The sequence below is a fragment of the Triplophysa dalaica genome, chromosome 3 (assembly GCF_015846415.1).
Source record: "Triplophysa dalaica isolate WHDGS20190420 chromosome 3, ASM1584641v1, whole genome shotgun sequence".
Taxonomy (NCBI): Eukaryota; Metazoa; Chordata; class Actinopteri; order Cypriniformes; family Nemacheilidae; genus Triplophysa; species Triplophysa dalaica.
This window is the reverse complement of record NC_079544.1, coordinates 25,298,590-25,370,678: the sequence shown is the minus strand read 5'-3', so window position 1 is coordinate 25,370,678 and position 72,089 is coordinate 25,298,590. Positions and strand designations below refer to the sequence as shown.

Here is a 72,089-nt window from a genome sequence, read left to right as displayed (position 1 = left end):
AATGAACTGGTGTGTCGTGATTTATTGACATTTCTGCATGATTTAAGTGTTCACACAGGTGTCTAGCACATTTAAACATTTGATGGAACACATAACAAAGCCATAATTACTCGCTTTGTGCCTTTATCTCGGGAAGTTTTATGCTAGGTTTGCGTGAAACTGCAGATTCCAAAAAAACATATATTCACAGTCTTATCCCTTGAAAAATATTCTACAAAATAAAAAAGGGTCACACAGATTTTTTTTTCTTTTCTAAATGCATGTAGAAATAGTAATGTTATATTGCTTAAAAGTGTTTGCTTTGCAGTATTTGAGTTCTGAAAAAAATACAGAGCATAATTTCTGTTATTTTTTTACCTGTTTCTCCAGTTTTATTTTCTTTATCTATATACATACATACATACATACATACATACATACATACATACATGCATACAAACACAGAATGCACTGTAAAAACACAGTTAGAAACCACACAAAGCTCCTCCAAAAAGTGAGTTTGAAGACATTTAAAAACAGAAAAAAGACAAATAACACCCAAAAACCATATAATTATATAGTCCAAACAAATGCTTTACAACAGTTCACTTATAATAAAACCACAATCTGACAGCATGAAAGCTTCTCTCTCTGTGGATGTGTTTGCATGGGTCATTGAGGTCAGATGTTATCTGGTCTTCTTAAAGCTACTGTAGTGTTTAAGTGTAATTATACGCTTGAATCAAACACACAGACTGAAATCCTCACACCTTTGAAGTGGATCACAGGATAACCTTTAACAGCCTTCAAGAGCTGATGCGCATCACGCAGTGACCACAGCCGTATGACCATCTCACCTTTTCATCTCGCATCAACGTGATCTCAAAGATAAGAAACAATCACATCTACTCTCATAAACAAAGACTTTTTAATTCTGTGCATCTGTGTTTTACATTCACTGTTTAGTTTGAAGTCAAAGGGTGGTTTATTATGTGAGGGTTAATTGGTGTATAAAAACTTTGTTTACTTTTTTATTTTTATTTTACAAGTGCATTAAAATCATCTCACAGGTGTCCTCAATAATATCTCAAAATGGTCCACGATACAATAAAACATAACGATCTCCACATATTCTCTGAAGCAAAATTGCCAAGCATTTCAAGCGATTATTCGCGCTCACATGCAAACAGAAAGCCAGTCACTGGAGTATGCAACACACGGGTAATAATCAGAAGAGTTTTGTCTCGACACGCACGGCCAGATGAAACCAAACGCTCTTATAGCAATTATGTGAATCTTCTCTAATTGCTCCGAGATCTTCTGTCGCGCTGTTTTAAATAAATACCCTCTCAAACATCTCCAGGGCTTCTCCAAACACTTTATTATAGACTACTGACGGCACTTAAACACTGCCTTTCAGTTCTATTCTCATTTTCATCCTTTAAACGAGATTGGCACGATCGGGCCTTCACCAAGACAAACGTATACATTTCACAATGTATTTATTCATTTAGCAGATCCTTTATTTAAAGCAATTTACAAGGAAATACAAGCGTCAATAATGTTAACACTGCCACAATACTACGTTTTAATCTCAAACCTTTATATTGATGAATATGTGTTGTGAAATGTAAACAAAAGCATAAATTTCAGTTGTTCATTTGTTATCCATGCGGTTGTTTAGTATACGTGCAAAGTGTTGTAAATGAAAGGAATAACATTATACTGTATGTGGATGAAGTGGTCACTGTCCTGATCTTCATGTGTGTGTGTGTGGAAATGAAACACCTGAGGAACTGACGTCAGATGATCTTTTGTGAGCGTTTAGATATGATTCCACAGGACGAACATTACCCGTTTTCTCAAATTGATCTTGGATACGTCCCTTGAGTTTAATGGAAAATGCATCTCTCTCTCTGTAAAAACACGGCGTTCCGTACAGGATCATTTTTCCTGCGGCCTCATTCCCATGTAACATAACGCCCAGTGTGAAATGTTGCACTTCTTCTGTTTTTCTATTCTCTACGATGATAATCCATGTGTTACGTGAGCAGATAGATCCAACCACACACAAACTCCATCAACTCACTCACATACACACTTGTTCGCTCACTCATATAAATGCTGCAGAAAGGACCATACACTAAAAGTATGTACTGTTTTTGTTATAGAAAAGTATACATTTTAGTGTGTAGCATAACTGTATGCATGCACCGGGACATACTTACTGGAAACGGAAATGGCTCTTTTTTCATAGACAACATTGTGGCCTTAACTGTCACACACATCAAAGAACAGCTCTTCTTTCCATTTAAAGGGGTCAAATGAAACGGCTAAAACAAATATTTTCGCTTGTTTTAGAAGTAATGCCTTGTGTACACGATTTATTTATTTTCCACATACCGTGCATGTTTGTATCTCCTCTTTGCCTCGCCACTCTGAAACGCACAGATTTTTAACAAAGCTCCTCGTTCTGAAAAGAGCGATTGGCCAGTTAACCAGTTTGTAGTGGTTGGTCGAATACTGCAAGCGTGTGACGGAAATGTAACGCCTCTTACCATATTTGGAACATCAGGTTCCAAAGCAATTGTACTGACAGGTACCCCCACCTTACTTGCAGAGTCGGCGGCAGACCACAACTAACAGAAGGGCAAGTGGCTCCCATTGGGAGGGCACACAATCACCATCATTAATACAAAAACAGTCAAAACTATCACATCTGTGCAAGGGGCAAGGGCACACTTATAACTCGTGCAAGATGCTATTTTTCGTACAAGTTAACAAGAATAACACAAATTAAACAATATTACAATTTAAACGCTGCTTAATGACGCATCATCACAACAACCGGACCAGATAAAAAAAAAATCACAAAGTAAACACAATGGATAGGCTACCATTTTCATTTACACTTTGTTTGAATACTTTAAACTTTAAAACTTTTTATTAATTATGTTCAGTAGGTATAACATGAATTTAAAACTGTGTCATGTGGGGATCGGCACTGCTTAATTGCATATACATTTGGGGGGTCTTAGTCAAATCATACACGAACTGACGTAGATTTGTGGGGGTGTGATTACACGAGATGTTTTAGGCAGGTCGGGGAGACATAGAATGCATGTTTGTTCTGACACTTAATTTTTTTGCAATTTTACGTGTCTTATACATTCATGGGCAACTTATAACACACCAACGACACAGAAAAACACATTTTCGCGCCATATGACCCCTTGAAGTATTTATTCATTCATTTTTATTCATTTAGTGACGCATCAGTAATTTAATTTTATTAATGCTGTGGAGTGTCACTTAACTCCGCCTACTCGCGGTGAGTTGTGGGTAATATTTTACCTATTGGAGTGTGCATCATTCTGCACTTCAAATTTCTACCAGAAGTTGTAGACCATTCAAGTAGTTCAAGAGCGGTTTGATTTGGATGTTTATATGGCATGCAGTTCCCTCATAAACAATATTTTCCTTCCTCTTACCCCTTTACTTCACAAACTTTACATATTGTTCCCCTTTATCTACAGATATGTAGTGTAGAGGTACATTATTGTTTACAATCAGCTATGCTGTAAATCCTCTTTGACTATGCGGTACATTGCGGGCCGTAATCTAAAGTGTTAACACTTTTATTTATATCACTGCATTTATCTTTATTTGTATTATATCCTTTACTAATTCATGATATAATTAGTTTTCCATTAGTATTTTTCCCGAATCCTAAAATCTATTTTCTCATGACTCTAATTCGTTGAGAGCGCTGTTTATACTCTTTATGGATCTTAAGCCTTTAATCCTGAGAAGTGCATTTGACTTAAGGTGAACAGACAGGCTTTAACCTGCTTCTAAAACCTCACAGCTGAACCCTCCCAAAATAATAACAATTTCAATACCAAAACACACAGCAACCTGACACAAGTGTGTGTGTAAGAAATCTTTGACTAAAAACCCCATCATACTAAACTAACTGCCTCGGAGTGCACGGTTTAAGTGTCTCTGCTTTCATGTAAATATTTTCTGGTCTGCCAGGTAAAAGATAAAAGTCGCTTCACCTCGGATGGGTATGGAGACCAGAGAAAGGGTTTGAGTGAGTGAGAGAGAGTGTATTGTGTTGTGATGTAGTTGTTGTTGTTGTGACACAATGTCTCAGTGGGGAAGAGTCATTACGTCTGTGTGTGTAAGTCTGACCCCATTCACATCCAGCAGCTATTGTCCTGTATAAGAGCCCAGCAGGGAAACCTGTGATGGGCTCCGAGTGGTCCGCGGCGGTCCGGGACAAATGTCTGGTTCTGGGGGGCATTACCTGAGGGCGCTGTGTAACCTGGTGAGAGGTAGAGAAAGAGAGAGAGAAGTTAGTGATATCGTAAAGGAATAATCTGAGAAAGTACAAAGAATCAAAGTGCTTTCTATTCAAACTAAATAAAACTAAATCAGCTCGAGACTCATCATTACAACAAAAGCATTTCTTAATTCAGGCTGAAATGACTCATGCCACGAATGCCGTCCATAAATGTTCAGAAGGTAAAAAAAATAATCTGTTATATTGTTTTAGGAATCGTCACTGCTCATTGGCAGACTCTCAAATCTCAAGTCTGGCGTCTTGACACCCGCCCACATTGGACATTGATCTGCTGTATACGTGAGCAAAATCACCTTCACCATGATTCAGTATTATCAGACCGCTCACCTGTTAGAGCGAGAATACCTTTGAGCGGATCTTAGTGCAGAACATCTGACTCAACAGCCACAGAAAAACCCAGAGGAACATCCGGTTGCTTCGATGTTGATTTGATGGAGATCTCCATTTCCGTTTTTTGTGTCAGATGTTTCTCCTAAAATAAATAAAAAGAGAAACAAACGGAGTGTGATTGTTGAAACACATGAGGTGTAAATGATTGTAGATCTGGGTAAATTTGTTGAGAAATCTTTGAGTTAATATTGAGTTTTTCAAAAATATTGAACTTTGATTGGATAATCTTCAATCGCATAAAATCTCTCAAGAAAGAGTCTCTCAAGCTTTAACTTTGAAACTTTAAGCTTAAAGGTTGTGGGTTTGATTATCAGAGAAAACACATTCTGATAAAATGTGTAGGTCTACCTAGAATCCTGTGCACAAATATGAACAATGCCGGATTAACCATATGGGCAACTGGGCAATTGCCCAGGGGCCCACGACCTCTAAAGGATCCAGTGTGGTGACCCCAATCAACGGGCACTGAGCCTGTCGGGTGACGGCAAGCGCCGCTACAAAACACAACTCAAAAAATGCAAAAATAGAGAAGCTATGTGGGAGCGAGTTAAGGATCAGATGATACTGCATTTTATTCATTTTTTCCTTGTGGTGGATCCATGAAAATGCTGTAAATTGTTTATTTTTGTTGAGAGAGAACAGCAGATTTCAAAATGTTTATATTGTACTATAACTTACTTGTCCTGTTGAATTCTGAGGTGACAGGGTGATTTCTGTTAAAAAAGAGCTGAGGACCAAAATGCTACTTGAGATTATGGATTTTTGTTTGTGTCTTGTCTGTGGACATTTGTGCTGGGAGTAGGGTTGTTAAATAAATACTGGATTATTTGAAAGTGGTTTCTTATTTATTTATTAGTAAAAATGGAGGATACTCCCTTCACTCTCTATGTAGTGGGATAATTTTGCCAAATTATACTGATGGCGATGCATTTTGTTTTCATAACATCATAAATGAGTGGCCTTGACAAGAGAACATAGTGGTGCATTTGTAGTTCTATGAGCATTTGCACATCTGTACATCAAAATGCACTTGATGACAGTTAGTTTTTGTAATATTGAGTAAATTTACTGTATTACTGTTATATATTCTGTATTTTGTCAGATTATGGTGATCCTGGTGTTGTGATGATGGGGTACTTGAATATTGTTGCCCAGGGTCCAGCGAAGTGCTAGTCTGGCCCTGAATATAAATTATGTCAAAAATATGCAAAAAATAATAATTTCAGTACTGACAGGAGATTCTCATGAACCCGTTTTCCCTCGTAAGACCTTTAGAATGACAGCTATTTTAACTATACACAACTGCAGTCACTCAAATCTTATCATCTCTTCTTTAAATTGCAACGGTAAATAATAGCACAGAGAAGGTATTTAAAGAGTAAAGGTGACATGCTTGTCATTTCGTCCCGATATGACTTGAAAATCAGCAAGCAGAGATGAAGATTTGATGTCTATTTAAATCAGATGTCATGTGAAAACCTTTAAATAACCGGGTCACCTCTCGAGTTCTGAAAGCAATCTTTTTATAATATTTTCTTATGTTAACGCTCGACAAGCTCGGTGTGAAAGGTTCTGAATGGCAGAGGATAAATTTCTTGAATTAACAAGATCATGAGAGGTGAATAAAAGCAGGTTACCGGATTAAAATGACAGCGGTTGTGAAAATTCACTTGAAAACTGCATACGCATGTGTGAGTAAAGATGTTCCATGAAATCTCACTTGTCCTGAAGTCAAGCATAGGAAAACATAGAAGTTGTTTTGACAGGTTCAGTTGTGTGACAAAAAAAAAGAATTTTGCAATGTTGTTCAGATCTGCAAAGACAACACTCACACCCCTATTTGTAAGTAGATGTATGTGTGTAAATGCACAAGTGAAAGCTTTGGAAAAAACCTACATGAAAAACGCATTCCTCATAAGGATCTCCTCAATCCTTATGATATATTTAAATCTAAATGATATATTTAATCAAAGTTACCGAGTGCAGCTTTAACACGTCAGAGGAGACCTGGTCCTCCCGGATGAGTTTGGTTTCACCGTGGGATTTTCCCCATTTATTCATCATTGGAGATTTGGTTCCTCGCCACTGGGCCATGTTGGTTTGCTCAGACTGCTGATATTAGATTTGCTCAGGGTTCTGTAAATTCTGTTAACATTGCTTAGAATTCCATTAACATTGATTCCTTACTGGTGGAACATTCTTCCTAACTCAGACTAGTCAACCACATCTCTCCAACATTAAAAAAAGCTTCTTAAAACCCATCTCTTCTTTGAATACTTCACAGCCAAATGAGAAAAAAAAAACTTCTCTCTTTCTCTCAACAGGTATTGTTCTGGCTTTTGTTGAATCTAGTAACCTTGTATTAGCACATATTGTTTTATTGCTCCGGTATGACATATCGCTTTATTGCTCCCTGTAAGTCGCTTTGGATAAAAGCATCCGCTAAATGTAAATGAAGAATGGTCTTACTCTTTCTATATCATGTAATACTGCATTCTACCTTTTTCTGAGTTTTAAGATTTGCTTTGTTTTCTTCCTATAAAGCTGCTTTGAAAGATATCAAAGCATTTCTTCTTCAAACAAATGACGCGTACACACGCATTTCTAAAATATATTGAGAGCATTTCAGTCATTTTTGAGATCTCTTCTCAAACTCTAATAACAGAGACATTTGTCAGATTTCTTAAAAATATCCGATGAAACTGAAGCCAAAGTTTGCATTTGTTCTCTATCGAATATCACTGATGTCCTTGAGAAATAATTGAGATTTTAAAGTGTTTTTTCTTGCGATTGTGATCAGATTGCTGGTGAAGTGCATTACAGATGTGAAATCAGCCCTGCTGACTCAATGTTCTGTCAATCCTCTCCGCACTTATTTTAATGTGTACAGCTATTTAAGTTGTCAGATACAGTAATCTTTAAAGCCTTTAATTTGATATCTGTTTTTCTCTGTTTGGATCATGTTATCTGTGTAATGCTCAATCATTCAGTTCAGACAGCACACGGCCAAAACGAGCCACATAATCTCTGGTGTGGGTGTTTGTAAATAGATTTCACTTTATCTTATCAGACACTGTTTAATGGCACATTAATTACGGTACTGAAAAAATTCAGAGGACTGGTAATAGATTGACTGTGTCGTGACTCACCTGTGAACAGGTACCATAGGTGGATTGACTCCGAGACTCTTGGTCTAGAGCCTTCTGATAAGTTTTTCTTCTTTTTCATTTACTTTTATGCATGGAAACATGTTTGACCTGAAACATCAGCGTTAAAAGAAAAAGAACATGCATTATACAGCAGATCAAGACACATTGGGATTTACAAAACGCATTTGTGATTTAACTTAAATCCAATACGATCAACAGTAGGAATGAAGTCAACTTTATTTATAAAGTGCTTTTTACAATTTCACTTCTATTATAGCACCTGTACAAATAAACACACACACACATGCACGCACGCACGCACACATTCACACACACACACACACGCACACACACGCACACACATGTAAACTGCAGAGGTGGACTATACAAAAGTATTTTATTTCTCAAGTACGTTTTTAAATATGTTGTAACTTTATGAGAGTAATGGAGTAAAAGTGTGACACATGCTGTACAATGTATTGAAGTCCTTTTTTCCAAAGTAAAAAACACATGAAGTACTGATACTTGGAAAATGCACTTGAGTTCAAGTAAAAACACTTAAGTACTGCCCGCATCTGGAAAAAGAAAAACACACCTTAGATATACGAAGAGGAGTCCTTTCCTTAGAAAATATAAATATGAGATCTCCTCACCGCCAGTTTGGCATTGCCGGTAATGAGATGAATCTGAGATGAACGACTTGCATGTTTTTTCTCTATAAAATTAATGCTTAATGTTATTTGTTTTTGGAACAATTTGATGATCTTCGACCTTGGTTGTGGACATCCGGAACAAACCTGAAAACATTCTGAGACATTATTGATTTATTTTCTCAAACACTATAGGAAACAAGTGTTAGATTCCTGGAGTTATACTCCAACAAGAAAATGCTTGGTTGTGTCAACCCATGGTTGTTTAAATATGGACTTACTCGATTGTTTAATGGTTTAAATTAAACCGTTGAACCGTATGACAATGTCCAGCATTTTTTTAGCATTACCCCAGCAATCTAATATGAGTCACCTCCACCTCCAGAGTTAAAAAAGAGATCTCAAAAATATCTTAGTTATTCCAGAACAGAAAAATCTACGATCAACGCTGTCAAATATTTCTCATCAAACTGATTAAAAAACAAACAATGTTGATCGAACATTAATTTTATAGCATCAATCAAACTAATTTGTGCATCACACATGATAATCAGTCACAGCAGAGCGACTGCATCCACGTCAGACTGTGTAACTGTGTAACACACATGCACGCACACACACATGCACACACACAATGGGTCAGCCGAGGACAACCACACCTACAGTACATAATTTCAAACACACACAATGCACACAACATCATTCTCAACTCAATGAACTTCGATGATATATTAGAACCTTTTGGTTCCATAAAGAAGATTATAAAAAGATAAGAAAGAGATGGTCCTTTAAAGAACCTTTGACTGAATGGTTCTTTGTGGAACCAAAAATGGTTCTTCTATGGCAATGCTTTGAAGAACCTTTTAAGCAGTTTGTTTTTAAACTATAGATACACAACTCTAAGTATAGAGTATATACAGTAGTTTTGGATAAAGAATTATGCATGCACTTTCCATCAATGCACAAGCCAGTACCAAATATCCTAAAAAATAACTTGTTGTGATTTTCATGTGATGAAGCTGTAAACTTTATTCGAGCCGGTATGCAAACACACTCATTCTCATACACACACCTTACACGTTACTCAGAGATTGTACAGTATGTCCCATGGCCCTAGCGTAAGGTGATTCATACTAAAGATACAACACAAAGGAAAGCGTTCATCTCTTTCTCTGGCTGTTCCCATCCCAAACAGTCATGACTCATGTATTCACAATACAGAGGCCAGGCATTGAAATCTCCGTTCCTCACCTTTGTTCAGGAGGGTTCCTCGTGCTCTCGGCACGAAAGTGGATTGTGGAGAGTAAGCCGGGCCTGCTGGACTTGTGTTACCACTCGAGCAGAGATCCCTTAGGGTAATGACAGCACAATAGACACATTTAACCGCTGCTATCTGATGTTGTTTACATTTACATTAACATTTCTTAGAAGGAACGTTCACACAAAATTGACTTTATTAGAAGATTTCCGCATGCAAACAATTTAGGCCTTCAGATGTTCCTGAAGATAGTCATGACGTGATAAAATATTTTTGAGGAAATATTGTGTCAGTGTTGCAATACAGAGCAAATAAAGCAATAAAACAGAAGAAAACAAAGAATTGTGCTTCATTGTTACTTGTTATGTGTTGTGCTTCTACATAGTCGCATGCGACAGCTACATGGCCGCCCTTTTCAACTGTTACTTTACAATAAAGCAAAAAATACAAAACAGCTTTGAAACACTTAACTTAATATGCAACATCTGCCACATTAATGGCTCGCAAGTAAACAAGATTTGTGTTATTTTTGTAGTTGCATATTGTAATGATCATTTTGAGAAGCTGCTTATTTGAATAGATCAAAAGTGAATAAAAGTAAAAAACTACTTCACAGTCATTTGATTTGGTAAATCTCACAAAACCTTTAGGAACTTCCAACCTGATCTCGCAGGAAAAGGTCAATATTTTATGGAGTGGCAATTTCCTATATATTTTCAAATTCAGTTTAATTTGTTTAAAATTTACAGTAACACTGAAAAGGGCATAATGCGAAACCTTGCCCACACCAGATGGGGTTACAATGTTATCGATGTTAAAACGTTTTTAGAAAAGTATAAATCGATTGTTCTTTGCCATCTATCGCCATCACGGCTGGTGTGGACAAAACTCAAAATAACATGAAAAGATTTTTTATAATGTGAAAAGATTTTTAAAATAAATAGAAAAAAAAAACTTTCAATGCTAGGCCTTTAACAAACAATTAAGAGCGACACATAAGTTTGTTTAAATTATTGTTATCAAGGGAACATTTGTGGTGCAACCCATTTTTTTTCACTCTGCTTTACATGTCAATTAATCATTGCTGTGACAGTGATGTTTTTCCACAAAAACATCTCTGACCGAGTCTTTTACCGCATTACTGTGACCTTCTGAACTCAGTCTATCTCACACACAGTAATTCCTTCCATTCAACCACAAACTCTTTCATCACCTCAGCTACAGTGTGACAAGTACATTTCTTTTTTTAAACTTTCATCAGTAAGTTAATCGTCATAATTCATCACAACATGCTAAAAAAACACATCCTGATTGTAAGTCATTGTGTTTTAATGATGTAAGATGGGTTTAGTGTGTTATATCAAAGTCCGTTGACGGAAGTCGTACTACTCGGCGGCCATGTTTCCAACGCCTCTGGGCAGCAATTTACATCATAGCAAGTCCACAGTCCTATTTACTTGAATGGGGGAAGGCAGATATTTATAAATACACTGTCAAAAATCACAATCAAACAGAATATTTCCCATCAAATATTTAACATGACATGAACGGTCTCATACAATTTAAATGGACTTAATTTGCTAGATCGGCCATATTGAGCGTTGTATTCCTCACCATTCCTTGTAACGGCAGTGGCGCATATTCTTAATATTAATATCTTTGGTTATATGTTGTTAAACATTTTAATAGAACATCTATAAAAATACATTTCAAATTCAAGTGTACGCTCTCTGACCGACACCTGCAGCTTTTCAGAACACAACATCATTCATTTTTTAATGAACTGGAAAAACTTTCACAGGTCTATAAAAACAAATTTAGAGATGAGACGTAACATGCAGCTGTGACACATATGGACGTTATTGGCAGTATATTCTGTGTTTATGGTAATTACAGGGACGTCAGAGTATGAGAAAAGTTTAGTGAATGACACCATGTGTTCCATTCACTGAGTATGCACAACAGAAGTCCAGATTAACATTCATCCCAAAAATTGAGATTGCTTAACTTGTTTTGATGAGTTGAAGTAATACAAAAACATAAACACTTAAAATAGTACATTGAAATGACTTGTAAAGCTAATTTCATTGTAATAAAAACATTAACACTTTATCGTGTTCTCTAATTTTGCTTCTCCATCAACGTATGTGCTTGAAACAATAAGCTTCCACTGTAGAAAAATATAAGTTACTTAAATTGATTTTTTGGTCAGCTAGAGCAACAAAAATATACCGTAAAATAACGGTTTTCCTGTAAAAATTATAGTATATTTATAGTAAAGTATATTCACGGTCTGTTTCTGTCATTTTTTACCGTATTTTACGTGGAAAATCTGTAAAAATTAATGTAATTTTCCTTGTGTGTATTGATAAACAGTTAACATTTACGTACATGAAAGCTCAAATTTTAAATCACTGTAAGCTTACCATTGTAAATTGAGTTATAAGACGCTTTATTCATTATCCAAAATAAATATTTTTTTTAAGTAACAAAGAACCACTGAGGAATCTGTACGATTCAAATCATATCTGGAAATCTAATCCGACAAGTTTTCCAGAATGCCGGTAGGAGTGTCTTTTGTCCTTTCTGGTATTCTAGTTTAGGGGTTCCTGATGGTTAGAGGGAATCTGGGGCCCTCAGCTCCCTCAAGCCCTGCGTAAACAACATCCACAAGGCCTGACCCAGATCAAAAGACTTCATTTCCAAACCCACCACCGGCACAAACTTCTCTGACCAAAACTCTATATTTGGAACAAGGACATACTTTCTTTTTCCTAGAATGAGGTGTCTTAGGCAATGGCTGTTGAGAAAGAACTGCTTTTCTTCCACACGTCCCACTCATGGCTCCACAGAGAGCACACTGTTTGACCTACTAACTATTTCCTCTCAAACACTTCCAAACGTAGCGTGCTTTCTTGTTCTCAGAAGAATGTGTGAAGATTGTAGAGATGACGCTATGGTGTGGCTTCTACAGAGGTTTATAAAAAAAACTTTTGTCACGTTTAACTATATTTTACTTATTGCAGTAAGCATAATATCAATGTGGTGGTATACATGCAAGTGTTGTGTTTCAGTGCTACTTATGAATTAAAAAATGAACAAGTAGACTTTTTACATTCCATTCCATTTGAACTGCAATAACACTACACTTTTAAAATGATGTAGTCATGGCAACATTTCATTTATATTTACATTGACTTATCAAATAACTGCATTTTATAAGTTACATCAATTTAAAACTTTTAAATTGAATTTAAAGCAACTACATTTTATTTCAATTATTCCCATAGTCAAAAACTATTTTCCTACACAACACGTATACTGATAGTTTACTAACTCAAAATTTGTAGCACTTGTTGTATTGTGAAGTTTATTAAAGTACACTTTCAGGTATACTCTCAATCTAAACAACTAGTGTTTACTGCAGGTAAACTTGAGTTTTTTTTATTTCCCCCTCTCTCTCTCTCGTTCTCTCTCTCTCTCTTTCTCTTTCTTTTATTATTTTTATAAATTAGCTTATTATTGTGTAAACGTCCATTAAAAATATGTGGGGAAATTATTGAATAGGCTAGCTAGTCATTTAAAAGCTTAAACACAACTACAAGCCAAGTACATTCAAAGACAAATAAAGCAACAAATTTAAACATGAGCTAAAGTAGTTTGGTAAATCTGACCTCGCTGATATCACCACACATAAATGATATGCAGTTTACCTCATTTTACCTACATTACATCATCATTATTACTGTAAAAACTGTTATAGGTCACATTATGAACTGTGAAGGGTGTTTCTGTTAATGATCCTTCCCTCCAATTATTTTTTGTTTGTTTGAGATATGAAGCACTGGAAAGATCTCATGTGATTAAATTCCCAATTTCACATATTTCTTGCATCATATAGTATGCAGTAATGCCAAAATACAATCCAGAGATAAAAATCAAATCAAAACATGACAAATTCAGTCACACACATTTGAAAAATAAAACCGCAGGATTACAGCAAAATGTATGGACACAAAATATGGAAAGAGAATTAGCTGTCACTTTTAAATAAATCATCTGCCAAATAAATGTATGTGTACGGTTTACTGCATGCAATTTCTATGTTGTGGATTAACTAACAAACACGCTCTGTAAAACGTTGTGTTCATCCCATGGTTCGGTCAAATAAGAACATTTTCTTGGTTTATTTTACCCGGCGATTTGGTTCTTTCCTTTTTGACCCAACCATGGGTTGAAAATAACCCGGCATTTTTTTCAGGTACAACTGTTAACCAAATGATGCCTTTGATTGTCCAAAGAGACAAAAGTAAAGCACAGTTCAAAACTCGGAAAACTTTTACAGAAATAAAAGTCCTAGAAAAGATTCTTTACGCAATATCATAAACTCTTAAAGATTCTTCATAATGCCATTGAAGAATCATTTGAGGCTTTACGGTTCCATAAAGAACCTTTAACATTTAAAGAACATTCCTGTTTCAGGTTCTTTGTAGAGGAAAATAATGAAATGGTTCTTATTAGAACCGTTGACTCAATGGATAACACTGCTCTGAAGAAACTTTTCTGAATAACTATTTTTTTTAAAGAAAGATTGGTTTTTAATCCTTCTCTAGTCTTTATTAGCACAAACACTCCTAAAGAAATGGTGCTTCAAAATGTACTCCACATCAATTTCTGGTTCCGAGAAGAACCAAGTTCTCATAAGAACCATTTCTTTCTGTTCTATATTCTTACAATATCTTTTTTTTTGATCAAAAAATAACCTTTTGCTAAAAGAAATGCTTAATGTTCTTAATGGACCCATTCAGTAAAAGTAGTTCTGGCATTATTTATAATGTATAAATGTATAATTTAATATAATTTATATTCATCAAACATGTTCTGCAAGTTTTGTACAAACAGAGGAAACATCTGTGTGATGTGTCATTTTTCTCTGTTTCCCTACATGCATGTCAAGCACAAATATGCTACCGTTTAAACACACAAAATTTGTGTGTGTGCGTATGCATAATTTCCGGTGCTGCTAACCAGTATAACAATCTTCTTTGTGTATTTAGATTTACTTTGGTTTACCTTTAAAGTTGAAATAATTCTCATTTATCCATGGCTGAAATTGATAACCTTTTTAATATAAAATATTTTCTATCCTATATACATTCATAAAATTTTACACAATAAACCCAATTCACAGTAAAAAGTATTAATAAACTGATCTCGGGTCAGTGTCAGTGGAATATCTATAGTCTGATGCCCAGGGTTCAAAGAGCTGTGTCAATGTTTGTGTAACGACAGAGAGGTCCAGGAAAACAGCAGGAGATTGTCTCCCTCCCTCCCTCTCCCTCTCTCTCTCTCTCTCTCTCTCACTCACTCTCCCACCTTCTATCAACAGGAAACATATTTTCACAGTGCAGGAAGTGTCGCTTTCTAATTGGCTCGGTGTGATTCAACAAGAGGGTTTTTCTCAGCCAATAGGACGGCGGTTATTTTGAGAGGCAGTATAAAAGGCGAGAGATTTGCAGATTTCATGGCACATGGTGGCTATGAGGTCAGATGAACGCCGGGTCTCTGCTCAGTTACCCTGAATCACTTCATAAGCATTCGCAGTAAATGCAGAAAAACTGACTCACAGAAAATCGGCCGATGTCATCATTCTATAGTGCCATCAGCTCAACTTTCTCAGAAACACAGCAGCTCGGGCCTTACTTCCTGGTAAATGTGAGTTTACTGGGATAGAACGCTGTGAAAATGACTTCTTAAAATCAACACAAGTGCACAACATTGTTCTTACTTTAGAAAAATGTATATTTTGTCATATTTATTCACAATAACTGCCTGTTCATAGCGAAGACTATATACAAAACTTTAACCACAACTATATCAGTCTCTACACTAAAGGATGACCAACATTTTATTTTAAGCTCATGCACCGCAGATTTACTTTTTAAATGTACTTTATGAAAGCACTTTAAATACAAATGGATTTTGATTGTCTATCAGTGTTTTTTCATTCAGCTCTGATGGTCATCACATCCCATTCGTTTCTCTATATCATTATTATTATTATTAACTGTACAGGAATATTGTCTTCACTTGAGTGGACGGACCATTATTCTGAAATCTCGAGACATCGGTTTGACAGCTTTTCAACCTCAAAATAATTAAACACATCATATTACAATCTCGAAATGTTTACGAAAATTTATTATAAAAAAATATGATCTATAGAAGTCAGGCACTATTTTTCACAATGTGTATCGGATTTGAATCTTCTATTGTGATATAGCAACAATTAATTAAAGTTCACCGTTTTCCTCAAGTGATTGCATGACTTTATCGGATAGTTCAAGTCTGTCATCATTTATTCCCCCTCATGTGGTTGTGACTCTTTCTTCAGTGGGAATCAAAAGACAATATTTTGAAAAAAAATCAATGGAGTTCAGTGTTGTTTGGTTATCAAAGTTCTTCAAATATCTTCTTTTGTGTTCTGCAGAAGACAGAAACTCATGCAGGTTTAAAAAGATGGAAGGGTAAAAACTGATGAAAGAATTGTCACTTTTGGGTGAACTTTCCCTTTAAGAAAAAAGCAATCATTAAGTCATTATTTCAAAAGTGTGTTTGACATCTTAACAGCTGTGTGAATCTTAATTTGTTCATCTCCTGTTGACTCACATGAGGATGAGAGATGACGACATTTTAAGAAAAATCACTCCTTGATGGTTTTCAGAAGAAAACATGCAATCGATAAAAAAATTGCTCATGTTGAGGTTAATACTTCACCTCCAGCTCAATGATATCATGTGTTCTTCAAATGTGGTGAATGAAAAGGCTATTGACTTATTTACTAATAGTCAACTCATCTTTGGAAATAGGTCGTCCGAACGGTACAATTACATGTCGCGCGTCTTCCTGCCATTTTAAACCAACACAACAAAAATATCCCGTGCCTGTTACTTTATGGGTGCTTAACGGCCTCGGCACTCTGGCGGACTTCTGAAATTAGCACACATCGCTCCTTGACAAAAGACGTGCCGAGGGCACATTCCAAGAAAAGCCCGTTGTGTAGGACTCGCGACTCCCTCATATCAGACTGCCACACCGTGAGTCACCTCGGCTAAAAGAGGACCATGACATAAACCTCGTGTTTGGAAAGTGCACGGTCACGCCAAGAGCACGTTCACATCAAACCTGGAGTGCTCATCTAAAATACCCGTCAATATTTACCAGTATACTTTCTGTCAAGATAAGAAAATTCTGCTCATTTGTTGCTCTTTTGTATTTAAGGAGATTCGGGGAAGTTCTCCGTTGTTTCATTTACATATCAGCTTAGTCTCAGATGTTTGCATCTATGAGATTCATGAGAGTAAAGAGACACAGATGAGACTTCAGCAAAAGACTCTGTTTGCTCTTCTCACTTAACCTCATTGATGTCTAGGAGAAATAACTGAGATGTTAAAGAGATCTCATCTGTGGTTTTACTTTCTTACAGTCATGAAAATGTTCCCTGAAAAGCACACTAACATAAAAAAACCTAGTACATTTTTATTTCTGCGTCCGCCGACATGAATAAATCCCTTCGAGAATTCTGAGGTGCTTCCCATCAAATTATTATTACATATAAAGCAAACACAAGAGCCATGCAGAAAGAGATCGTCCTTGAATATACACAGTCAGGATGTTATTCTGTTAGTCTTTGAGTGGGTGGTCTGATATTTAAAGGACCGAACGCTCGTTTTACATCCATTGCTCTCCTGGTGGTCGCACCGTCAGAACGTATTTGTGCTTGGGAATCGCTTCTTCTGGTCTTTTCCATTTTAAAGTCAAAAGTAAAACTTCCTAAAACGTTGGGTTCTCCAGATTAGAACAATCCCCCACCAACCCATCATTAGTGGGATTGAAGCAACGCGCCACACCCAAACGAGATGTTTCCGGCGGGCTCTAAAAATGGCCGCCTGATGATGGGGTCGGCGTGGAATAAGCGAGGGGTACCTTGTGTTCTGCTGTTCAGATGTTTATTAAGCCGCACGCTCGCAGGAAAGTGAATCACACGCTCGTGTTTGTGGTGACATCAGTGGATTCGTTCAACTCCAACATTTCTGCAATGCGCTGTAAAAAAACGTCCCGGGCCACACTCGACGCCCACGGAGAGCCACAGAGCGCCCGCATTACAGATGGGAAATATGTGCATCCGCAAGCGAGGCCTAAAGAGAGAAGAGAAATTAGAACATCTCTTAAATGCCTCTGTTGTTTCTCTTAGCAATGAGACGAATTGAAAACAAATGGAGAAGTCATACTTTTTCTGCTGCTTTTAGAACCATTTTAGTTGTATTTGCTAAGCTTTACATTGACTGTTATTCATACTTAAAAGAAAAGTTCTGCCAAAAATTAAAAACCTATGTTGTTCTTTCTGCAGCGAACATGAAAGAAGATATTTTGAGAAATGTCTCAGTGGTTTTGTGTTCATACAATGGAGGTCAACGGGGTTCAGTGTTGTTTGTTTATCAACGTTCTTCTAAATATCTTCTTTTGTGTTCTGAAGGAGAAAGAAACTCAAAGAGGTTTAAAATGACATGATGAATAAACGATGACAGAATTTTCATGTGTTTCTGAGTGTTTCTGACTCCTCTCACCACACAACCCATCACTAAACCTCAACAACAACCCATCTTCCTGCTTCTTATAAATACTACCAACCATGGACAAAAACAACAAACCGACCAAACCAAAACTTATTCTTTACATTAGAATGCATTATAATGGTTACTTCTCTTTTCACTCTAAAAAAAATGCTGGGTAATTTCAACCTAACATTAGGTAAAAAATGGTCAAACCCAGCCGTTGGTTTATAAATTAACCCATACTTGGTTGTTTCAAACGAAAATTTTTAGTTGTTTGAATCCGTTGTTGGGTCATATTTAAACATGTTCTGTGTTCTATTAACCCAACCGTTGGGTTTGTCCTTATTTGACTCAACGATGGGTTGAAATAACCCAGCATTTTTTGTTGTTGTGGACTAAGACCATGGAAAATAAATACAAGCCTAAATGCAAAAGATGCACCTGCTATTATACAGTTGAAAGAAAAAGTATGTGAACCCTTTGGGCTTACTTGGATTTCTTCATAAATTGGTCATAAAATGTGTTTTGATCTTCATCTAAGTCACAACAATAGAAAAACACAGTCTGCTTAAACTAATAACGCACAAACATTATACATGTTCATGTTTTTATTGAACACAATATGTAAACATTCATAGTGCAGGGTGGAAAACTAGTACCCTAGTGATCTTTACTATTAGCTTGAACAACTTCTTGCATTATTACTAAGTCAAAATAAATGAGTTTTATAAAAATCGATACTGCATACAGGAATTTATAGTCCTTTTAATATTTTACCTGTGTTTCTCTCTCCTATATCTTAAATGTGTCCTTTCACTGTGCGTGCGTGTTTTAAAATTTTTAAAAAGCGCTATATAAATAAAGTTAAGTTGAGTTGACTGACTTGAACTGCTGTTTATGTCTCCGTGCATCTCAAAAAGCGTTGCTCCTCTCGAGAAGAATGTGAGACATTTGACTCGCTCACACTGAATTCCAAGAGAATCCAAATCATGACCTCCATGACCCCTCAGGTGGAACACAGATACACGGGGGTTTGTTCTGAAATGAAAGGTGACAGAGGCGAGTGGTTGTTAAGCTGTCACCATACATCACCTCAGATGGTTGGTCATGTGATATTTCAACATAACATTAAACTATAAGAGCAGAACAAGAGTGCAGTTAAAAAGTTAATATTAAAGTTGATTCTTAAGGGACACATAATTGAAAATTTTAAAGGTTTGAAAACAACAATAAGTCTAATAATTTTGGGGCATATCATCACTTTTACAAATTTTTGTACAAAGATCCTCATTCAATTTTAGTATAAAACTCAATGGTGTCTATTGTAGTGAAATATTCAATTCCTTTTGTAACAAAATATAAAAAAAAAGATATTTAACTGCCTTGATTTTTTTACAACTTTTACGATTTCACAACAAAAATTTATTTTACAAAATTTTATGTTGGTAAAGAGCATTACTAGTAATCAGTTGATCTTGAAGAAATTTGTCAGGAAATAATCTCTGTCTTTCAAGGTTTGGTTGTCCCGAAGGTTTGAATCCCGAAGAAACACCTGAGACGTAAGAAATTCTTTCTAACGCTTTATTTACGGTGGAGTTGTTCTGTTGTGTTCGGGGTCTCAGACAGCTGCTGTCCCTTGTAACTGGAGGATATACGCAGTTCACTTTAAGAGCGGCGGGATCAGACGCTCTTATCCTATGATTGCACAAAATCGTGGCCTAAGCCGAAAAGAGTTGTTTAGACCTGCACCGTCACTCCACTTAAACAACAGAAAAGAAATGCTCAATAATGACGAGTGGCTGCTGCTTGAGACACACTCTCGCCCGAGGCCGAGGTCAAAGCTCCACAGCTCCACTGATAAGTAGATAACCTGGGAGGTGATGAGAGGTCACGCTGGAGAGAGAGGTGGACTGTCAAGGTTATGGAGCACAGAGATTTTACAGCGAGCACCCCAAGGCCTTGCGTTCATCTCAGACTTACCAAAAGCCTGCTTGACCTTTCTTTCAGAGTTCACACTGTTTTGGAGGCTCTTTCAGCACTAAATCACTCCATCACAATGATGAGATACGACCACATTCTGAAGTGGATTGGGTTCTTTTCTCAAGGTGTGATGTTGCTAAGCAACAAACACAGACTCAACGCACAATGCTAGATTACTAGTGACCAATCACTGAACAGTAGACATTATGTCAGACACCCCCCCTGACAGACGGAAAGACAGAGAGACAAAAAAACTGAAAGAAAGAAAGAAAGACAGACACAGACAGACAGACAGACAGGCAGAAAGACAGACAGAAAGACATAAAGAAACACAGATAGAAAATAATACAGACAGAAGTATCTACTGTACAATAGAATTCACGGTATACAATTGTTCAGCTAAAGCTCATAAACTTTCATAACAGAAGATTGATCTGTGCTGAGGATATTCAAACTCACTTCATCATTTCATTACATCAGTTGTGAACAAACCCTAAAGCAGCGCAGGACATACATGCATCTCGACAACACCTGAAACTTCTCAGATGTGCTTGAAATGCAGTCTTCGTCATCTGTCCTTTGAAACGCTGTCATGTCTTGCTCTTTTTAGTTCAGATTTTTGTGAGAAGAGACGGTACTGAAAATACCACCAGGCAATTATAGTATTAACCAAACACTCAGAAAAGATGTGACATATGTATGTTAGACAGGCTTTGAAGTCTTTTCTTTTCTTCTGCTTTAAAATAGTTGTCTGGGCCCAGATCAATCTATTCCCAAAAAATCTATTTCCTGAGAGTCTTTCAAAAATAAAAAAACCTCCCACTCGACTACGGCTGTTTTGGTTGCCAGTCTTTTTCTGACATAGTAACCACCCCGACAGACCTTTTAAGATGCATTTTCATTCGCTTACTATCCAAAGAAACAAAAGCCATGTAACGCAAACCTTATTTTACAATCATGTCAGTGTCTTGGTCGCAGGTTTGCATTCAGTAACACCCTGCAGACAGCAAGCTTCAAAAGCATTCTCAAGGCTGAAGCAACACTTTCTGCATTATAAAGTGTTGGTGAACCAAGAAGAAAATGCATTTCGTTTGATGTGAGCCCATTCACATCAACTGTAGGAAAATAAAAAACAAAGATCATATTAATCAATATATAGTATAGTTTAAAATACAGTAGTATAAATGCACAAGCAAAGAATGAAAAGGTAGTGACCACATTCTGAAAATTTTTCACATTTATATGATTTGTAACTGACAGACCGGCCATGTAGACTGTGATTTAGTGGAAAAACTAGTAACTTATAACTAGTTCGACAGTTTTCGAGGTGTTTGTGTTAGATCTCAGGGCGTGTGTACTGAAAGCAATCGCACCACAGCCGGCAGCCGCTTCCTGCCACTGTCAAACCTAAAGCATCACTCTCCATCCTTAACTGCACTAATTGTGAAAGTGAGAAACTACATCAAAAGCGGTGATCAAACCGCACCACCACAGCAACACGAGGGCAGACAAAAAAAATAACATAGATTGGGTAGATGCGGTGCTGTTGCTGCGGATCAAGAACCAGTTCACACCTACACACCTCCTCCAGATCTCTGTTGCATTAAGCGACTTGTCAACTGTCCTGTGGCCATCATGAGGGCCAAGCCCAAAGTTTCTATTAGTCAGTGGGGGTACCACCCTAAAACAGGTTCACTAATTTACTCATGACTGTTAAACAGTTTAACAGCTACCTTAACAAACGACTCAAGGTCTGGTCTGGAGTTATGGAAGACACGAGTCGAGACACGTTAAGATTCATACAATCATAAGTGCATCAAATATTACATCTCTTTAATATCTCAATTATTTCTCAGTGACATTAATGAGGTTAAATGGATGCCTAATGGAAACTTTTACTTAAGTCTCAAGTCTCAAGAGACTGTCATTAGAGTTTGAGAAGAGATGTCAACAATGTGTCAAACTGAGCTCAGATTTGTCGAGTCTGCAATCAAAACTTAATATTATTGAAGATGATCCGGTTATTTTACTTATAAATGTTTCTTTGAAATCAAATCAAATATTGATATGAAAATGATTGGAAAAACTAACTGAAAAATGTAAATGTTGCCTCAAAAACTGACAAAGGTACTAAAAAGCACTAAAATTATAACAATAAACAAAATACTAAAATAAACACAAATAAAACGAATTAATCTTATATTGCAACATAAAAAAAATAAACAAATAAATTATAAAATGACAAAACATTTCTCATCAAATTCATCCAAATCCAGTGGATTTTACATTTACATATTAATAGATTCATCTGTGACAGAGTTGATACCTAAACGAAACAAAACTGAGAACTCCATCAAATCTTCTCCTGAGCTGTGAAAGAGCAACATTTAAGCAAACAGTGAGTTAAGTTCATATACTGTATTTATATGATATACACAGCAATATATAATTGCTCAAAAGTTGCTCTTTTATAGCTCATATGTCTTCATGAAGGCATCAGTTACAGTTCATTTACGTTTTGAGTCATTTTGTCCGTGATGTTTTTCCATAAAACTCATGTCAAATAAAAATAAACACACAAATAATTATACTGTAAGATTCTAGAGATCATTCAATCTTAAAAGAACCGGTTACAAACATTTCATATTGAGATTGCAGACTTGTTTTAGACATGAATGAGATTTATCTAAAACTTCAGAGGAGTGACCATGATTCCTTTAGTTCTAACCAACGTAAACCTCTGTGGAAATGCGCAGCGTTTTTCACAACCGTACCTCCCCAACGCAAACTTAAACATCCTCTGCATGACAAATATTAATGTTCTGGAAGAGACACGTGTTGCGCTTCACCTGAATCATCACTTTTAACTCTCTGGTCCAGTCGGGAGCTCTCGACCTGCGTGACCCCAATGACGAAATTCACCGCGTGCTCAGGAAACGCTTCTGCTGTGTTTCCTCTGTTCACAGGAAAATCTGCAGAGAGAAATCACGCCCGACAGGTGTTAAACCTTCAGCTTATCCAGCACCTCAAGCAAAACCACTTGAGGTGAGATCAAAAACCTGCGTGTCTTCAGGTGAGACGGTTATGAAGGCATAATAAGGTCAAACTTTGAAGAATCTTAAGTGTTTGTTTGTACCCAAGGCCAGAAAACATTCAGAGAGAGAGTTGTGTGCTTGATTCATAAGAACGAATGATTATGTGTCTTTACCATAAGAAACAGAAGAGGACTCAAGGCAGATTTCTTCAAAGAATAACAGAGGCAATGCAGTGAAGACAGTTCATACAGAGGTCATAATTTTGTGAACTTAACAAAGATGAACATAATTAAAGCACAACTACAAACATGATATTCAAAAAATATAACTTTTCCATGTATTATCGCCTACAAAAGCTAGGGTCATCACTAGGTAGATCCTGCTCATTATCCCAAATGAGTCCAGAAAAGTGATATTCTGGTCTGTACTATATTAAGCACATTAGCTTAGGTCTAAGGGTTTTTTATTACGTTTTTATTGTTTGACTGGCAGAAAATTGTTTGATCGCTTAGAAAAACAAAGGCAAAATCGTTGTCAAGCTCCATTATTTGAGGATACTTCACACTTAAATGATTCAACTAGGTTTAATACTAAAAGTTAGGGGTTTGTTTAAAGCTATGAGCAACAGTATCAGTGATGCTTTCCTTGTGAATATTAAACACGATTTAGCTACCAAAAAACATGGTTACTGTAGTTAAACCGAGCCACTGTAAAAAAAGTTGTTTTATTGTCTTAAACTTTTGAGTTAATTCAACTAAAAAATATTAGTCAAATCAACGAGAAATTCATTAAGTTAACTAACATCTTTATTTTGAGATTTACTTATAATTTTTTACATTGAGCATAGTTTAACTATGATAATACAAATGTGACCCTGAACTACAAAGCCAGTCCTATTAAGCTTGGAAATATTTGTGGCAAAAGCCAACAATACATTATATGGGGCAAATTATAGATATATAATAATAAAAATTATCAGGCTATTAAGTAAAGAAGTAATGTTCCATTAAGATATTTTGCACATTCCCTACTGTAAATATATCAATTTATCATGTTACTTTATTTTGTGAGTGGGTGCAGCAAAATCTCCAACAAAAATGGTCAGAAACCCGCTTACAAAAATCGATCCCTCTTTGAGAATTACTCTCTCAAGTTTGGTATCTATGTAACGCTTAGAATTTCAGTTATCGGGTTCATCTGCTCACAATGTCATTACAGCAGTAAGCCTTAAGCATTAACTTAAGCATTAAAACAAACCTGTTTCTTCCTAGTAATGGCCTGCTACAGCGTCTCTCATTAACAACTTCAAAGGCCCTTTTCTCAATATTTTGATTTTTTTGCACCCTCAGATTCTAGATTTTCAAATAGCTGTATCTCGGCCAAATATTGTCCAAACCTACCAAACCATACATCTACGGAAAGCATATTTATTAATTTCTGTATAAATTCAAAATCTCTTTTGTGGTCCAGGAACGGTCACACATGGCCATCATTCTATCAAATAAACATGGCTTTTTACTATAATAAAATCTCTGTTAATTCTCTATTTTAGCAATCTTTACTATAATAAAAACGCAAAAACAAGTGGTCTAGATTTAAGAACTGTACATGTGTGTTTGGCCAGTAATACAGGCAGATACTGATGGTGTGTTAAACTGCTATGAGATGCAGTGCGGGTGTTTCATGAAGAGACTGTACAGGATTGTTCTGTGGATGTGTACCGTGTTTATTCAGCTGCTGGAGTTTGCGTTCGGAATGTTCAAATGCTCTTGCGTCTGCGCTGGAACTGACAAAACACAGAGAGATGTATTTACAGCCTACACAGGCTAATATGTCAAAATCCCATTCATATGTATTGAATGTATTCAAACAATACAAGAGTATTAAAATCTGAAAATATTTCAATGTATTAAGGGGCATTAAAACTACCCTTAAAATGTTAAGACTGATCTCATAAGATTTTGTAACTATTTAACAGCGGATTTTTTGTATGTATGAAGTGAATTGTACAAAAACATGCCATTATTAGACAAACCCCTAAAAACCTAGTAAAATTTGGTGAATATAGCTCAATAGAACTGAAGGTGTTGACAAATGAACCTAAACATTTTGAAAACACACAAGAAGCCGAGGAACATTTTCCTGAAACTTTTGGAAACCTGAGAAGTCTGCTAATCTTTCTCGACAGCTGAGAAATAAACACATTTTATTAAATAAAGAAAAAATGACATTCAAATTTCACTTTTGTTGCAACTTAACTCTGATTTATTATCGCTGCCGAAATACATCAGTGAAAACTAAAGCAACACAAAACAGTTTGTAGGAAAGAAAGCGATAGCAGAGCACTGTCTCTCTCTTTAACTGTTGACACAACCCATGGTCAGAGCGCTAATGTCATACTAAAACATCCCTCGGCTTCCATGAATCAAACAGAAAGCACCTTTCAAAATTCATTTTTGACAATGCAAACATTTTGAGAGGTCATGGCTGCGGGCCGAGCGCAGGCGGGATTAGGTGTTAACAGCTAATAAACGAGAACCACGCTCCCAATTAAACCCTTATGGGCTCCAAATGACAAACTGAGGCAGCGAGAGAAAACCAGAACCTCACGGCCATCATAGAGAGGTGTTGCTGGAATGTGAGGTTCTTAACACGATGGCCTGTTTCAAACAAATACCCTTTAGTTCTGTTCTGCATTTCTTTGTCGTTTAATAGAGAACAGAAACTAGTCAATGTTTTGATATGATGGAGCTGTCACAATATCAGATTTTAACGAAATAAATGATGTTAAACAACTAAAGTCTATAACTAAAGTCATTATAAAACGTTAAAGCTGCAATCTGTAAATTTTGTCTCTCTATCGCCGTTTCTGTTAAAACATAAAATTGCAGGCTACTTCATGTACTTTTCTTTACACATCTAACTGACATTTACTGTTAAGTACCTGACCGCTCAGTTTAAAAACCTTTATTAATATCTTCATTTTTCAACCTGATGGTAATCAATCTGCAAAAAAACATGGTTAATACGATTTTATCTTTTGCTATACTAAAACCAAGTAGCGATTTTAAGTTGATGACAAACTCTTATGTAACACTGATCAAACCCAACAATCCAGTTTCATAATATCATGTGCAGTGCAGTCCAGTTGGTTACGTTTGGTCTTCTCAGGTGCACAGAGTGGAAAAAATGAGCTATTGTCCAAGAATTTGAAGTGTACCCAAATGAGAGCTGGACTTTGTCCAGGCCTTTGAATTCCAAACAGCTGCTCGCACGTGCCAGACAATCTCTGGTTTTCATTTTTCACCCTGGAATCTACGTCGTCTCGTGTTTTCCTTATGGAGGCCATGCCGCTCAATGCCAGCATTCTTCGATTCCTCACAAACTGCGCGCGTGTGCTCAGGAAACGGGGCCTAAGCGGCTTCCTGAGCGACTCTGAGAGGAAACGGGGAAATAAGAAGGGGGTGTGGGTTTAAAAATAACTCCGATATATAAGGTCCAGGCAGAATCCTGCTCAATTTCAGAGTCGCTTGCACGCTGGCCCTCGCTGAAGTCACGCTACCGCTGGAATACTACAGTGAAATAGAAACAATCAGCACGCCTCCATCGAAACGGATACAATGGTACATTTTCAAAATGTTTATTTACACAAATAAAACTGTTTAAACAACACTCTTCCAAAATAAAGGTTCTAAAAAGATTGACAGTGATGCCATATATACGGACCATTTTCGGTTCTCTCAAGGTTCTGAAAATAATCATATCTTTCTTCCCTTGTTTTCAGTTTTTGTGCAATAAAATGATTCTGCTGATGTTAAAGGTTCTTTAAAGAATCATCTACAGCGTCGTTTCGATTTTTAAGAGAGTATAACAAGACATTCAGTGCCATAAAATGATATTCTTTCTGCATTTACAGAACATTAAAGAATGATATTGGTAATAACATCGAACAACACTCTTAAAAAATAAAAAAGTTTTTACCATCGTACATGAAATCATTGTGAATTTTCATGCCAAACAAAATATGTTAAGAGGGGGAACATTCTTAAAGCAAAACTGTATTACCAAAGTACATTGTGCGTATTATTGTTTGAATTACGTTTCCATGCAAAACAACTTTCTAAATGTCTTGCTTGACTTGAAAAAGGGCCAAAAATGAGAATCATATATCGAAAAATGTGCCTGATTAAATCCACGTGTTTGCATTCATAGTACGAGTCTGAACAGTTTCGGACACGAGACATACATCATCCTTACAAAAACCAGAATGTGAAGAGGGCGTAACATGAATTTCAAAAACAAATTATGTGAGCGAGACTGACGTGAGATTGACATGAGAATGGTCTTTACAGGAGCTGTTAGTTAAACGCCATGGTGCAAAAAAAGCAAATTTTTATGTGATGAATAAGTCTTACATGACAGGAAATCGCTCTTCACTCAAATACCGACAAACGACAGTCATTTTCAACCGTACATTTGACTAAAAACATGTATGCGTTTTGCAACTTTCATGCGTTACCTAATCAACAATATTGTGCAAACAATGATTTTGAAAGCTTCTGAGAAAGTGGTTCATTCTGAAGAATGTCATATTTAAAACCACAAAAAATGATCATTCTTATAATAACCTCATCACGTATGAATGATTCAGAGAGAATTCAATCGTACTGTAAAAATGATGCATAGTGTTTAATCAATTGTTACACAAGAAATGGACAAGAGGACCACACACAAACATTTTTATCCGCTAATTGTTTTAAAGCAGCTATATAAACACTTTTCACCACAGACACTAAATATACATGCGGGTACATGCACACATTATATATGACACGCAATGACACATCGTTCAGAAATGATGCTTGTAATGCGTGCTGGAAAAATGCCATGACAGCAAGAACAAGTGTTCAACACACGCAGAGATCATGACGTCTGTAATGGAAAATATTACCTTTACGAATATCTCATTCAATCTGCCTACAGACAGCGACTGTTACCAAAAACATGCACTGTTATGTATCGTTTACATTCAAGAGATGACATAAGATTTTTAAGTAGGAAGCATAAAGTCGACTTGTATTTGCTTCTTTGTGACTGTTGAGATGTTGTAAAGTTAACTGTAAACTGAGATGTCATTTACTCTATCGCAACTATAAGCTCTACTAGCCTGATCTTATGGGAATTTTTTATTTTACAAGGTGGCTAATTCGTACAAAGTGAACTGTACGAGATCCAAACAAACACAAATGAGATCCTGGGCCAAAAAACTGTCCTAAGGTAAAAAAAATCTAAAATTTAGATTTTGACATCATCTGAAATCTTTCCGTCTATGTGTGGTTTGTTAGGATTGGACAATATTTGGCCAAGGTAAAACTATTTCAAACAAAAAAAATCTAAATATTAGGAAAATCGTCTTTAAAGTTGTCCATCGGAGGCGCTTTAGCAGCCTGAAAGAAGAAACAGGTTTGTTTTGACGCTTTCTATTGCCCTACAGCTGTAATGATGTTGTCGAGATATGAACACAAAAGGTGAAATTCTAAGCATTACATAGATACCAAACTTGAATGGTTATTTCTCAAAGAGCAGGCAGCAGCAGACAATGTTTGTATGCGTGTTTCTTGCCATTTCTGTTGTGGATTTCATTGCATAGCCTAACAAAAACAAAGTTTTCATATATTTACGGTAGAGAATGTACAAAACATCTTAATGGAGCATGATCTTTACTCAATCTCCTAATGATTTTGGGCATTAAAGAAAAATTTATAATTTTGACCCATATTACTGGCTATTACTGCAAATATCCGTTCAAGGTCACCAATTCAGCCACCAATGGTGTGACAGTAGATCGTACAAAAAGTATGAATGAGTTAACATAGATTTGTGTGAATTAGGCACCTCTTAAACTAGTTACGAACTTCCGTTACATTGTGTTGTTAATCTGATGGGCCGTTCACAAACGGTGATTACGGTCATAGTGTTTAACCTCTACAATACGACTGGAGGTCATTTATTTTGTAAGGATTGGGACAACCTGATGTATTCATATAAGAATCAAGCAATGAATTCCATATTAATGAAGCACTTACGTAAATAACGATGGGTTCACACGTAGCCTACTCACAGTGAACATCTGCTGTTCAGTGATTCACACCTTGAAGTGATGGAGGAGAAGAGGAGAGACACCATCAGACCATTTGAACAATCACAGGACATACACTTCCATCACAGCACTTAAAAAAAGAAAAATCACAGTTATTTCTCCTAGACATCCATGAGAAGAAATGGAGAGCAAATTAAAACTATTGCTTAAGTCTCAAGGGGCAGTCGTTCTGAGTATGGAACACCATTCTTGGCTTCACATCACATCAGATATTTCTCTTGAGAAAAAGAGTCTTTGAGAAGAGATGTCAAGAATGTGTCAAGCTCAGATTTGTCAAGTCTGCACTCAAAAGTCAGTATTTTTGAAGATCTCAATATGAACTCAAACACTTTTCAAATTTACTCAAATCCAGATTATTTCAACAATCTACATTCATTTACACCTCCATGTGTTTCAACAATTATTTGGTTTCTATTTTTATTTCTCATAAGCAACAGAAGAAACAAATGAGCCTAAGTTGATTCAATCTATTAAATTTATCAATATTTTTTCTTGCGGAAAATTATCAAATATTTTCTCAAGTAAATGCCCACAGCCTCAGTTGTATCTGTTCTAGAGTTTCATGGGAGCTGACAATGTCTCAAGGTTTGCCAGCATGCTAAAGTGTGAAGTCAGATATCTCAAATTGAACTCAAGAAAATACCAAATCATCTGAGATATGTTATCCATATATATTTAGAATTTGTCTCATTTGATTCTTTGAACACCTGAAACATATAAATGAAAGATAACTGAGAAAATATCTCAAGACATTCCATGTGGTAACAGAAATGACCTGATGGTCTGCATGAGGCATCCCTCAGCTATGATGGCATCATTATTAGAGTACTGAAAGGTTTTATACGTATTCTTTATAGAAACTGGAAACACAAGAAACTCTGGTTTGAGAAGACAATCCCCTAAGAACACGTGGATATAATGAACCAGTACAGATGACAAAGAGAACATCTCAAATTCTTAGAAACATATACACGTCCTATCATAATCATTGCATTTTTTACATGTCCTTAGTTCTGTCGTATGTGCACATGGTATCATGTTTTTTTGTGCTGTGACATGGAAATACCATATTACACAAATTTTAGGATCATACATCAGAATTTCCTTTTTTCGCAGTATTACAGGGCTATGAAGTACCAAACATTTAAAAGACAGTATTGGTTTTAGATGGTACTAGATTGTAAATCAATATGGTAATCATTCAGTGCAATGCTTCTAATATTGTGGTATTCACGTATAGATTTTTTTAACTGCAAATTGGTTGCAATTAAGTGTTAAAGTAAAATAAAACTGCGAAATGATAAGGTACATTAAAAGAACCGACGAGTTATACATATTATATACATTGGGATTCTCGTTTGGGGGCTCCTGTAAGAGTTCAATGTTGTAAAACAAAGTCACCCATCCAGTTTTTCCTCTCCCATCAGTAGCTGCACGATGGAGCTCATGTGTCTCTGTGTGTAATGTCTCGACATCATTAGCCAAACTAATGGTCGGCAAAGCAAAGCCAATAATTCCCGCTCCACCATCAGCATTCCAGGCTACTAATCCCCCTCCATTTACACCTGAATAAGGCGAAAACTAACGCTCACATCTGAGAGCGGCCAGTGGAGATCAGGTGAGACTGGCGCCTGCTGTCCGCGTTTTGACAAACCCGCTGCGCGCACACAATCATCATGATAATGCGTCTTTGGAGTCTTCACGCTTTCACATGCATCGCGCTTTCAATAGGGACCGCGTCTAATAGGTCTCGCTGAAACCAGTGACTGCAGTAAAAACTGCTAATAAAAGCACACTTAACACTTACTTAACGACTACCCTTAGATAAGTATGACAGCATACTGTCAAAGACGCGCATTATAAGACAAACCAAAGTGACTCGACCATTTTTGTAATACGCTTTTTCGCATCCAATGGGATTTTTAGTGGATGCATGAAACCAGGTCCCCTCAAGTTCACACAGCTGTTTTAGGAAAGTAACCACAGGTGGAATTCAGCACGTGTTGTGGAAACCATAACACTTGTCTACGCATTGAACATATTAGTATATATACTTTTCAAAAGTAAAATGTTTCCAAACAAACTGCTTTTGTGTCAAATTTTCTTTCACATAAACGGCACTCCGTTTGCATAGCCTATATTTCTCTTTTTGCTCTCATTGATGCACAGATGACTTTTGGATCACCTGCCAATCTATTGTCCAGAAAAATAACATATCACCATAAAACAAGTTATTTTTACTCAATGTTTAAATGTGTCCGTATTGTGCAGTTACTAGCTTCTATTGGAAAGCGATTATATTTAGACATTAAAATTACGCATGGCAAATGTAGGCTTACACTTGGATTGTTTCGAGCCTTTGTTGTAACGCCTTGGTGTTTGCATGTCACGATCACAGATGATGATAGTGGCTGTAAAGTGACCTGCCTCTCGGGCGCACCTCCGCAGGGGCGTGACACCCGCGTCACCAGCATGTTTATATGCTGGCCAAAGCGCATACTCGGCACTGAGAGGACTCTTAGCTGTAGACTGAGCACTGTGCTTTATATACCGACTATATTTGGGAACCCTGAGCGCTGTTTCCTCTGCTCGCACAATTGGTTCAGGGACAATATTTATAAGGTAGGAGGTGCTCCTTCCCTACAGACTTTGTTCATGACTCTGGACGTTCATTCTACCGAACTCGCAGAGACTTTTGAGCCATCCAGCAGCAAGTGAGCATTCGAACAAAATCCACACTTTGACACTTAGAAATGGCCTTATCCGGGACCATTTTACCATCGATTTCAACATTCGCAAACCAGAAGGAAAAACTTTGGGAGGATGTAAGTATTTGTTATTTATGCTTTTTGCAATAAAGTTGAAAAAACACATTAAAACAAAGTTAAACAAACAATCACCGATGCACGTTTAAATGTTTTTTTTTCTGAAATATTATTTAATACAACGCAGTAGACTTTAGTATAAATGTTTAATGAATGAATTCTAAATACCTCCTAAATCTTTTTTCTAGCGGTGGAAACGTGATGCAGATAAACCACTGAGCGTCAGCTGCGCAACCCTCAACCTGACGCAAAACATGGACACATATCGTGCCCGCAAGGACGACGAGGATCTGAGTAACTTTTTGGATCTGGAATTTATCCTGGCCAACACGACAGGACCTCTCGAGGCAGGTGCAGAGTACATCGCGTCTGCGGAACCGTGCGCCATGTACACCGCCAGCAACGGCGCGTACCACTCTCCGGAGCAGTGCGCACCACCTCCACCTTACACCAACAGCCTGATGGCCGAGCTTTTGAGATCCGAGGTGGACAGCTCTTATGACATGAGTAACAGCAACTCGATTCAGGGAAGATTTATCATAAACTCGGCGGGTTTTCCCAGACAGGACTTTGTTGATATTAAAGTCGAGCCCCCAATGGACGGTTATGGGCCGGTTATGGGCATGGTGCCCCAAAGCTGCCAAAAAATCAAACAAGAGGGCAACATCTCGTGCATGATGTCTTTCGAGCAGCCCAGACTCGCCGTGTCCCCGCAGGCGACGGGGAATATGACTCCTCCGTTGAGTCCGGACGACCAGGGCAGCTCAGGGGGTTCAACTCAGATGCGCCACACCGCATTCCCGCAGGGCTACCATCACTCATCGCCCGCTTACGCTCAGATGCAGCTCCCTTACACGGCGCCGCACCAGTACGGCGTGTTCGACAACGGCATGGGGATGCAACCGAGCATGCAAAGGGCTCTTCTAACACCCCCGTCCTCCCCGTTGGACCCAATGGAGTCTAAACCCAAGCGTGGAAGACGCACCTGGCCGAGGAAGCGCACGGCGACTCACACTTGCACTTACGTTGGATGCGGCAAGACTTACACCAAGAGCTCTCACCTGAAAGCGCACCACAGAACCCACACCGGTAAGATATTTAACCATACTAGAAACATGTTTTTTCATGTTAATTTCTGTGTTAAACGTGCACAACTATTATGCGCGCACGGGCCAAAGCGTCCCTTGCGCGCGCATATCCAAACAAGTGACTAAAACGTATTTTTTCCGCTTTGAATCATCAGGGGAGAAGCCTTACCATTGCAACTGGGAAGGCTGCGGATGGAAATTCGCTCGCTCGGACGAGCTGACACGTCACTTCCGCAAGCACACCGGCCACCGACCTTTCCAGTGCCATATGTGCGAACGCGCCTTCTCCAGGTCCGACCACCTGGCGCTGCACATGAAGAGACACCTGTGAGGACTTTGAATCAAAATACACATATCTGCCTTATTTAATGACCAGAAGACAATCGTCCTTTGTCGATAAAGAAATCTATATTATTCTTTTGTAACAAAGTAGCTGGTACTACACAGAGCTCTTTTTAAGAAGCCAATCAAGAGTGTGTTTTTTGGGGGGAAGGGCTTATGGGCTGGTCCTAAATATTGTGTCCGATTTGAAATCAGTGTGCCTTTAAAAATCCACATACTGCCTAAAGACTAGCAAACCTCTTGATGTGGAGGAACGCATGATGACAATGTTTTGCTCTTGAAACTGCCTTCCTGTCACCCCAACACAACTGTGTATTTGTTATTCGTTTTGATACGCTCTTGTTGGAATTTGTATTGAAAGCAGCATTTCCTTTCAAACTTATTGTAATGCGGACACATGGTCAGTGCCCATTGTACATTAGCACAGTTTACTCGGGCTAGAGGTCCTGGGTTTTTATAAGATGATGTACATACATTTTATATTGTAAGTACTGTATTTATTGTAAATATTAAACTAAATTTGAATATAATCTTGCTGTTGTCTGTGTCCTACATTTACTGTAAATGCCTGTCAATGCTAAAGCTCAAGTCTCTGATTGTAGGCGTCCTTGAAGTTACTGGAAAATAAAGTCCCCAGAAACTCGAGACGTTTATGGCGACCGTGGGCCATTACATGCGGCGTTTAGTTAAGACGAGGGTGCACTTGTGCTCCCCCCGCCCCAGACTCCAGCTTATACAGTCAAGTTTATTATAGTTTAGGCCGAGATGCTTTCCAGCTGTGTCAGGTTGAGTCCAGCGGCCTGTGGCTTCTGTCTATAAATACAAACACCACATCTACATAATTACAGAGAAGGAATTTAGATCCGTCTGGACGGAGGGGCGCTCGACTGTGCTGAAGATCGCAGACTCCAGGGACAAAACGCAGAAACGGACATCAAAGAGACCGTGACACTTCAGCAAGGCTTACATGTCATATCTGACTCAAGACAAGAAAATAAAATCTGGATATAAGATCCAAAAGATTTAAAAACTTTGATTTTAAAAGTGACCATTCTGTCATCATTTACACACCCTCAGATTGCTCCAACCCTGTATAGATTTCTTTGTTCTGCTAAACACAAAGAAAGATATTTGACAGAATGTCAGTAAACAAACAGATCTCGTCACCCATTGACTCCCATAGTATTTATTTTCCCTACTATGATGGTAAATGGGGAATGAGATCTGTTAGGTTACTGACATTCTTCCAAATATCTTTTTTTTGTTTAGCAAAACAAAGAAATTGATACAGGTGTAGAACAAAAAGGACTTTTCATGAGTTTCTCTCTTCTGCAGAACACAAAAGAAGATATTCTGAAGGTTAATAACCAAACAATATTGATCCCCATTGACTTCCATTGTATGAACACAAAACCACTGAGATATTTCTCAAAGTATCTTCTTTCGAGTTCACACATACACGTTTTAAAAACATGAGGGTGAATAAATGATGATATTTTTATTTATGGAGGAAACTGTTCCTCTAAATAACACAACTACCTTTCAAGATATTGGTTGTCCTATACTTGTTCTGCTTTCGTGAATAACATGTGAAACAAGCGTCCCACGTACACAAATTCTCCTCAGCGAAAAGAAGAAATGTGATTGTTGCTATTATTAGTCAAATCAGTGAGACGAAAAACTCATTTCACTTTTGTGCGCTGATGATAGTAACTTTTACTATCTGACACCAACAGAAATACATGCTTCTCCTTTTTGACCTCAATGCAAAATAAAAAGAAAGAGCTTCTGTGTTTGGTGTACTTACAGCCATGTTGAAGATCTCAAAGTATCTGCTCCTCATCTGTAAACAAACTAGTGATAAGATTTCGAACAGAAGTCAATAATACATCATTCGGACATTCTATGAAACAGTATAATTCTATACAATGCTCACTATTGCTGTCGTATGAACGCACGGGATACCCAGATGACCTCAGCACACTACATCCCACAATGCAATGCTGTGCATTCTGTGAATACTAAGACGATATTATGTTTTTCCAAACGCAGTCACAATGTTTGTTAGGGATCAGAATTTAAAGGGACAGTTAACCCAAATAAGAAAATTCTCATCGTTAACTCTCCCTCACGGCATCTCAGATTACATTTTTGGTTGAAGACAAAGAAATCTTTTTTAATAATATTAAAACATGCCGGCACATTTATAACATCAAATCTCATCAGTTCAAGACAACCTCAACTATCAACAAAACGGCATGTTTGAATATACATCGCTGGATCTGCATGTTGTAAGCTTTAAAAAATATACAAATTTACATTGGACTGGGATTACTTTATTCCTTACAATTAAATACAATAATTCATTTGTATTCCTTACAATTAAATACAATAATTCATTTGTGTTCCAGTGAACTAAGGAAGTCACTGTCACGTACATGTGGGACGGCACAAGGTTGAGTCAATTCTATATGAAAATGTTCATATTTGGGTAAAAAAGAAAACGAAATTACATCCCAAATCTAGACAAGAATGTCTGGCAAACATTCTCTAAATGACCAGCACGTGTGGACAGTTAAAAGTAGGTGAGTGATCGGATGAAGATAAACACAAACGAGCTTTACGTTTCAGTCACCCGATCTGTTCTCATTGGTCTGTCTTAAAACCAGCTCTTTCACCCGCCGTCGCTACACGAAAACTCACCGAGGAATTTCCTGTTATTCCAATTGGGGCTAATTAACATACCCAAAAGTTAAATTCATGCGGCTGTTAAATTATTTTCACACTGTGATGGCAATCTTTCCAAAGACTCCGTTTCACCTTCAACACAAACAGATCCAGCACAAACAGTAATTTCTGAAAGACAGATCATGAAACCCCCCAAAAAAGCTCACGCAGCACTTTACTTTTATCCAAAGTGTCTTACAGTGCATTTCAAGAAAAAAAAATGTTCCTTGGAATCAGACCCTTGACCTTTGTGTTGCTAGCACAATGCTCCACCAATTGGGAAAATGGTTCTTGGGCAAGAAAAACGGAACATCTCCTAAAACTGAACGTCCTACAAAAAGCAAATTTTCCTTCAAAATCGATACGTTGAAGATTAATACAAAGGTGTTAAGAATGAGCACTGGATATGAGATGTTTAAAGTTCCACAGTGATGCGAAACAGGTGCAAAAAACATCCTGTCCATATGGGTCTACAAACCGTCAAACTGTTTTGACATATAGTGACGCTGGGGGCAAACGAACAGAAACTTACTGCGATTTCAAAACGTATGTGATCTCTCAAATGTCTCAATACGACTGATGTTAAACTCTGGCTGCTTCCAGATCATGTTGGCGGAAAACAATGTTTAGGTCTAGAAAGTTAATATTCTGAATCAAGCATGAAGAAAATGATGATGCATATTGCATTGAGACATTATGACAAAGCACGTAGTCCCCTTCAAAATATTTATTTCTTGAATGTCATTTAGTATGAGTAATACGTCAGTCCAGACAGAACATAAAATAAGCGTAAAAACACTATTATGAGAACTTTGCAATAAGAACACAGGAATGTGAAAAAAAAGAAGGAATGTGCTTAAGTGTCTTCATTTTCTTTATGCAAACCCCATTACTGTTTTTCTTTCAATATAACTTAATATTTCACCTCAAATAGAAAAGAAAAAACATCTACTGAATTCAGATAAATATGTGTGACATTTAATAAAACTTTTAAAATTATGACCTTTCCAACGGGGAAGTAAACGAACACATAAATCATTAAAGTTCAATACAATCTTTACACGGTAAAAGGAAAATCAAAACGAACACCCAAATTTATCACATAAACAATCCATATCCTACAAATCAGTATTGTTCGCAAAAGCAATAAATATTTGAATATATAACAAAACAATACATAGTTTAAGGTTTTGTTTCTTGATAAAATATGCTTTCCAAACTATTTAAAATCAGAAACAAAGATACATTTGGTTGAAGAGTTAAACTGTGAAGCAGAGTCAGTACAGAGACCTTTCGACAGTGGTTTGTGTGGTTAAGTGTCATCGGTTTAGTGTCATCTACCTGAAACTGCAGAAGAAAAAAAAACTGCAGCTTCATGAACTGATTCAGGAGATTATAGCAAACTAAATCATAATCCAGAAACTAGAGATATGAAAACAGAAAGCAGGAAAATGTGAATTCATTTCATCTTCTGGTGAAGAGTTTTGTTCTGGGGAATTCATGTAATTAGACGTCACGTCCAGGTTCAGTGTACTTTTGAGTCTATTGTGCCGATTGTTGTTTGCTTGAATGACATCATGATGAGTGAGGCAAACCTGAGGGACGTGAAGACTTGAGGTATATCGAATCTGCTTTGATACGTCGTCTCACTAAAGGTCCTTCATGTTCAGGGCATATCAGCTCGACTCAGGGCCAGAGCCAACTCCAGGTCCTGCTGTTCCTGTAGGCGGAGCATCCGGATACGCTCCGCCTCTTCTTTCTGACTCTCTCGCTTGGCCCACTCGAGCTGCTGCGGTTCACTTCCGAACTGAACCACAAATAAAACAACGTAAAACATCACACATGCAATTACACTGTATAAGATTACACACAGGCCTGGGTGATAGAGCTAGGACTACAAAATGTCATTTTTTCCTTCTATCTATAAATTCTTTATTTAATTCATTAATAATTATTTTGTATTTATATGGTAATAAACAGAATTAATCTGTTTTTGGATTAAAACATCAGTTTTAACCAATTCATAGAAAAACATACAAAAGGTTTGCAGTTTGAAAATGATCATTATGATGTTGTTCATCATTTATTGATTTATAATTTTATCTATCATATCCATCAATGTTTTATGTCACACTGACCCTAATCGTTGGGTACATATAAAATCCCAAATAACATAAAAAGCAATTAAACATTAACACATGCACAAGTAATATGGAGAAAAAGTGCACTTCATCTAATGTGATATCTGACAAAAAAAACTCATATGACGAGATCATATTTACTGCTGCAGAACAAGGGATTGAAAGCAAAGAAGTTGTTAAGCTCCAGACAAATGTAATACAAACCAGTGACCCAAAACAAAGTGTAATGATTGAAGCATTACTGAGAATCTCCTTTATGAGATCTTAAAGAAACTTTCTGATTCATATAAAAAAGGAATCATATATTACAGCATACAGTTGAGCCGTATTATATTATTGGTATTGCATTAATTAACCAAATATTCAAGTGTATTATAATGATTGCAGGGTTTGAAATGCTGTGTTAAAATTGTTAAAAAAAAGTGTTAAAATTAAGTCATCATTTATTCCCCCTCATGGGTTTGTAAATCTGTATTTGACTCTTTCTTCAGTGGAACACAAAAGAAGATATTTTGAGATATGTCTTGCTGGTTTTGTGCTCATACAATGGAAGGCAATGGGGTCCAATGTTGTTTGTTTATTGAAGTTCTTCAAAATATCTTCTTTTCTGTTCGGATGAAGGAATTATGACAGATTTGACATTTTTCGTTAAACGATTCCTTTGAGTGTCCAAAAACTTATTTTCTCTGTGTTGATTACTATGTCTATTGTTATATCATTTCAACCCACCGCAATAAATCTATTTTCTTTAAAACTGTGCATGCGCTTGTTTCTTTAAAATGAATTAAACTTGCTTAGATATTTGTCATCTCTAGGGCAATAACACCCACATGTTTTACATTTTATTTAAACATACACAAACATATTGGTCTTAATCTTAAAAATAGATCTCAACACAATGAGCCAAACAATATTTAAGCTTTCCTCTTTCACACTGCGGTTGAAGCACTGGGGTTTACATTTGCCGAGGATGTTTTGAAGCGTGTCAATATTTTGTTTGATTTCTCATAGTGATTTGTGAAAGGGATCGGTGAGCACGCCGGGAGGGTGGAGCAGGTGTGATACGGTTTAACACAAACAGATGCAGAGTGCTCAGATGTGGTCTTCAGACCTTTGTTTTACCTTACCGTTACATGTTCTGACCCTGAGAGAAACAAAAATTACAGCACAAGACTCAAGACACAAGACAGCATCTGATACAAAGCACAAAGTTGATGCAAAACTGCAGCTAGACCACACGGCACACTCATGCAAATGCTGACAAATAACAAGCTCAAACCATGTTTATATAAATATAAGTATTTAATTTTATATCTTATAAGGTACCACGATGAATATGTGCAAAACCCGAATGTCATACTGATTGCGACCGAGTACTAGAAAATACCATGAAATCGATGTATTATATGAATTTAAAAAGTATTTATTTATGTCATGTAACCGTGGCACTGTGGTGAAGCAGTTACTTTCCACTCCATGTCAAAAAACAGGAAGAGCTTTGGTAAATGCTTCTCACTTTTCTAGACCGAAGTGTCATTCTGAGGTCATATTTGCAGGCTGTTCAAGTCACTTCAGCAACTTAAATCCAAGAGCTCATATAATTGTGTTGGATATTTTTAATGAACATAGAATTCTGAATAAAAATATCACTAATTGAAATAAAACGAGTCGTAATATTGCACACGACAGGGACACGTGCCTGAGTTAAAACTGATGTGTGTTTCGAAATGTCTCTCTATATTTCAACTTCATCCGTTTCGTTTGGTTAGTCTTCTGAAGAGACAAAGCATGTTACACGGGTAGTTTTTGTTTTCACTGGTTTATTTAAAGATGACCATGATGTGTGACGAATACACCTGATGCAAAATCACAAACTAATATTAGATCAAGTAAAATAGAAAAAAAAAGAAGTAAAATATTGTTTTAAGTAGTTTTTTTAGATGGAGTTCAACATGTCACACGACTGGACATTTAAATGTATTCATATTGTGATAACTTCACACATATTACCCACATGTTTCCTTTGTTTCATATTTTAAAACCTCAGAAACTAAAGCTTTTAGTTATTATACATTTTTGTTGGATGTGGAGAATCCCAAGTGGTCAGAAGTTATATTTCTTAAAAATGAAGTGAATTAGCACATGAAGCCTATTTTGTGTTTAAATAAAATCTGCACTCATATTTTTGTCTACACTAAAGCCAGAAATCATGAATTACATATTTCTGGTTCTTTTATTTTCATAAAAATGCATTTAATTCAAATGAATAAGGTCAAAGGGCTTATTAGGTTTTTAATTATAAATGATCTACTGGACTCATTAAATCTAACTAGTGCACAAGAATGACCCTTCGGTGTTTATAAAGCTTTTGGTTTCTGAACTAGTTTAGACAAACCTAAAACTAAAACATGCTGAAGAAACAAACCACAAAGTCATTTACATTAAACGGAGACAAAATGGCAATAGAAATGACCCAAATGTGTTCTTGAAAACAATCTCGGCAGTAGCTCTTAAATGTCATTTACACCAAATCTGACACTTTACAACGAGACTGATGAGATGATTCTGAGGACTACGACAGAGAAGATGTACAATTTAGTGCACGAGTCAAATTAACTTTTTACTGCAACTCTTTACCGTCTGATAAAATTCAGACTTATGTGTTTGTAATGACATGAGGCTGTGAACGATCACTTTGATGTTAGCAAAGCAAAGCGGGATTCTGAAATGAGCCTTTTCATGCTAGACGATGGTGAAAACTGCAGAGAAACATTTGTCATGTTATAGAATACCTCAAGAAGACAACGTGACCGGGAGAGAGCGAAAGCCAAACTAAAAAAGCTAAGGTAATAACAGCCAGTTAACAATAGCTACAAGCGGAATGAGACAGAGTTAAAACTACGACACTGCGATAAGAGAAACTAGTGGCATATGGACGCAAATACGAATAGATACTGGACTTACAGATCTAAAGTCTTTAAGCATTGAAGACCTGTTAACCGTAGACCCAACCGATGTGGACGAGGACATAGATCCTCGGCCCGCATGTGTCTTTTGAATAGTCAGACCACCAAGTGGTCGACTATGAGCGACTGAACCCGTGACAGCTGAAGTTTTTCCTGAAATAGTGGTGAAGAAAGCAAAGATGACAACAGAAACGTGAAACAGAACATTTCAGATTCAGCAAATTGATAATTAAAAGGTTATTAGTACTCAGTCATTTTTATTATGAACAAAAAAAATTGTTAAAAGAAAAAGTGCTTTTAAATCAGCCATAATTTAGTTGAAAGCAAGTGAACCTCATTGAACCTGATTATTTTTAGTTGCTTTAACATACAGAAAAATAAAAAAAATCTGTATGAATTTATGAGTTGGTGCAAAAATTTATGTTGCCCTGATTTATTGATCATTTCATTTGGGTAAAACTCAGTCACTAACTTTCATCTAAATTCTGAAGTGATCTGGACCTTTGAGATTATCCAAAATAAAGAAACAAAACAGCAAGATATGAAAGTCAGATTGAGAAAAATCAGCAAATCAGTTTTTGATCAGAGCATGTGAAACATATATTATAAAAGGGTTAATCTCAAGAAACCTGTCAAGAAGAAAAACAATAATTTTTGGAAAAAAATTAAGGGCATTTTAGAACCATTTTAGGAACTAGTGAGAACAATGTAAAAAACATCTCAAACCTCTCAAACTTTAGTGACTTGTTCCATCCAGGGTCAGAAATGAACAGGGGCTTGTGGCAAAAATGCCACCAAGAACAAAATGCCTCTAAATTTTATAATTGTTTTGATCAGACTGGAATTTGATTTATTTTTTTAAAATGTATAAAATGTCATTACAGCGTTCAGATCTGATCATGCTTTAGAGATTTGCAGTGTTGTGTATTACAATCAGGCGGAGACGGTAAAGTGTTATTTTATATGATTTAATTCATGTACCTGATAACTACTATTAGACCTACCTGAAAAAAAATTAATTATTACTTGCCTGACCTTGAGGTATGATGTTCTATATGAACATTAAATTATATCCCAAAACATTATCCAATTGTTTTATAAACAGTTAAGGCGCTTTTGAGCCGCATTAAACAGTCTTTGTAATAGGCCATGACATATGAAACCTCTGCAGTTTAAAGATGACTTCTGTCGTTAATATTTTACTGTATACCCTACGTCATTATTTTTATTGGCTGAAGTAACTGATTCAATTTAAGTATTTGACATACAACACAATGTATTATTAATTGTATAAATGTCACTGGAGATCACTTCCAAGGGGCAATTTCTGCCCCCTAATGCAAAAGTGAATTTCAGACCCTGGTAGCACCTCATTTTAAGGTGAGGTCTGAATTTTTTTACAGTGAAAATGAATGTGGATTATTGAGGGTGCAAAGACACAGAGTTTGAGATGAAAGGTTATAAACGGGTCAGAGAGAATTAAAACCTTCTGTATTTAAGTGACAGCTGCAACTCTGCATGAACACATTTAGCCACCCGTGGGAACTCTAGTGTTCACTTCAAGGGTGTAAACCGCAAACTTTAGAGGAACTCTCTCGCTCTCTCTCTCTCACTACTGCACGACCTTCTTGTGCCATCGAGAGGAAGAATTTGTTTTTTCTGAAGTCAGAGTAAGGAGTAGTGAAACCAGCAGTGCCCCACCCATGCCCTCGCACCGCCTGTTATAGTCATAAACACAGCACAAACAACACTAAACAATACCCTGCACCACACACATCCACACACACACATGAATTAGTAGTGTAAACATCTAATGATAAAGGTGAACTATTGGGATAGACCAGTTGAATGCCCAATGTAAACACATTAAAGGTGACTTTAGACAAACTGAGCCCGGAGCGCCACTCTGGAAACAAACTGACAAGTGTTTCCGGGTTCTGATGGAGGATCAAAAGTGATGTCTGACATGGAAAAACATTTGACTTTTTATTTAAATATATTATTAAAGCTCCTTTAAAAATGTTGTATGCACGCTGTTGTGTTTGAAGTGAAACTCATGATGTATAGATTCTTGGCAAAAGAATGACAAAACTGTTCAAATTGAGAGCCGGGGAAATTACTGCTGTGGTCGAAAACAAAAGAGAATCAACAAAACTATAATAAATGATCCAATTGAAGAATTCTCTATTTACCAATTTCGTCGTGGCCTGTAATTGGCTGGAATACACCACGAGACTTAAAATTTGTATAGACTTTTTAAAACTAGACATTCACTTGCAGACAATTTGAAAGTTTCAGATAGAAACACACTAACTGATCAAATCTGCAGACTGGCACAGACTGTCCAATCTTGGCAAAATCTGAGCCAAAGTCTTGTAGTGTATTTTACCCTTAAGAAATTAGCTTTTCTATATTCCATATTCCCTGGTACGCTGTGGGTTGTCAAATATTTTTTTTAAAGAAATCCTTTAACCAAGATGTATTTCTCCCACCATACACCTCATATTTTGAACGTGAGCAGTATAAAAAGTAAATATTCAGACAAATATGCCTTCCAGACCACTGCTGTTTCGTCTGCGTTGTGTAAATTTACCAATGTTTGCATCACTGGAATCTTTAAAAGAACATGCTTCAATGATCAGGCGAATCCACCAGATAAAACTGTCATATGTTCATGAAATGACACGTCAGCAGGATAACAAGACTTTGTTATCCACTCAGCCACAAGTGCCCGTCTCTGGTGTGAACTCCAGACCACAGATAACACCGGAGGAAATACTGATTCACAGTTTAGACTCAAACACACACAACTTTTGTGATTCAGGAAGGTGGACACAGAGACGTCATTCTGGATGTGGCTGTAGGTCAACAGGTTTGAGTGCTGTGTGATAAAAATATGTGTGTGTGTGGAGAGGACCCTGAAATCACACACACATATAAGGCCGTGTGTACACATAGGCACATGTGAGAAAACACAAACAGACTTTCTCACGAACAGAGATGATCACACGCGAACACAAGCTTGCGTGTACACACACATAAACAAGAGCCTCTCTTCTGAGAAATACTCCCTTATAAACACGCTTCAATACTTCAGGGCATAGATATATATATATATATATATATAAATGTGTGAAGACCATTAGAACGGTTATTTTCGGCAGTTTATCATGTTTAAAGAAACTTTCTGTCTGCATTCACGTGCCCTTACATCATTTCAAACTTGTTTGACTTATATTTCACGAAACATAAATAAACAAGTTAAGAAACTGAATCAAGGTAGAAAAAAAGGGGGAATTTTTCTACTTATTTTTAATTAGTAAGTCATGAAAGGGTTGACGGAAGAATGCAGCACTGACTAGATCAGAAGACGCTTATCTTTCCTCTAACAGCGTTCTCTCACAACACACTGAAGCGTTTCGATATCTCTAAAATAGGGAAGTGTTATCACTTTCTATTATCAGATTATAATATTGTGTGCGTTGGCACGTTGTGAAATGTGTGATGTGCAGTTGGGTAATGCGGTAGAGAAGTGAAAATGTTCAGAACTAAGACTTAATTTCAAGTTAAGCTGTGCGGTAAAGATTACACTTTTTGGCCGTAATGAAAATGAAAAATCACGTTTATAGTTTATGGGGACAGACACTATATTGGGAAAAATGTTAAATGAAAGGATGTTTCCAAAATACACTTGACTTTAACTTTATATTTGTTGACATGACACGCTACATCATAAACACACACAATCGTGCTCGCATGGGTGTTACTCACCGTAAGGGGGTGGCGCTGGTCTCTGTGGTCCAGGTTTTTTTGGTGGTGGTAGAGGGTACGTCGGCTTTCGACCTATCGGCTCCAAGCTTGATCCCTTGTGATAAAACACACATCAGAAAACTGCATGAAGACACTACAAGGTGCAAACAAAAAGCGAAATATTCAACAGTAAGCTTTCCAAGACACAAACAGAGGCCATTTCACCATTTACAAGAATGCAAAGAATGGACTTATGTAGGTCAGCAAGGCTGCATTCAAAGCATCCTTGATATCAAGAAACACATCCGTGTTTCATGTGTTCTCTGTACTTGACACATGACCACAGAAGAACGCATATTGAGAAATGGCCAAAGTCACTACCTGCATCCGAAATTGTCTATTTCCATAGTATACTATATAGTGTATTTACTATATAGTGGGCGAAAATAAGTATGTATCACGAAAAGTATGTCGAAACCTCAGTATGCCAAAAAACGGTGGTCGAGAAATACCTGGATGGCCTACTTAACTTTAAGACGGATGTCTGTTTTCAAATGTAAGAACCGATAAATCGCGAGTAAATTATGTTTTTTATCAACGCCTAGGTACAGGTTGTTGTAAATATGTCATAGGTCAAAGAGCATACGGGTCACAGTACAAAAAACATGGCTGATGCTATTTGTTGCAAAATTATGTAATCGTAATACACTTAATAGGCCATGTACACACTGCAAAGTTTCGGGTGTGACAACCGCATTTTTCAACGAAAATATCTGGCAACACTGGCACTCTACCATACGGCTAGTGGTATTAGCAACTAGGCCCGTTCAAGACACTTTAAATAGTAAACACTTGTACATCTTTTCATATGACTTTCTTTGACTGCCCAATACAGAAAAGGCACACGCATCTCTAATTCACGTTTCAAAACGTCATTAACAACTAGTTGTCCAGGTTGGTTCCACTGCGTGAAATTTCTGTAAAAGCGGTTGTCATTACCTGCATTTTTCAGGAGGCAATTCGGTAGTAGAATGACTTTGTCACTCTAAAAAGTTTGTGAAGTGTGTGTATGTACAGAACAGTATAAAGCACTAAAAGGTGAAGTGACAACCGATGCATTGTGTACATGGCCATAGTTTGAAATGTTTTATTTTTAAAGGTTGATAAATAGGTACTTATTTAAATTCCGTACGTTCAGTACATCTGTTTTAAACCCCATACATGCATCCAAAGTTTTAAAACAGTATGTAAAATAGTACGCAGTATGGTTTGTTAACTATTATAAATTCAGCTAAAATATTAATAATGACTCATTGTGGACATACTTCCAGTTCAATGCTCACACTGACAATAGAAAGTCAAGTTAGGCACAGTGCATTACGGGATACAGTCTTTCTTTCAGTGTGCTATTCCACACTGATAAAAGTATATTAGTATATGAGTATTATAAACACAGCATAAAAAATTAATACAGTTTAACTGAGAACTTGTTTAGATGTCAGTAACACCATTGAAATACACAATTCTTTTAGTACTTTTCAGTAAAACTATTAAAAAAAGTCAGATGTTTGTGGCCTCACACACCTTTGACATGTGAGAGAAGTCTGCAAAGCCGCCTTTCTCTCCGAACGTGTTGCTGCTGAACGGGTCTGACGTACCGAATGGATCTGTTCATGAGAGAGAGAGAAGGAGAGAGAGAGAGAGAGAGAGAGAGAGAGAGAGAGAGATTAATGTTGTATTACTTTTCTTATTTTATATCTTCACCCAGCACCTTATTATGATACCACGTTGTTGTTATTGTGACGTATATTTCTTTTCAAGTATTCTGTAAATGTTTTAGAAACTTTGTAACTATACATAATCCGGCCAATAAAGTTCCTTTAGGTCAAAGCTGAGAGAGAGAGAGAGAGAGAGAGAGAGAGCACAAACAAGCAAATGATTGTATGGAAACACAGAACACTTATAATAATGAATCCAAACATTTGAACTCAGTCACTGTGTATTGAACACAGGTGCTATTTTCAGCATGTGGCGTCCGTGCGGCGAGTGTTTCCATGACTTTCAGTTTGTTTTCCATCTGCGGTGTGACGTATGTTTCTGATGAGATAATGACAGCGTTTTCTGTTTGCCCTCATGTACATTCGGCTGGTTCCTGCAGCACAGTTTCAATCTACACATATCTCAGTATACAAAATTATATATTGAAGTTTAAAATATCACATTAGTTGTCTTTTACAATAATTCCACTACGTTGTATGTCTAAGGTTCTATGCAACGATGTCTAAAATGACAATATTCTCCCATGTACATAACGTCACTTTCCATTTGGCTATTCCATCATAATATCCCCTTCAAATAAAACAAACTAGCGATAGATTTTCAGTTTTATCACGCTTCAATCTGCCACAATTAATTGAAACGCTCATGGGAGTTTTTATTTACATCCTGACAGACATCCTGGTTATTTTTTTTGCCGTTGTGTAAATAATTATTTATATGTGATTAAATAATTAATCATGTTGACCGAGCGTCTAACCTTATAATAATACTTCATTAAAATACAACAAAGCACATACTTTTTAAAGGTTTCAGAATTTACATAATTCAAAGCAGGAATAGCTAAATTGTGACTTATGAATATGTTAAAAAAAGAGAGAAACTACAGTGTTTATGCTGTGACAGTAGAAAAGCTGAGCTAGTCAAACGTGTGTGAGTTTTCCTCCGGTCCGCTGCTGTAAGTGTCAGACCACTAACAGTTCTCAACACACACGCTTGTGTTCCCGTAAAGAGCCTTATTTAAGGAGCGAGTCGGTCTGTGCGTTTCTCATAAATGAACTCTGCTTCCTATGACGGGACGCGCAAAAACAACTTACCTGTTTACCTTGTACAGCAGACGTGGAGTGAGAAAGAAACACGAACGATAGAGAGAGAGAGAGAGAGAGAGAGAGAGAGAGTTTTTGGGTTCCAGCTGCACTGACATTCAGACTTTTCCATTGGGTTTAGCCACAAAGAGTTCCCTGTTCTAGCAGGAGTATTTTTGGAAAACCTGAAGCTAAACGTGTACGTAAAAGCACTATTAATAGAACCACCCCACAGGAAATGTTGAGGTGCTGCAGATATAAATTGCTGACCGCTACCTATTAAAAATAAAAAGTATGAAACGTGTATCTGTGCTTGATTTAAAAAAAATTGTTCCGTACATTTCTAATTCAGATATATTTCTGTATGGAGCAGTGAGCGGGTGAGGTTGCCAAGATTTCTTTAAATTTGAAAGTTTATTATAGCATTCATACACAGTGTCAACAGTTTGACAGTGCTTTTTTATTTTGGTAAATTATTGTTTTCTTTATTTTTCAGAACATTGTTACAGTGTTCTAATAAAAATATATATATATATATATTTATATATATATAATGTGACGAGGTGTCGTTCTGGGATCAGCGTCACCTGGGAAACGGCCCGGCAGCTAATGCTGATTGAGATCACCTGACGCCGATTAGCTGCCGGGCATAAAACCCGGGTGCTCCCAGCACTCTGGGTCCCCGAACTATAAGACGCCTAACGCTGGATCCTTTCTAGATCCCCCATGAGAGAGAGTGCGAGAGGTCAGCGAGGGAAACACAGGACACCAGACTGCAAGAGCACCGATCGGACGACAGCACACCACGAGCACCCCGGACATCACAGTTTTGAACATTCTTTTATGTTTTGTAATAAATTCCCCACTGGGGTTGCTCTGACTTACCAGTTGTGTCTGTCGTATTCTCTTACCCCGTCACAATATTTATATATATATATATATATATATATATATATATATACACAGTATATAATTTGTTGCCAGAGCGTTGATATTGAGTTGCTATGTGGTTGCTAGGGTCACAATCCTTCATCCCTGATCAAACTGCTTGTCATTTTCAAGCCCTGGGTGAGCTGGTTGTGTTGTTTGGTTTCAAAAATAAGCTCATTTTCTCTTTTCTGCTGGGTTATTGTGTACAGCTGGTAGACGATAGCCCGTGTTGTTATCTCTATCTTTGATCGACTCTCTGAAACCTGCATCACACCACTACTGAGAAGACCTGCCAGCTTCCTCAAACATGACTTCTCTTCTACTCTCTATTTATCTAAAATGTAAAAGCTAAACGTGTCTACTCACAGGATTGTGTCTTCAAACCGATGTGTGTCACGTTTTATGATTAAGTGTTAAAAAAATTAACTATCTCCGCCTATGAAGATGAGAAAAGTCCATACCAACAGTGTATTATGAATTAGTGTAGTACAGGAAATCCTTAGAATGTCCTTCCAAGATTTTTTCCAATTTCATGAAAAAGGACAGCTTTTTAACTCGACATCAGATCAGATCAAACCCAACCAATGAACATCATACCTGAGTCTTTAGGTTTGGGACTCACAGACGTCTGGCTGCTGTTTCTTCTGAAGGAGATGGGCTGAGAAAACATGTGAGAAAGAAGGAGATGAATAACAAACCATATTCTCCCAAGGCATCATGGGAATGACAGAGCAATAGTGACTCCTGCCAAAGTACAGTAAAGACATGTCTCACCACACCGCCCAAAACTACAGCTCACATGTGGCTACGTGCAAGAAGTTCTCTAGAGAAAATGTTTCTCTTGAACGCTAGTCTTTTTGAGATTAAGTTAAAATACAAATGTCATGTCATAGTATGAAGTAAACCTGCATCATACTTTGATAAATGCACTCAACAGAACAGTTTCGACATGTAAAACTAAATAGATAAGCATGTTTTTTTTTCTTCATTTGTGGAACGTTTTGTTGGTACCTTGAAGTTGCTTGGGGATCTTTCAGCAAATGGATCAGAGTTTGTAAACGGATTGTCGAATGGGACGCTCTGCTGGAACGGATCTACTCCAAACGGATCAGCTAGAAGAAAAATGTCTATGATCTCCACATTCCATTCATAAATGTGCAACAGTATATAAATATCAAAACAATTCGTGTGAATGTGATTTTTAGTCTTGGCAAAAATGTAGTTATTCAAAGGAACACACAAGTAAACTAGCAGAGTTTGCGCTTATGCAAGATATAAATCGATTACAAGAATCATGAATGAACTGAAAAATTTTACATGAATCGATAATAAAACTAGGGGAACTGGGGAACTAGGGGAAGCTGGCATGAAAGTGAATCAATCCCAACAAACAAGAATCAACTGAATCAATTTTACATAAATCAATTCAGAAACCATCAAATAAAAAAAATTTCGAGGAAAAAAAAACATACAAATGAATCAATCAAAAGACACATGAATCATCTGAATCAATGTTATATTAATCAATTCAGACATTTAGAAGAACTGGTGTGTAGGGGTCTACAGAATAACCAAAAAAGTGAATCGGTTACACGAATAAGGAATCAACTGAATCAATTTTACATGATCAGTTAAGAAAGTTAAGGGCACTGGGGCCGTCAAGGTCTAAAAAATCTCCATAGAAGTGAAACGATCACAAAAAAACATGAATCAATTTTACATTAATCAATTCAGACATTTAGAAGAACTGATGCGTCAGGCTCTAAAGTATAACTGAAAAAGTAAATTGGTTACACAAATCATGACTCAACTGAATCAATTTCACTTGAATCTATTTAGAAACCATGAATTCAAAACAATTTTAGGGGACTGAACAGTCAGTCTCTAAAAAAAATCTATCAAAGACACATGAATCATCTGAATCAATTTCTCATGAATCAGTTAAGAAACTTAGGGAAACTAGGCCTGTCAGGATCTTAAGAAGCAGCATTAAGGTCGTCCATTAAATATTTCAGTAACAGAAGCCCACCTTTACTGAAGGGGTCACTTTTGAAGGGGTCTTCACTCTGGAATGGGTCTGTGTTCAGGTTTTGAGAGGCACTGCTGTTAAACATGGCCATCCTGGACTTAACCAGAGACGACTCCTGAAACACACACATCATTCAGTTCATGTTTGTTCTGCTCTTCTAAGACTTGGGAAAATATTATCATTGTAATGAGAAGGAGGAGGCTGACGTTAAGCTCGTCAACATTTCCTGTGCCATGGGCGACAGGAGCGTTTGATGTCAGAGGCAACTCTCTTTCGAGGAAGAACCGAGCTGTTTGACAGTAGGCCAGTGTGTGGTGCAATTACACTAACAATAACACAAGTAAATTTACGCTAAAGTCAATGTTGTGTGGTGTTTTTTTTCTTCAACCTGACAACGGAAAGCTGAGCTAAAGAAAAAGCGATCCTATGTCAGAGTGTCGAAAACAACATTCAATCTGTATAACCGTGATTAACATTTCCATCACAATCAAATAAATGTCATGATTTCAGGTTACGATCAACATAAAAGCAATAACTGTGACATACAGATGCAGAATAAATTCAGAGACCATTTCGGAGACCGTTTTTCTGATCTTAAAGCATTTTTGCTTCTGTATTTTGAAGCAATTCCGAGTGAAATGGAATCGTTATTGAGAAAATGTTGGGCGTGGCTTGCGTTTTTTTCTGCGATTTTTTTTGGACGTATAAATAAGCGATTGCGTTTTGAAATGGAGACTGACAGTTGACTGACAGCTCACCCAGACCTGCCTGAAATGCCTCGTGTTACCACACCCCCACAAATCTACGGCATTTTGTGGTATGACTTGACTAAGACCATCCAAATCTATACGCAAGTAAGGTGGGCGTACTTGTAAATCTCATTGTATCGTAGCCACCGCAGCCATGTCGTGGAGACGCTGTATGTTTCGTTGCGGAAAAAAAAACCTCTTTGTTTGTCCTTCCAAAAGATGAGACAACTAGAAACGAATTGTTAAAATTTGTCAACAACACTGTTCCAGAACAATACAATCAGAATATTCAAGTGTGTGCGGCGCATTTCACTGATGATTGCTTCATGAACCTGGGAGAGAACAAGGCCAGCTTTGAACGAAAGCTTTGGTTAAAAAGCGGGGGCAATTCCCACCGTTACAACTTCACAAGGACAGTCTGCCACTTCAGATTCGCAGCCTAGAAGTATATTTTCATTGAAAAAGACTTCGTTACGGACTAAAGTCACAGTCAGACTTGACTTTTCCCTCTATTGACTTCCATTCATACGCATGAGAATGCAACAGACCGGAAACACAAGCCCGTGCGAAAATATTTTGCATTTCTCTGCGTAGTTCAAGTTTGGTGAACTCTGATCTGCGAATTCGCGTCACGTGAGTGCGTGAGACCAATAGAAGATTAAAACATCATAGCGTTTGGAGGAATCCCGTTTTGTACAACACAACTTTAAAAGATTAGAAAAACCAAATAAAATGAGAAGCGGCGGCAATAGAAACAGGAGCGGATGGTAAATTTTTAAAAGTAAAAGGTGTTAGTTTATGTGAATGTGCGTGTATGTACTTGATCTACAGTAGTGACTGATTGTTCCTGCCCATTTTCGCAGCACCATCCGAACGAATTTTGCTTGTGCAAATTCAAGTGTGACCGCTGCATTAGGCGAGTGGAGTTTATCATGTGTTTGTAGCGCATGTTGTTTCTTTGTGTGATCTGCAAATGCAGACACACTCGCAATGTGAAAAAAGACAACATAAGTCCTAAAAATCAGTAATTATGTTACAAATAGAGGCAACAAATCTCCTGTTTATAATGGGGTTTAGTGTAGTGTCGTGGCGAGACATGGGGTTACGCTGGTTGATCACTAAGGGCAAATCTTCATACGTCATATATTAAAGGTATAACAGTTAGCTATAGGTTTTAACTATTTAACATAATATTTTTTATTCTATTTAAACCGTACCAATCCTTTACCTCCTGCTCAAGTCGAGCTGGCAAAGTTGATGTATCGGCTTAATCATTTTCCAGATCAGATTCAGGCTCAAATTGATAAGGAAAGTACCGATGACATTTTATCACCTGTCAGTATAATTGCTTGGGAAAATGATGTTCTGAATATGGTAAGAGCCGCTACATTTTCATCTCACCTTTGCAGTATTCAACAAATCACTATGCACTGGTGAACTCTTCTGTGGATAATACAGCAATTTGTAACCTTAAATTGTGTATACACCTTGAATTACATCTAAAACAATCAATTATATTCGTTTTAGCTATGTCATTTGACCCCTTTGAGATGGATAGTCATCAAAGGAAGGAATTGATCATTTTTGTTTCATTAGGTGAACTAACAAATAATTTTAAATTCAAATATTTTTTCTATTTACATTTATTTGCAGAAAATGAAAACTGGAGAAACAGGTGAAAATAACAGAAAAGACCTCAAATGCTGCAAAGAAAACAAGTTCAGATTCACTTTTAAGCAATACAACAGTAATACTTCTACATGTATTTAGGAAAAGTTCGAAAAATATTTTGTTAGATTAAAACCTGGATATTTCTCACAGTTTTCAAGTTCCTTTAACATTGCTGTTGGGACTTTATTGACTTTATTTCCCTCCTGAGGTTTGATTTTGTTGAGATTCAACAGACACTGGACTAAAATGACCACAAAACATCTAGAAATGATGATTAAAGGAAAATTTGGAATGGTTTCTTCATTTTTTCCGCATTCATTTTTTACCTCTCGCAAGTACGTTATTGTTCTTGATAAAGTTTATGAAGGCACAGAAATAAAAAAATAAGGAAGTGCACTGATGAATAAGCATTGCAATATTCCATGAAGAAATTTAAATTTGTAAATGAAAAGAAATCGCCAAGAAATTGTAAATAATCATCTGTTATATTCGTATTATAACACATGAAACACTGTTTACAACACTTCTAATAGAAGATTAAAAATATTCTAATTGTCAAAATGTTTTGAAAAGTGGTTTAGGGCCTTGTCCCATAAGATGGACGGTTGAAAGGGAGATTGAAAAAAAGTCTGTTTTATAAACAGAGCTGTGCACAAGACCATAATTGGATTTCACGTAAATATGTTTTTGTCAAATCAAAACTATAGTATACTTCAGAATGTATCTTGTGTGCAAACCCACCTTATCATCTGTACTGGAGCTTTCCTCAGCGATCAGTTGGTCAAGCTCCGCCAGACTAGTCACACTTTCATTGAGAGCTTTGGTGCAGCGCTCAATGGTTTTATTGAGTTCTTGTTGTGCCTCCTGAATGTCACTGAGCTCGCCGCGTGTCTTCAGGAACAAGATAACAATCACGGTAAAGAGTCACATCACATGTTTTTACACCTTGTAGTTAATCAAATCTCAACTTTGTATCACTAACATTGTCACACACAACAGTTAAAGAAACATTTTCTGTATAACTATTTTGATAAAACCTCATTGTTCCATGTGTGTGTAAAAGACCTGGTCCATCTCGTCCTGTGATGTTTTCAGAAGTTTGATTATGCTGTCTAGTTTGGTTTTGCCAGCATGCAGGCTGTCCTCCAGCCGTTTCTCCTCCTGCTCCATACAGTAGAGGTCCATCTTCGTTCGGTTCACCTCCTTCTCCTGCATCTGCACATCGGACTCCTGAGATGAGATCTGAGCCTGTAGAGATGAGATCTACACAAGCAGAGCGAAGTCTGATCAACTCAACTTTTCTTGTTTCCGTTCCTTCATTGCAAAAGCTCAATGAATGTATTAAAGGAGGGAGGAATTAAAAATCACAACTTTGACCCGAACTTTTATTATATAAGAGGGAATCGTATTCACACGAACATCATGTAAGTGTTGGAACTGATAACGCCCTTGTTACTGAGATCACATCTGTTATTGACACCAGGCCCAGCGAACGCCAGGTTCTGGAATGGACCTATCTATGCCAATAGCCCCACCCACTGGTTCGCGCATGACAATTCTGAAGTGGCGCGGAACTAGATTGATCAAGCAATAAACAAACATGCAGTTAAAGATAGCTAAATATTGTGCCACCCCTGGTTGTGGAAGAATACAGTCGCTGCATAATCTTCCTTCGGATTCCGTCATTAGTAATGTGGGGTTAAAGTTTAATTTGAAAGACGTTCCAGCTCATGTGGGAAAAACATGACGCATTTGTTTGTTTCATTTCTCCAAGGGTTCCTTCCTGAACAAGGCAGAGATCGACACTGGATTTGTGTAATGACTAAAATTTAAAAGCAGTGATGTGTCGTGAATATTGGATCCGGTAGGAATCCTGCAGCCATCTTATGAGAGTAAATAATTTTTGTACAATGCGTCACTATGCTTTGTTAGAGATCGCTTGATGTGCCCTAAGCATTATCGTACAATATTAGTAGTACCTGGGGACCTCAGTCATTTGTAGTACTTGCAGAGGTTGTCTGTGATCTTAAGCCTGTGCGAATTGCAATCTCTGTGATTTGGCGGGCTGATATATAATTTTTCAAGGTTTTATACACCGTTTGCAAAAAATGGAGGCTGTTCTGAAGTGTTTTTGTGTTATTTCGGGTGCTGGGTGACATCCATAAGTTAGCGGGAGTCTCCCGTTTGTTTATTTATCATGGAAACTTTCGTAACATTTGAGACCCGCGATCGCGGTGATCTTTGTTCTTGTTCGCCTGCACGGGTCTAAAATGCAGACAGGTACGATCACATATCATTAAATACAATACAACTATAGGTTATACAAACTTTACGCAAAGCCTTGCCATCACATCTGCTGCGAATGCGTCACATGAAATATTGTTGTGGGGAGGTCCTTCATAGATCGAAGGAGGTCTCCAGATATTACCGATGCCGTGCGAAAACTGTGAATGGTGCTAATGTGTAACCTAACGTTACGTCTCAAACCAAATTCACAGAAGGCTCCAACTACACAAACTGCTATCCAATCAAACCGGTGGGCATTTACTTATAAAGTCTTCAATGCGACACGGCCATTAAACCAAGCGCTTGCAGAGCTGGCCTCCATACCGTTCAGAAAATAGCCTATTACTTATTGATTTTGATGTTTTTGAATGTAAAAACCAAGCAAAGTCATGAGTAGACCTCATATAACAGTATAAAACAATAAACAAGCACAGTTCATGAGATCTTTAACATTGTATCCCCCATCAATCTAACCTTGGCATTTTCCTCTTGCCATTTGCTCTTGGTCTCGTCCAGCGTGCTCTCCAGTTTAGATCTCTGCTGTTTCATGTCATGCAGTCGATCCTGAGCGTCTCGCTTCTGGTGCTCTAGATCCTGAAGACCGACGTTCTCACGCTCCAGTTCTCGCTGTACCTCCTGTTCATGACATCCAAAACACAATTCCACAGGTTACCATACATTTAAGTGACAATAAAATTAAACACATTTAGTTCATAATATGACCTCAGAAGAATGAAAATTTATGCACAAGAATAACCGTTATGATACTTTTATGGTGGAGATTAACAGCCTGTGGTTGTCAAAAATGTGGTTAAAGAATCTTTTAAGGGTTTAAAAACTTTATTTTGTGTTCACTGACAACCAGCCTCACCTGGACTTCACTGTTCTTCTGTCGCAGACCTTCCTCCTTCTGCCTTATTTCAGCCTCTAAAGTGCGTTTTTCACTATGATATAATAGAAAAAAAATATTATGCTATCAATCAAATTATCTTTCAATTTGTTCATTTTGTTTTGGTCAATAAACCACATTTAAAATATAATTGTAGGCAGGCAGAGAGAAGGTGTGGGGTCTCATTGTGACTCTTCAAATAGGTGCTGAATAGTTTTCAATATTAAAATATGTGCAAATTAACACAATATCATCATCATGGTTTTTAATATCACGGTTATTGACAATACCAGCATATCGTGACACCCCCCAGTACAGAGTATAATGTTTACACAAAGCTCAATCTATTTCATTAAACTCACTGTCTCTTGCAGTCTCTCTCTTACCTTTGCAGTTGTGAGATCTGCTTGCCGATGTCATCGAGATCCTTGATTCCTGTCAGCTCAACCAAGCCAGCAGAAGAGCCGCTGTCCTGGAAAAACATCATCTTATGTAAGAGAATGTTCAAGCCAGTCATCTAGATATAATTGTGTAATATCTCTTCATGAACACTAGATGGCGAATTCACTGGCTGGCAACATGAAATTAAACTTGATCCTATTTAACACAATTTCCTGCTGTTAATATGCATCATCAAGTAGTGGTAAAAAAGCATAGCACTAGCAACGTCAAGGTAATGGGTTCTATGTACAGTCATGGCCAAAATTGTTGGCACCCCTGAATTTTTTCCAGAAAATCAAGTATTTCTCACAGAAAAGTATTGCATTAACACATGTTTTGCTATACACATGTTTATTCCCATCATGTGTATTGGAACAAAACGGAGGGAAAAAAGCAAATTTGACATAATGTCACACAAAACTCCAAGAATGGGCTGGACAAAATTATTGGCACGCTTAACTTAATATTTGGTTGCACACCCTTTGGAACAAATAACTGAAATCAATCACTTCCTATAACCATCAATAAACTTCTTTTAACACCTCTCAACCGGAATTTTGGACCACTCTTCCTTTGCAAACTGCTCCAGGTCTCTCATATTGGAAGGGCGCCTTTTCCCAACAGCAATTTTAAGATCTCTCCACAGGTGTTCAATGGGATTTCGATCTGGACTCATTGTGGGCCACTTCAGAACTCTCTAGCACTTTGTTGGCATCCATTTCTGGGTGCTTTTTGAAGTATGTTTGGGGTCATTGTCCTGCTGGAAGACCCAGAATCTCGGACGCAAACCCAGCTTTCTGACTCTGGGCCCTACTTTGCGACCCAAAATCCTATGGTAATCTCAGATTTCATGATGCCTTGCACACAGTCAAGGCACCCAGTGCCAGAGGCAGCAAAACAACTCCAAAACATCTTTGAACCTCCACCATATTTGACTGTAGGTACTGTGTTCTTTTCTTTGTAGGACTCATTCCGTTTTCGGTAAACAGTAGAATGATGTGCTTTACCAAAAAGTTCTATCTTGGTCTCATCTGTCCACAAGACATTTTCCCAGAGGGATTTTGGCTTACTCAAGTACATTTTGGCAAACTGTAGTCTTGTTTTTTTATGTCGCTGTGTCAGCAGTGGGGTCCTCCTGGTTCTCCTTCCATAGTGTTTAATTACATTTAAATGTCGACGGCTGCTTATCCACCATCCGGACTATCCTGCGTTGCAACCTTTCATACATTTTTCACTTCCTTCCACGTCCAGGGAGATTAGCTACAGTGCCATGGGCTGCAAACTTCTTGATAATGTTGCGCAATGTGGACAAAGGAACATCTAGATCTCTGGAGATGGACTTGTAACCTTGAGAATGTTGATATTCTTCTCTTCTTTCTGTTGTCCATGCTTAGTGTGGCACACACAGACACACAATGCAAAGACTAAGTCAACCTCTTTCCTTTTTGTCTGCTTTCAGGTGTGATTTTTTTATATTGCCCACACCTCTTACTTGCCCCAGGTGAGTTTAAAAAAGCATCACATGCTTGAAACAATCTTATTTATCCACAATTTTGAAAGGGTGCCAATAATTTTGTCCAGCCAATTTTTGGAGTTTTGTGTGACATTATGTCAAATTTGCTTTATTCCCTCCATTTTTTTGTTTTGTTCCAATACACACAAAGGGAATAAACATGTGTATAGCAAAACATGTGTTAATGCAATACTTTTCTGTGAGAAATACTTGACTTTCTGGAAAAAAATTCAGGGGTGCCAACAATTTTGCCCATGATCGTATATCAATTCTATAGTACAAGGCAGGATAAAAGCGTCTGCCAAGTGCATGAATATGAATGTGTTAATGTAAATATTTTTAAATCAGCTCAATGTGTTGTAAACAATGATTCATGTTTGCAGTTGTGCTGAAGTGCAACCAGAAGTCAACACAGATTTTCTTTAAGGAATGATTTCTTGAAAGTCATTTTATAGCATCATATATAGAAACTCAATTAACGCAGACGCAGGTGGCGACAGAATCACTTACCCTGTTCAAACTGGTAAACGGAGCCAATTCAGATCCGACTGATGATGTGAATCCAGATAGAACCTGAAGCAGACCAGAAAATGGAGAGGAAACAGTTTAAGGAGAAATATCTGATAATCATCTTATGTTTTGCCGTACTGACAGAGTGACGAATTATAAAGTTTCAACTGAGCTCATTGTTTCTGATAACCTGTGTCCACCTGCAACAAACATCCAGCCATCCAATCACACGTGATCAAGTGAAAGACTGACATTACTTCAATGAGAATTGTCTGATGCGTATGCATGTGCGATCATATTTCAGCGTGTTTACTCACAGGCGTGCTGGCAGCTCCTCTCTCTGAAGGTGGGATCATGTCAGGGGTCAGACTCCGAGGAGGATCCACTCCTTTCACCTTCTCATGAATGAGAAACATAGCCAGGCAGAATTGCTCTTTAGTGAGTTTGCCTGCACTCTTAGTGTCAGCCAGAGACCTGCACGCAAACAACAACATGCCACATGATGCTTCTCCCTGTGTGAACTGCGTGAAAATGCTCTCAACAGACCACCGTCTCACCAAATGTGTGCCAGGACACTCTGTGGCAGGCCAGAGTTAATGAAGATGTCCTTCACCTCACCTCCTCCGACCAGACCATCAAAGTCAGAGTCTGCTAAGTCAAAGATCTCCTCATATTGATCTCTGTCATCCGCCGGCACCACCCAGTGCTCAGAGGAGGCCTGAGAATAACACGTATAGGGTACAAAGGGAATGATATACTGTACATAAGAGTTCATATGTTTTGGTTTATGCACAATTCTTAGATTAATTATATGTGCCAAAAAGTGGAGTATATCACAATTCAATTTCACAAAATCACAATTTATAATGGATGTTTATTTTAATTTAAGTTGGCAATATCACTAGATCATTATCGCTTTGGTTGTATTATGAAATCCTACTCATTTATTAACCTGCAAGATAATGCTAACGTGTTAACCTACTCGTATCTCTTATCTTATTTTATTTTGCCGTGATTCTCACAAAATCTTGCTTTCAAGATGTCAAACATGATTTTCTTAAAAATACTTTTTTTCATTCATACTTTTTTTAATTTTTAACAAGATATGAAATGCTTAAATGTATTCATTTCAAACGTTTTACTGACAGTTTAAAACCATTTTTTTATTTATTTAAATTTTCTACAAACAACGGCTTCAAAATTCTCATTTTTGTAAAATGGTCATCTCATAGCCTGTATTGTTAAAAACCAGTGAATACATGATGCCTAAACTAGATTTTATTAATCATACATAATAAAAGATTAATTAATTATATTTTAATAGAATATTATATGTGGAAAATGTGTTTAAATGTGGAAAATTACCTGTCTCTGTAATGAGAAGGGAAAAAGTTGTGTATACAGAGTGATGAGAATATTACGTTTTTAACTAGAAAAATATAAAGTAATATGTTAACTTGTTAGCTACTAGTAGACGTGTCACCATAAAATCAAACTTAATGTAAATATCTTTTTGTTTAAACAGTCTTTTAAAACGTTAAGGAGGATGAGAACATCAGTCCTGGACACCGTTTTTTTTTTTCTTTGAATATTCCGTAAATTCCGTTTATTTTCCTATTGAGAACATCTTGTAGAACAACCAATTGTTTGCAGAAAAGCAATAAAATATTTTTTGTCCAAGGTAGAAAACACAATTATCTTTATTGTGTTACTGAATTGTATGTATGTTTTATAATTCAAACATTAGCTTGCATGATGTTGCAGTGGATTTGTGAGAAACACCCTTTTAGAGCCACAGAAACAGCCCTAACATTGATCCCTCCTTTAAAATCAGCTCAAGTAGGAAATACACACAATGTGTTAAAGGCTAAGAAAAGAGGCAATGTAGTCACAATGGCGTCAGTGGCTCAGAGGAATGCGGTTAGACCTGTATCGTGACTTTAACATCAAGATGTACAAGTTTGTCGACACAAGCATGACAGCTCATCACCTGTGTGTGCGTTTGCGGTTGCAGGGGTGGTGTTGGGGTGGATCTCTTGAATGAGTTTGATGGAGAGAGATTGACGAGTGGATTGATGGCGAGGACCGGCACGGATCGAAGGCTCTCCTTCAGGAGGAACGGACTGGAGGGAAGAACCTGAACCGATCCCAGGAGGGCACCAGGAATCTTTTTCCGTTTGGATGGAGGGATAAGGGTTGGAGGGAGGGTGGATGGCACAGGTTCCTTCTCTCTGGCTGCATATACCAGGCGCATCACCTGCGGAGGACAGCAAATGATGAGAGATCGTTTTGGCAACATGTCAAAAAGAAACCCACTTGAGTTCAAATTGCTCATTTAATCAGAGAGATTGCGATGCTCACCACAGCAAACTCATCTTTATCCAAGTGTCCATCTCTGTCAATATCACTGAGATCCCAAATCTATAACAAAGCAATAAAAAGCGACATGTACTTTCCATTCACTTCATCTGAGGAAGTTATTACTACTAAATACTACACTTAAAAGATATATTTACCCTTCCGAGCACGTCAAGAGGCAGGTTTGAGTTCATGAGAACAGGTTTAACTTTATCACCCGACAGCAGCCCACCAACCGGAGAGAGGCTCTCAAATATCCCATCATACTTTGCTTTATCTTCCAGCTAAGGGATAAAGGCAATTTGAGATTATTTGAACCCCTTTTCCATGCAATATGTCATTTTGGTTTGTTTTACACCAGTCATTTTGTACCTTTACTGCCCAGCTTGAGTCACCAGCAGATGTTGTGGTGTTCAGAGACGGACTGCCAGCATCTCTCTGGAAAAAAACACCAAATCCTTGTACGTTCATAAAACATTTACATGAATCACTTGTATTCAAAGTGATTTGCATATGCGGAACTATGCAGCACTAACGATAAACTGTCTATATGTAAACAAGAGCGTTACGCTATTCGGGTGGCTGACAGAGATTAAATATTTTTCAAAGGTTATTATATAAAATTCGTAAATTGTTGATACTCACAAATGTAGGAACAGGTGATGAGACATTTCTGCTCAAACTGTTCAGATTGACCTCACTTCCTCCTTGAGCTGCCGCTACCAGCCTCAAAGCATTAAAGAAACCCTTTCATGGTGAAATTCAGTACATTTTAAATTAAGATTAGTAGATTTCAAAACTAAAATCTTTGTGCATTTAGGGGCGGTATCCCGGACAGGGATTATTTTAAACCAGTCCAGGACTAGGCCTTAGTTTAATTAGAAAATGTAAGTAGTTTTAAAAAACATGCCTTACTGAAAACATTACTTGTGTCCATTTTGAGACAACACATTGCACTGATGTATTTTAAGATATGTTAATACAAGTTGTTTTCAGGTTGGACAGCTCTTACATTTATTTTAGTCTAGGACTAGTCTAATCCCTGTCCGAGAAACCACCCCTCAGTGTATCAGGCTGCTGTAATGATGTCACTGTATTACTCTGCTTGTCTTTCATTCACGTTCATTTTTATCGAACACAAATGTGGACCTGTGCGAACATTGGCTCAGGGTTTAATCTTGATCTTAAGAGCTGATACGAAATATCAATAGAATAAGTCAAAGATCACAATGGAAGAGTATTTAATTGCATGACCCCATTCAATTCAGATCTGTTTTAAGCAGTGTGTTTTTGACAAGCAGCTTTACAGAAAAGCAATTAATGTTGGGTATGTTCTAAAATTTTAAGGTCCTCATTGTGCAGTTCCATTCACAACTATTAAAATCACGCTTTGTGTGAAAAAAACAACTAGCAACTATACATTGAAAAAAACACTACATAAGCTATTTGTTGATGAGAAAAGCATGAGAAAAGGATCTTGGGTTAAACCAGGCTCGGCCAGAGGGGAGCACTTCTCGTCCATCTTTACAGTGTGAAATTAAGCAACAAACTGTGTGGAATATGATAAAAAGCAACAGTATTTACTCGTTTATCAAGGTAACCTTTTCTCTCTGGATCTGATAAATCCCAAATCTGTAAAGAGTGAAAAAAGCAGGAAATCAGTTTCTCTATTAACAGCACTGAACCTCGAAATAAGAGGCAAAAGTTTTGTCCTGACACCCACCTGACCAAGCGTGCTGTCTGATAGTCCTGATTTCTTCAAGAACTGAGCGGCCTCCGCAGCGTCAACCTTCCCTGTGTTTCCAGGATCAACCTGCATCACACAGAACAACCTGTCACACTTAAAAGAGATCTACTACCAAATACTGCTAATGATGGGATGCACTTCGCCAAAATTAAGAGACACTAGTGTGTGTGTGGGTGTCTATGTCTGTTAGTACTTGTGCATACTGTGTGTGTGGATATGTCTGTCTTCTGTGTTTTCACCTTTTTCTTGTTTTTACAGGTATAACTTTAACTGATTTGCTTATTGTCAATATGTCTCATGTACAGCTGCTTTGTAACAATGAAAATTATAAAAGCGCTATATATGTAAATAAAGTTGAGTTGAGTCAAATAGTAGTATTTAAGGTTGGTGGTTAAAGTGACTTTACCTGTTTGTAGAAGTTCTCATATGAAGCATTTCCACTTGGTAACTGCATAAACAAATGAAAGTTCATCAGAGGAAAATGAATCTGATCAACCTGCACCGTCAATAACAATGTGTAAAAGAACATATGAGACCATTATATTTTACCTATAGAAAATGGCATTATTTGATAAATACAGACAGTTTTTCAGAATTTTGTTGCACTGGGACATTATAAAAATTCTCTTAATTACTACAAAGATACAGTTAACACTGTATGAACCTGTTTTGAATTGTGTTTATTTACTCTGACACTATTCCCAGTGCACATTGTGGCAAAACAGCTTTATAAATTACATTAAATCATAAAACCTAATATGAAAAAAAAAAAAAATACATTCAAATAATGACAGAAACGGCAATGACACGTGACAAATATGACACGTTAACATTTGTCAAGCAACTTTATTTGATATTTACAACTGTGATTATGACCATTAGATCATTTACTAAAATCAGTATAAATGCAAAGCGATCATGACTTTTATACTTCACTACATAAATAATAGGACCGTGAGGGAGGAGGGGGCTGGGGATACCAATGATGTCACACGATGAAAACACACCTGTAAGTGAAACTGTAAACAATTCTTCTGAACGCAACATAAATAAAATAAAGTCAGGTTTATTAATTGTATTAATGGACTCCGGCTAAAGTATTATTACATGCTGATAAATATATAGCTGTGCAGGAACAGCTGTCATTTAGAGACGAAAAGTTATAAAAGACAAAGGCATATCCGCCAATATACAGTAACTGAACACATGCGAATGTATAACGGTACCATAATGCAAATAAACTGTAAGCATTCGCAAAAAACAGTGAAAATTACGTTAAATATGCGCCCATCTGACAAGAAAAGTCACCCGATAACTCGTCGACGGCTGTTTTTACATCTTTACACAAATGTATGGCATCTGCTGAAGCCAACGTTCATAAATTAGACATTTCCGATGAAAAGCATTTCGTATTTGAACAAAAAGTGAACTTTTAAAGGTTTTACCTGACTGAGAGGCGTGAGCGCCGCCATATTTCCTTATTCACGAGGACGCGCGCAGAACTGTTTCTCATGAGAGCGCGCACCGCCAAAGTAAAATCCTCTTCACTTGAAACAATTATTTTACATTGTTACAAATTATTATGTCGATATTTCAGCAAAGTTCAACAACTTTACTAGTTTAGCATGCCGTTTTGTTTGGCGAAAAATAGCCGTTTTCTAAATAAAAATTAACTGATTGACCTGTGCATAAAACAATGAAAAATGGGGCAAAATATCGAACTGTACACGGGTATAAATTGCAAAATAATCTATTAAAAAAAAATCTTTATTGTAATGCAAAATATATAGAAGACATCTAAACACTTTTACACAATTTACAAATTTAGCAAGAAACATTACCAATGCAGAAATAAGAAGTTCTGCCCAACTTCTGTATATTCAAGTATGAAGAAAACGCAATTCAATTTGCTCTAAAATGTCTCCATCTTGTGAGCCAGTGGCGCAAATACAGAACTTGCACATCAGGTGCATCAGCCTCCATCTGCTGCTCACATGCCAGATGTTTCTTTAAGCAAAAATAATAATATTAAGAAGAAACCAAGAGACAAGTTAATCGAGTTTGTTACAACCTTCAAAGGGATAATTTACCCCAAAAAGTATGTCATCATTTACTCTGTAACCAAACAGATCTCATCCCCCATTTACTGCCATAGTAGGGAAAATAAATACTATGGGAGTCAATGCTGGATGAGATCTGTTTGGTTACTCACATTCTTCCAAATATCTTCCTTTGTGTTTAAATTTATATCGGTTTGGAACAATCTGAGTGTGGGTAAATAATGTCTGAATTTTCACTTTTGGATGGCCTATCCCTTTTACCTGAGATTTTTAGCTGCCAATGACTTATTAATTAGTAAACAGAATTCAGAAGCATCTTAAAACAGTTAGAAATTTGCATTAAGAATTAGAATATTAAAACAAAAATGTCATTGTGGTCAGTATTGCTCTCAGATTTATAAATGTTACATTTTAAGTAAAGACAAACTATATTAACCATACAGTATCAAAATGTTTAATGCATTTCCATAACTATTTGAAGTTGTTTCGTATTTATGTCCGTTTAACTACAACAAGGTTTCTGTAGCGTTAAAGAATGGTGTATTAAAACTCTGGAAACGTTGTATTTACAATAAATTTAATTATTAAAACTTTGGCATTAATTACAACTCTTGACATGTAAAAAGGCAGTTTAATGTCACTTAACAGGATTTGCAGTTCTACTTCAATATAAACATTTTGAGATCACAGTGTGTAGCCAACTAGATTTCTATTATCCTGGTCTTAATTTCTAAAAATGTCTCACCACTTCCCTTATTTATAACTCACTGACTCTCAGGTAACAAAAGTTGAAATCATGTTTTTTAAATAAATCCAGAAAATCTTAATTCGCTGAAGTTCACAATGTTTCTGCCCAGAGCATTTGTAATGTAAAAGAAAAATGACATTTCTAATGTAATAAATACAGCTGGAAAACAAAAGGAATTGTACTAATATTGTTTATATCCTGTGTTAACAGACAACAATAAGAAAACCTCAGTGCCAAAGGGACATTATGTAATTATCAATTACATCCACATTTCAGAACAAACACACATTGGGCCCGGTTTATGGGAAACAACCACAATGAATTTCTGTGTATATCATTCAATAAACAAGTAAAAACATTTCAATGCAGTTGATTGTCACATTTTTGTAGCAACCCTGCAGGCTGTGAATTGTGTAAAAGTTAGCACAGTAACCTTGTTTGAAAGCACAAATGTAAACATCTCTAGTAATCAAGACTAGTTCCTTTAGTCCAGCTCAACACAACTAAGACTGTGCACATGTAAATGTGCAAAAAGATTGTGTATACCCGAGCATACATCCCTACCTTTCAATTGCATCTACATCATAACAGACAAAGGCACCATAAACTGAGTTTAAAAAAAAAAAAAGATTTGACTGGCTTTGTTGGGGGCAAAAATCGATGAAATCTTTAAATCAAAATAACAACAACAAAATTAAATTCTGGGTCGAGTACTGCCTTTTTTGTCCCTGTGTGACATCAGGATGTAGGAGCAGGTCGTCGTCACATTCAGAATGAACTCGCTGCATGTTTCCATGGCAACCACAGTAATCTACTTCCTGCTTTAGAGTTCATCTTTAGGAAGTGCCTCCTCATCTTCCTCGTCCTCTTCTGGAAGCTCATCCGTCTCCTCTTCCTCCTCCTCCTCCTCCTCTCCATCATCTTCATCCTCAGCTTCTGTGCTCTGCTCCTTGTTTTTCTCCTCGTCCTCCTTTCTTTTCTTCTCATCCTGTTCTTCCTTCATCTTCTTCTCAGGACCCTGCAGAAGAAGGCAGAAGATAATTATTCAGAGCATCATGATCCAAATTGACACTACACATGCAGTACCTCGATCACACAACTGAGATTTTGGCGAGCTGACTACACAGGGAACTTTTTAATAGATTATAAGCACACCTACGATTTCTACCAAAATTTAAGGCACGTATCATTTTTCAAGGAAATCCCATTGCAGTCACTGCAAAGTGCACAATGAAAATGTCCAAAAGTCTGTCCGATTCCACTGTTGAATTTTATAATCGTATTATTTTATTGATTCGTGTCTAACTAATTGCTTCTCAAGACCCTGAGCATGTTTTAGTTTCACATTATATAGTTTATGTAACAGTGTACATGCATCCCGTACCTTTGTTGCACCCCACGTTTCATTTCCAAAATCCTCCGCTGCCTTCACATCATCTGTGATTAAGAAGCTGTCAAAAATAGTGCCAGCCTTCACCTGGAAGAAAAGACATAAATGTATAAAACCCATTAACAAGTCATTCATATGACATACAGCTACATTTTCTATCATTGCATATATTTAAGTATATAAACAGATTTTGTTCGGTATATACAATCTGACTACAAAGAAAGGTCCTATTTGATTTCTCACAGAGGACTGAAGGATGTGATTGTTCTGAGGTCAAATCCACAAACCCTCTTAGTGGTGGCTCAGTTCAAACACTAAGCATAAGGTACGAGGAACCTAAGATAATATATATAACAATAAGCACCACCACCATTACAATGAAAAGACAGGAATGAGTGAAAATTCTCTGGAGCGGGGCTTGTGTGTGGCACTTGCCAGCCTATGCGCATGTGTAGTAGCTGAAACGACCTCGAAAAAGGTCATTTTAAAACAATTTAAGCTAATCAACCAGTTATTATACAGTCCCTATCAGGTTTAATCATCGTTATTCAAATTTCATTGTACATTTTTCATATGATATTTAATTGTAAAATATCTAACTTCCACCATTCAAATAGACAGGACTGTTGAATTTCTTTGATGTAAATAGATGCCCAGAGGGGTTGCAAACATGGCCGCTGAGTGGCTTGACTTCTGTAAACGGACTTTGGAGGAACTGACGAAGTCAACCACATTCTTGACACATTCTGTGCTGACAAACAGTTATATTCGCACTACTTCAACGGACACCTCTGGATATTTGTCAATGGAAAGCCCCTAATTGTGATCAAATATGGTTGAGATCAACAAGTTGGATGTAAGGGTAACTAGTGAGAAGTTTTAGACTTTTAGAATTTAGACGTTTCATCGGACGTGCGCGCCTAGAATTCAGTTAACGTCCGGTCTTTGTTTGGCTATTTCTATTTTATTTAATTTTAGCCAAGTAACGGTTCTTCTCGGTTTCTTCTCAGAATAATTTACAGGCACTCCAATGGTTGTGAATGTGTGTAAGGGCAGTCAACGAATGCGTGCAAACGAAGTTACGTTTGTTTAAAGTAACTGCCGGCAAGTTAACAATTTTCTGTTGAAATACTGTATATTTGAATTGATTTTAAAACCCTTAAAGCATTACTTTGTGAAAACCAATTGTACTGTCTTTGAAACAACGATACCTGCCAGAGATCCAACCCAATGACACCAATGTTTTCAAATTTGTAGATCTCTGTGTCTTCAGTGTACTCTGGGTTGTCGATCTCGGGGTGAATCCAGACTCCTTTGTAATTCGGGTTATCGATCTGTTTGGGTTTCCATTCGCCCTACAAATCAAGTGGAAAATAAGCTGAAATGTTGTCAAAATAACAACAGCCTGGGACATGACTGCTAGCGTGCCAATTTTTACCTTGTACTCTGGGTTTGGGATCATTGCAGGTTCCCATTCACCATCCATGTCCACATCCCAGTCTTCAGGCTTCATAGAGTCAGGATCGGGAACATTCTCAGGCTTGTCCCAGTCCTGACAGTGTTACAAAAAAGACACTTAAAAGTCGAAATGGGAACACAGGTTTACCGAATCGACAGAAATCATTAACCCAATCGCACCTCGGGTTTGGTGTCGCTCTCGTCATCGATCTTGGCGCGGTCGTCCCAGTCCTCAGGTTTCTTGGCGTTGGGGTCCTTGATCTTTTTTGGGGGCAGCAAGTCCCAATCCTCTTCAAGAGATCCGGACTCCACCTTCTCATTATCAATCTTCACCTCGTAAGTCTGATCCGGATTCAGGATCAGTGTGTACAGGTGAGTCAGTTCATCATCCTGAAAAGACAGCGGAAAGAAAATATTCATTCAACGGATCTTGAATTAATAATAAAATAAATAAAATCATTGACATATGGTACAAAGTTGACCTCATAATAAATTAAATGTAAAAAAAATCATACATTTTACTATTTTTTATTACATGTTCCTCAATTGTGATTGGTCAACTGCAGTTCAATCACAATACCAATCACAATACTTTGTTCTTCGGTCATATAGATGATTAAATGACAGAACCTTAATTTTTGGATCAGCTATTATCTCACCTTGCATTTGATTTCTTTCTTGATGAGGTGATTCTTGCCTTTGTAATTGAATATAACATGAACCTTCTTGGTGCTGTGGCCGCAGATATCAGGCCCTGTTTAATTGTCACAAGAATACATCAAATGCCATTTTCCAGCATGAAAACTACATATATCTTTACTAAAAGTCACATCAACTTTGATTAATTATTTTCCACAGGCATTGACAATGAACATCCTGACAGACTCACCAAACATGATGTAATACTGGGAGTCTCCGTGCATGTCAGCCTGGTTGAGATCAGATGGAAAGACTTTTACGTATCCACCGCCACAGTCGATCTTCTGCTCGTGTTTGACGGTGAACTGGATCACCAGGGGTTTGCCCTCATTGCTGAAGGGTTCGAAGCGCGCAGAGGTGGCATAGAAATGGGCATCTTGGCTGGTCTGCAGACCTGTGGGTGGTCAAACGCATAATGACAGTGAAATAATGTGATCATAACGCACAAATCTGAAAAGTCTAGGTTTAATATTTTTTAAGCTATACTTCATGGCTTAGTACTGCTTCAAAAATACACTAGGGAGAGACAGAAAGCAATAGGAGAGGATAGAGGGAGGTTGGAATGAGAACGGACCACAAAATTCAAATGGCACAAGGTTTTATAGTCGGATGTCCTCTGAGAACCAAGTCCCTTAAAGGGATAGTTCACCCAAAAATGAAAATTATTTCATAATTTACTCACCTTGTTCAATACCTGTATACATTTCTTTGTTCTGCTTAACACAAAGGAAGATATTTTGAAAGAATATCAGTAGCCAAACAGGTCTCAGCCCCCATTTACTGCCATAGTAGGGAAAATAAATACCACGGGAAAACAAAGACATTTATACAGGTTTGGAATTTTCGTTTTTGGGTGAACTAACCCTAAAAAAAAACATTGAGGGTCAGATGAAGTATTTAATCACATGCAAACACTTACCCTTATCTTTCTCAGCGTCCCCATAGAAGTTTCCAGCGGTCAGTTTAAACTCCCCGTAGTCAGATTTGTGTTCGGAATTCACCCAAAGACTCTTCCAGGCATCTGAAAATCCAGATATGAAAATTAGAGGCAAATAAATTAGACCACAAATAGAAAAATGTAAGTGTGAAGTTGAACTTCAATTCTTTAAGATTATGATTTTAGCAATTTGCATCTTATCAATGGCATATACCACAATTATATTGACCCCATTTATCTGGAAGAACTTTATGTAAAATATTCAAAAGAGTTACATTTAAGTTTTTATTAGGGTGGAAAGTCTGATCGATATTTAACACACATTAAATGTTTTTTATATTTTAAGGAAATCACTGGAAAGCTGGTCTCTTGACGCTTCCTCGTATGAGAAACTCACACTTAATTCTGGAATGGCAGGATTTGGTTTCATTTTGTAACCTACTGCTGGACCAAAGCTGTCACTTACCATTTTGATACAATTACAGTTTCAAAGTAACTTTTTAAACAGTTTAAACAGGGTTCTGTGGTGACATATTCGTTCTAAGGATCAGCTAACGTTAACTTCTAGGATTAACGTATTTATTTGCAGTATGTTTATTTCTAACCTCAACTACCCATGTATAATTGAAAACGAAAAAGAAACCTTTCTAGTTTAACAAAGAAGAGCATAAACATTCGGTATATCGTTTATTGTCACGATATAACTAATACAATGTCACTCGTGAATACTGTGTCCTAAAGATAAATATAACACACACTCACCTCCATCCAGAAACTGCTCTTGAAAATAAACTGCTGCATTGACAGTAAACGCCGACAATGCGACCGAAACGATCTGAAATAATGTAATAATTTGCATTTTTGCTAATTTCTGAAAATAAACCAGCACGCGCTCTCTCTCCCTTACCGCACACTCCCCTATCAAGTCGGATCCTGTGACTATCGGCACATTCGGCAGCTCAGTACTGGTGGTGAGTGGCTGCACAGATGTCTGCAGTTCATTGGTCCAATGGTCGACCAATCACAAGAGACCACGAAGTGGATGGCTCACCCTACAACAACCGGATCTTGTATTCGCCGCCGTGTGCTTCTCAGTTCAGCTGATCTCCGATCGGTTTCACTTAAACAACACAGACCTGTCAATGTCGATGTTGCAACGTTAAAAGAAAAGTTTCTGCGCATTATTTGATTAAAAAAAAACACTTGCGGTAAACCGTAGAGTAATAATCACAAGACAGTGATCTCAGCAACCCTTGTAGTAAAGCCATTTAAACAAATGGTAATGTAGCAAAGCATATTACTACATTTTTACTATAATAAAACCATGATTAATCTTCGTAAGGGATCTTATGCATGAATGTTTATTTTTATTTATAAATCATGATTATT

At 37.2% G+C, this 72,089-nt stretch overlaps 3 protein-coding genes across 6 annotated transcripts; 1 reads left to right on the top strand and 2 right to left on the bottom strand.

Annotated features, from left to right (window-relative positions):
- Positions 1–32,101: 32,101 nt before the first annotated feature.
- On the top strand, positions 32,102–34,370 carry klf2b (Kruppel like factor 2b). The gene is made up of 3 exons (XM_056743494.1): positions 32,102–32,410; positions 32,599–33,499; positions 33,654–34,370. The coding sequence occupies exons 1-3, from the start codon at positions 32,339–32,341 to the stop codon at positions 33,827–33,829; spliced, it is 1,149 nt and encodes a 382-aa protein (XP_056599472.1). The 5' UTR covers positions 32,102–32,338; the 3' UTR covers positions 33,830–34,370.
- A 2,909-nt stretch (positions 34,371–37,279) lies between these two features.
- eps15l1b (epidermal growth factor receptor pathway substrate 15-like 1b) lies at positions 37,280–64,915 on the bottom strand. 4 transcript variants are annotated; one of them, XR_008906192.1, is made up of 25 exons: positions 64,854–64,915; positions 63,815–63,856; positions 63,385–63,474; positions 63,246–63,293; positions 62,307–62,408; positions 62,034–62,099; positions 61,820–61,945; positions 61,665–61,724; positions 61,294–61,560; positions 59,861–60,021; positions 59,621–59,777; positions 59,304–59,366; positions 57,226–57,311; positions 56,822–56,894; positions 56,425–56,586; positions 54,730–54,927; positions 54,406–54,555; positions 51,245–51,359; positions 50,227–50,327; positions 49,813–49,873; positions 47,009–47,091; positions 45,446–45,539; positions 41,673–41,827; positions 38,163–38,374; positions 37,280–37,914 (listed from the first exon to the last, which is right to left on the bottom strand). XR_008906192.1 is itself a non-coding variant. In XM_056743224.1 (24 exons), the coding sequence occupies exons 1-24, from the start codon at positions 64,878–64,880 to the stop codon at positions 38,234–38,236; spliced, it is 2,628 nt and encodes an 875-aa protein (XP_056599202.1). In that variant the 5' UTR covers positions 64,881–64,915; the 3' UTR covers positions 37,280–38,233. The 4 variants fall into 4 exon arrangements, 3 of the variants coding, with proteins under 3 accessions (XP_056599202.1, XP_056599204.1, XP_056599203.1); XM_056743224.1 differs by having other exon boundaries at positions 37,280–38,374; XM_056743226.1 differs by lacking the exons at positions 37,280–37,914; positions 41,673–41,827 and having other exon boundaries at positions 38,232–38,374.
- Positions 64,916–66,028: 1,113 nt separating this feature from the next.
- On the bottom strand, positions 66,029–71,655 carry calr3b (calreticulin 3b). The gene is made up of 9 exons (XM_056744261.1): positions 71,463–71,655; positions 70,683–70,784; positions 69,954–70,157; positions 69,724–69,818; positions 69,245–69,454; positions 69,045–69,158; positions 68,818–68,961; positions 67,601–67,693; positions 66,029–67,234 (listed from the first exon to the last, which is right to left on the bottom strand). The coding sequence occupies exons 1-9, from the start codon at positions 71,557–71,559 to the stop codon at positions 67,040–67,042; spliced, it is 1,254 nt and encodes a 417-aa protein (XP_056600239.1). The 5' UTR covers positions 71,560–71,655; the 3' UTR covers positions 66,029–67,039.
- Positions 71,656–72,089: the final 434 nt, after the last annotated feature.

Excerpts from the sequence above, each read along its gene's own strand:
- klf2b (XM_056743494.1), top strand. The coding sequence starts at position 32,339 with ATGGCCTTATCCGGGACCATTTTACCATCGATTTCAACATTCGCAAAC. Across the intron at positions 32,411-32,598 it reads AGGAAAAACTTTGGGAGGAT|CGGTGGAAACGTGATGCAGA; the intron begins GTAAGTATTTGT and ends TCTTTTTTCTAG. Across the intron at positions 33,500-33,653 it reads GCACCACAGAACCCACACCG|GGGAGAAGCCTTACCATTGC; the intron begins GTAAGATATTTA and ends TTGAATCATCAG.
- calr3b (XM_056744261.1), bottom strand. The coding sequence starts at position 71,559 with ATGCAAATTATTACATTATTTCAGATCGTTTCGGTCGCATTGTCGGCG. Across the intron at positions 70,785-71,462 it reads AGAGCAGTTTCTGGATGGAG|ATGCCTGGAAGAGTCTTTGG; the intron begins GTGAGTGTGTGT and ends CTGGATTTTCAG. Across the intron at positions 68,962-69,044 it reads TCCCAAACCCAGAGTACAAG|GGCGAATGGAAACCCAAACA; the intron begins GTAAAAATTGGC and ends CTTGATTTGTAG.
- eps15l1b (XM_056743224.1), bottom strand. The coding sequence starts at position 64,880 with ATGGCGGCGCTCACGCCTCTCAGTCAG. Across the intron at positions 62,409-63,245 it reads AAGGTTACCTTGATAAACGA|GGTTTCTTTAATGCTTTGAG; the intron begins GTAAATACTGTT and ends TCACCATGAAAG. Across the intron at positions 60,022-61,293 it reads AACCGCAAACGCACACACAG|GCCTCCTCTGAGCACTGGGT; the intron begins GTGATGAGCTGT and ends TGTTATTCTCAG.